Below are 60313 nucleotides of genomic sequence, written 5' to 3' on the forward strand. Positions count from 1 at the left end.
TGGAAAAACCTGTGAAATTTCTGCTTATCGATGGAGATTGATACTTAAGATAAAAGATAATATAAGGAAAACTGGAAGTTCCTGTTTATGTAAGGACATTAGATGAATTATTTGTTTCTTAAAGATTTACAATTGCGGTACTAATTAAGGTGTTATATAAGTTTGACACGTTTTACAACCTTTAGCACAGTGGTCGAAATTAACACATGCACGCGAGCGCACTCCAAAAATGTCTTCCAGGCTTGCTCAAATTCTGAATTTTATACAACTATTGCAGGGATTGTTAACAAATTTCAGGTGCCAAGCAATGTTATAAGAATTCAGGCTTGTTCATCCAAAAGTCTTAATTTCAATGACTGCTTGATGCAAAATTTGCCGTTAATTGATGCACTGCTTTAGTTCTAAAATGAAACATTTTTTTAATCAGTTGTTATATCGCACCAATTATGAATACATTGACTGCTACAATATTGGGCCGATTGTTCAGGACGTTGTCAAAGTTAGCAATGTTGTTAACAGGATCATTGTTAACTTTCAAATCTTAAATACTCTGAAAGTTATATCGGCACACATGTGATCAATAAGGCACTAACTTATATGGCTATTGACAACTGACTTGTTTAACTTAAATTGTATCAGCACATCATAAAATGTTTAACCTTTAAAGCTGCACTCTCACAGATTGAACGTTTTAACAACTTTTTTATTTTTTTGTCTTGGAACGAGCCATTTTTTGCGAAAATCCATGGAAACCAGCTGACAAAAACTTATATTTAAGTTCAAAAATTGATGTTTTATGCATTTTTCTTAAACTGTTAGTAATGGTTTAAACCATAAAACATTAATTTTCGAACGGAAATATGAAAATCTACGATCTGATTTTTTGTCAGCAATGATATATCATTGGTTTGCAGATATTTACGCAAAAATTTGCTCTTTCCAAGACAATAAATAAAAAAGTTGTAAAAATGGTGAATCTGTGAGAGTGCAGCTTTAAAAGTTAACAACAATGACGTTAACAATATTGTTAACTTAAACAAAATTGTGACCTGATATTTTTCCATTTTGGGTCACTTATCTTTATATTGTACTAAAATGGCGTCTATTTGTGGAATCTCCATATAGCCAGTCACCTACTAACCCTGTAACTTATAACATTTATTTGCCCAATGGTGTCCTTGAATGCGGATGATAAGCAAAGGATTTAATAGTATATTATTCCTTGGCCTTGGAGATTCATCAGCTATTCTGATCCCTGATAACCATCATAATTACTAGAAGGTAGCTATTTAACTGATTTTTCATATTTTTTTCAGATCTGGTGATAAACATGCAACTGGGAACATCTTGGGAAGTGTTTCCATGGTAACCAAAGACTGTAAAAACCAGAGATTTACACTGCTTTAACCTGGAAAAAGGGGCCTGTCTTGGGATTTAAGGTAAGTTTAAAGTAGAAATTGATACTTCCATAAATTTTCACTTAATTCTTAGTAAATATTATCAAAAAGTTGAAGTGGTTTCCATGGTTACCAATCACTGAAAAAAACAGAGAAAAAACTGTTTAACCTATAAAAACAAATACTGCACAGGGATTTAGGTGAATTTACATATCTGTTTTTGTTTAGTTTTTCACTGATTTCTAAAAGGCACCTGCACCAGGATTTTATGTACAGTATGTTCAATTTATAAAATAAAATCAAGTTCTCTGAATTATCATATGTTAACCTTGTTCCAATGATATATTGTTCAAGTTTAAATTTCCGAAAAATGAAAACATTGGGATTTTTTAAGGGTGTGGGTCAGGTCTAGTGATATATAGGTGTCTGCCTCTCAACAAAGAGGTTGTGGGTTTGAGCCTCCTTTTTATGGTCTCTAAAAATGGAGCAAATACTCGAGCATGATTTTATAAGCAGTTGGCTGTTCGTCAAAATTGAGCAAGAGAAATTAGTTTAAACTAAGTTACATTGTAGTTGTATTAAATTCATCATATAAGACTTTATATTTTATTTAAAGTAGAAAATCTTTTTAACAAATCAAATGAATGTAATGAAATTGGTTCCGACAATGTCGGAATCGGTCCAGTCCGGTAAATTGCTGGGTTTTTAGAAGCCCTGTTTTGACACATTGTGCGAATTAACTTAGCATTTTAAGTATTTGATGCACTGTATGATCATGGGTTTAATTTCACCCAAATTGGACAAGTGAATGTCAAATTGAATGTAACATCTAAAGCCTTGCCATTTGTGCGACTTCCCACATTAAAAGAAACTTACTACAGTAATTAGTAATTTGGCATATACTTTGTTTTAGGCCTACAAAAAAAATACATTTGGTTCGGGTAACCCGATCCTACCTACCAGTTTTATAGTCAATTTGAAAAAAAAAAATGAAAAACTAAAAAAAAACAAAAAAATGAAAGAAAAAAAACTAAATAAACCTTAAATGCTTATACAGAAGATAACTTTAACACTATTCTCCAATGTTGAAAATAACATTCTTATATAAAGCCTACCTATCCTACCTATTTTTGAAAAGGATGTTACCCTAACCAAACAATTTATTTTTTTAGGCCTTATCATCATAAACGAACTACGTACCCGGTACTAAAAAAGCAGGCTCTTACACCAGCAATGCATCCATAGATTTTGAGTTTGCATTGATTTTACATCATCTGACAAATCAAACTACAGCTTTCAAATGAAGCTCACAAGACCAGGGCAGTTACAGACAAATATCTTTGAAAGTGCTGAAAACTTACTGTTCAGAATTGCTTCTTGACGTGCACAAACTGACTGCCTTTTGGTGGAAAATTTTAATGACATTGTGAACATGATTTTATTTTTAAGTCCACTTACGAATAGAAGTGATGTTTCGATCTATGTATACTTTCAAGATAACGGACAGGAAACTGCTTCATTTTGTTGATAAGGAGAACTTTCCTGTAAGTTGTAAACCGGTGCATTTCAATAAGGAAAATATTTCCATCACAAAATCCGGTTTTAAAGGGACAAACACACAGATATGTTGGCAAGAAATTTTCTAGGCTTTTTTTAACATTAAGTTAGCCAAAAACTTTCTGTGAAGTGCTGAAAACCTACTGATCAAAACTGCTTCTGGGTGGGTACAAATGTGTCTGTTGGTGGAAAATGACAATGTGAACATGATTTTATTGACTGATTGCATGATAAGTACATTTTGCTATTATTATTATTCAATATTTCCATCACAAAATTCATTTTTAAAGGGACAAACACACAGATATGTTGGGAACTATTTTTCCTATGTTGGGAACTATTTGTTGGGAACTATTTTTCCTATGTTGGGAACTATTTGTTGGGAACTATTTTTCCTATGTTGGGAACTATTTGTTGGGAACTATTTTTCCTATGTTGGGAACTATTTTTCCAAACTTTGTTTTAATTGAGTTATTTTCTTACTTTTGACGAATACTCAATTCAAAACACAATTTTGTCAATCTAAGCCAAAAACAATTCAATTTTAATAGCGTTATTTTAACGGTTTTCTGCCAAATAAATCAATTTTTATGTCACATTTTGAAATATTAACAATAGCGCTCTAAATTGAATTTTTGACAATGTGTTATCATTGAAACAATTATTTTGTTTACATTTCACACTCAAATAATGATTTCAATGTCTGACAATTTATAATGGGATTAAGTCCCTTTAACCAATAAAAAAAATGTTGATCAGTTCGTAAGGAAAATATTTTTTACTATCAAACTGATAAGTTTCTCTATCCACACTGATAGGTAAGACACTACTATTTAATTTCCCTTAATGTTCAATGCAAACAGGCAATGAACTCTTCAGATTGGAAAAAAATGCCTTTTCAAAGGTTTCACATGCTGTCAAAACCTGTAGACTCGATATCGCTTGGCTCAATTTCCTCGTTGGCTCGAACTGGATGTTAGGACCAATTTTGTTTTACTAATTGTAAGCATTCTCGCTTGGCTCGATATTCACGTGGGTCGAAGTTTTTTTGGCCGGTACCTGGGATATCGAGCTAACAGGTTTTGACTGTATATGACAACCATATTTTTCCTTAAAATTCAGTTAAAACCCAATTTATTTAAACAATTAAAAAGGTATGTCACATGTTTCTTCTAAGAAATTTTCCTCACTTTGAAGTTTAGCGCTTTCTGTTTTTCAAGGAATCCTGATGTATCAGGAAGATTGCAAGTTCTTACTGGTTCCAAAAATGAATTAATCTCTGAAATATTTATGAAGCAACTTAGATTAAATTTATTTTCAAGATTAGAACCTCAGTGATTTTATGATTGGCATGCATATAGGCCGACCAATAGGCTGAGGCTGATGGGGTTTGAACCCACAATCTCCGGGGTAAGATGTGGACACCTATACCACTAGGCCACTCTTACCCTGGTGGGGTTTGAACCCACAATCTCTTGGGTGAGAGGTGGACACCTATACCACTAGGCCACTCTCACCCTGGTGGGGTTTGAACCCACAACCTCTGGGGTGAGAGGTGGACACCTTTACCACTAGGCCACTCTTACCCTTGTGGGGAATTAACCCACAACCTTTTTGGGTGAGAGGTGGACACCTATACCACTAGGCCACTCTCACCCTGGTGGGGTTTGAACCCACAACCTCTGGGGTGAAAGGTGGACACCTATACCACTAGGCCACCCTCACCATGATGGGGTTTGAACCCACAACCTCTGGGGTGAAAGGTGGACACCTAGACCACTAGCCCATTCACACCTGGATGGGGAACTACCCCACAACCTCTGGGGTGAGAGGTGGACACCTATACCACTAGGCCTCTTTCACTCTGATAGGGTTTGAACCCACAACCTCTGGGGTGAAAGGTGGACTCCTAGACCACTAGCCCATTCACACCTGGATGGGGAACTACCCCACAACCTCTGGGGTGAGATGTGGATACCTATACCTCTAGGCCACTCTCACCCTGAGGGGGTTTGAACCCACAGCCTCTGGGGTATGAGGTGTACACCTATACCACTAGGCCACTCTCATTTCTTTTCAAAAGAATATGTTGATGTAAATGTTTTGTTAGTTCTCATAAGAAAACAAGTTCTAGAGAAATAAATGTGATCAGTAATTTAAACTCAAAAACAATAAGTTTTACTTGAGATGTACACATTATTTTTATTTGATTTAATATCTGAGGAAACCCCATCTTAAGGGATAAATTGTCTTTAAAATTTACAAACAAGCTAATCAGACACAAATCTGCCTTTCACTAGGAAATTAAATATTTATTTCAAATTCAAAGTTTTACTGTCAGCACTTTAGCATGTGACTCAGATCAATATCTTAATTATTTTTAGAAGTGATTTGTATCATAACAAGCATTGTTCTGGTGATTGTCGTCCTAAGCATGTGATTTTGACATGTTTTATATTTATAGAAGTGATCACAATTATAATATTATATAACAAAAGGAATTACTTTTCAGATATGTTTGAATTTAAATGCCAAGTTTAAGCTAGTGTAAGACAAAATCAATCCGAGAGCAGTACACAGAAAAACTGTAATCAATCAGTTCTGTTTCTGGGAAGCGCTAATTGGAATTAAATTTTTTTTAGGTGGATTTTGTTATGAAGTATTTCTGGAATTGATTCAGATATTGAAAGTCTGTGAAAGCTACAGTTTTTACAAGAAAATCTAAAGATCCTGTCTAAATTCGCAAAATTGTGTTGTTTTTTTATCAATTTCATTAATTCCTTATTTTATTTACTAAGCACTTCTGGTATAAGAGTTTTTGTGTGTTTTATTTAATTTTTTAAGAAATAAAAAAATAGTTTAAATCATCGTGGTAGTTGGATTAGTTTTTTTTATCATTATTTATACAAATTTTGGCTGAAATTCAAACAATTTATTTTATCATTGCATGAATTTCAATCATATCACTCACTATATCAATTTTAATTCACAAGTACCTTTGTTTTTCGTTTGTTATTAATTAAGTTTATCCGTATTCATACAATGAAAATATTGTTCGAAAAAATAATCATATCCTTTTTATTGTTTTTGATTCAAAACAAACATTGTTATTTTTTTTGTTTTTATTAGCTTAAGCAAAATAATGATTTTTATTTCATCAATATTTGGTTTATATGAAAGAAATCTCAGTGAATGTCTGAATTGATTAAATTATGTTGTTTTATCATATTTCATTCCCAAGAAACCTTGTGTTTTTCTTTTTATCTGTAACGATATAATTAATTTATATCATTTGATCGTTTTTCATACACAAGAGATATTGTTTATTAATGTGTTTACCATGATTATGTTTGTTTGTTTCAGTTACCGCAGGATTAATACTCCCCTTCTGAACAGTGTGCATTCTGGAAAGGAAATTGACGTTTTATACATCAACGTTGCCATAAATTTGTGTTCAATATAATCCCTTCAGATATATTCATGAAACTTACGGAAACAAAAAAAGAAGACAGGACAAAATATTGTGTTCAATAAAATCTGGTCAGATATAAATCGTACGGAAAAAAAGACGTACGGGTAAAAAGTAATACGGAAAAAAAAAGTTGAACGGAAAAAAAGTTGTACAAGCCAAACTTCGAGACTGAAGTAAAAGGGTTTAAATTGTATTGGTTAAATTAAGAGTCATTTATTACTGTGATAGTTAGAAAGTACTTCCATAGGGTAAATACATTATTTTAATCTGTGATAAAGTTTAACATTCCTCTTTTTGTTGACATTTTCATTCACTGTTGAATGTTACATGTTAGGAGAATTGTGTTCAACTCAGAAAAAGTGCTTAATTGGATATAAATAGACAAAACTTTAACTGTTGGAATTAAATGAGCTTGAACTAATGACTTTTCAAAGGAAACCTTGTAATTGGTTGATATAAATAGACTGTGAATAGTTTGAACTGTGATTGGTGGATTTAAAATAAAGAGACAACATCCGATTGGTGGATATAAATAGACTGCAATTACAGACACCCTGTGATTGGTTGATATAAATAGACAGTCTGTGATTGGTTTATATAATGGCCATGGGAATGATTTGCTTTAATTGTTGCATCACAGAACAACCACAGCCGGTATGTATAAATAACAAGTATTACTTTGTGTTAAAAGCAACCAAGACCTCTTTTTTTTTAAAAACATCGAAAAAATATTTTTGGGCGACACGAGTGAATAAAGTATCACAAAAAGGCAAAAATCTGATTCTAAATCAGCAAAATTCCCAAATTAAGATATGGTGGTTTTCAATTTCTGGCTAAGATCTAAATAATCTATTTCAAAATATATTTGGTAGAAGTGTATACATTTTTTGAGGAATTCTAAAAATAGGACTGGATATTCCTTTTGAGTTAAATGTTTAAAAATTTGTCCAATTATTGTCGCTTTATTTTGAAACTTTCTTTCAACTTTAGAACTGAGGTTGTTATCAAACATACTGTGTACATTTTTTATCACTATTTTACATTTTTAAAGGTTTATAGTAGAGTTTGGACTTGGCTACCTTTAATTGTTTCTCTCACAGTTTAAACATAAAAATCCTTATCATTTTCATCATTAATAAGAAACTTTGTTAAGTGCCCATTATTGAGGCTGTAAAGTGCAAAAATAGTTTGCATAAGATTAAATGACTTGAAAATATAAACATAACAAGCAAGTATTAAATTTAAAATGTATTTCTTGCTGAAAAAATTAATAGCAAGCTTTTTATAAATCTCATGCAGTTTTATTTCTATTTATGAAAACAAAAATGTAATCTTTATGCAAAGAGATCCTATTGCAATTTTATTCAGTCTGGATTGTTGATTAATATGATACAAGATACAAGATACAAGAATCTTTATTATACAAGATACAAGAATCTTTATTTAAAGTTGGTTATTTGATGACAAGAAACATTAGCTCAATGAGCCTTTTTTGGACATGTTCTATGCACAGATATATATTTAAAAAGAGATCCTGTTTCAGTTTCATTCTATCTGGTTTGTTGAGCAATATTTTATGCATATAGAAATCAAGGTTAAACAAGCTGATTTCTATTCCCTTATCACTTGATAAATGAAATTAATCTGAAACCACAGGAATATTAAGTCAGTTTGATAATAAGCATATTAATCATTCAGTATTATGGAGAATGCTGCAAATCATAATTACGTTTTTTGTGATTATTGCAAGATAAACCTTTTCTATTTGAAAAAAAACGCAACAATTTGGCGATTGTTCAGAATTTTGTTAAGGTTAACATTATGTTTAACCTCATCAATTTTAGCTTTCAAATTGTTACTGCTCTGAGAAAGTTTAATGGATACACATGTTATCTGTGTATTTCTGACAAAATTTGAGACAACTGTTTCAGCTTAACTTATTTATATTTATATATATGTGAGCTCCTCATCAGATAAATCACTTTTAAAAGTTAACGACCATGTTGTTAATCATGTTGTTTACTTTAAACATTTTTTTAATTAATAGGCTCATTAATGGTATAATGTCCATCTCTTTCTGAGATCTCATTTTTATACATGTTACAGCGGCGGAGACGTATTGATAGAAGTATGATTGGAGAGCCAACGGATTTCCGACATACGGCGCATGTTGGTTCATCGGACATAACTTCACGGGGATCATCCAATAGTGTGAGTATATCAGTTGTCTCCCTTTGAATTTGTAAGATTTGTTGAAAGTTAAAAATTTATATTACATGTTGTATGCTGGTTTAGGGGAGATAACTTTTGAGGGTCATTCAATAGTGTGAGTACATCAGTTGTCTCCCTTTGAATTTGTAAGATTTGTTGAAAATTAAAAATTTATATTACATGTTGTATGCTGGTTTAGGGGAGATAACTTTTGAGGGTCATTCAATAGTGTGAGTACATCAGTTGTCTCCCTTTGAATTTGTAAGATTTGTTGAAAATTAAAAATTTATATTACATGTTGTATGCTGGTTTAGGGGAGATAACTTTTGAGGGTCATTCAATAGTGTGAATACATCAGTTTTCTCCCTTTGATTCTGTAAGATTTTTTGATAAAGAAAAATTTCCATTTCATGCTGTATGCGGGTTTAGGGGAGCTAACTTTTGAGGGTCATCCTATAGTGTGGGTATATCAGTTGTCTCCCTTTGAATCTGTAAGATTTGTTGATAAGAACCATTTCCATCACATGAAGTTTGTTGGGTCATGGGAGATAACTCCAGGGGTGGGGTTTCAGCAAATAGTGTTAGTATAGCAGTTGCCTCCCTTTGAATCTGTAAGATTTGTTGATAAAGAAAAATTTCCATCACATGCTGTATGCTAATTTAGGAGGGATAACTTCATGATGGTCATGAAGTAGTACGAGTATATCAGTTGTCTTCCGTTGACTCTAAATTTTTATAGATAGTTACAATTGGTTAGCTTGTGAGTTTCCATCACATACTGTATGCTGGATCACAGGGATGTCCCAATGTAATGAGTTTATATATAGTTATCCGTCTTTTTAAAATGAAACTTAACTAGTTAATGATATGTTGGATTAGGAGATATAATGTTGGGAAGATCATCCAACAATGTAAATAGTTGTAACTGCCCTTTTATAAGTATTATGCAATATTATTACTATTAATTGATCAATTAACGATGCCCTATTTTTCGAAAGAAAATAAAAGTGGCATTGTGATAACATTGGTGTTGTTGTCTTTATCATCATTATCATTATCATCATCATCATCATCATCATCATCATCATCATCATCATCATCGTCATTGTAATCTTATAGATGAAGGTTGGCGTTAGCTCTATGTATTAATGAAGATAACAGCAGCAATGCCCTTTATGTCTGTTTAAAGAAACTGATGTCATTTTTATTTATATCTTTTCATGTTTCTATTTATAACTGTCAAGGCTACAGGGTCAGAAGTCATCAAAGGGAGATTATAAATGTAAAAACCAGCTACAATGCCATTTATGTCTTTTTAAAGAAGCGGATGTCATTTCTATTTATATAATTTCATGTTTCTATTTATAGTTGACAAGCCTACAGCGTCATATGTCATCAAAGGAGAATTATAAACGTAGATACCACCAGCAATGCCCTTCATGTCTATTTAAAGAAATGATGTAATTTCTATTTATATCCTTTCATGTTTCTATTTATAGCTGTCAAGCTTACAGGGTCAGATGTCATCTAAGGGCAATAGCGTTGAGACTAGCAGCAACGCCATCCATCTTAATGTTATAGATTTACCACAACGTAGAAACATATAGGTTGGTACGGTTTCATAATTTATGTAGATTAGGCCAAGATTTAATCAGTTGTGTGTTTGGCCCTCCCCAACCAACTCCCCAAAATACCTGCAACCCAATTTTTCTTTGCTTTTACGGTGTGTATTTTTTCCCATCTAAAAAGTCTTATTTCATTGGGTGAAAAAACAACAACAAAAAACCCCAGCATACACTACCTTCAAGCAAATCAACCAATTTAGCGGATATTTGACTGTTTAGCTCTAACATTAACTCAGACTGGTGAAATTAAAGTGCTGGATTTGCTTGAAAAATTTACCCCATCTTATAAACAATTCAATATGAAAAACACCAGATTTCTTGGATGAAGTTAAGGGGTTGTCTTATATGCTAATCGCCTTATAGGTGAGGAAATACGGTACTTCTCTATTGGTCGTTACTTTGTTACAAATTAAGTGCCTATAAAGGGCTGTATTTCATCATTACTAAGACACTTTACCCCAGCCACTCTGAGTGTTTGTGTAAAAGAGCTGAGTCATTGTTGAGACACTATACCCCACCCACTCTGAGAGTGTGTGTTAAAAAGCTGAGACATTGCGGGGAACTTTACCCCATCCACTGTGTGTGTGTGTGTGTGTGTGTGTGTGTGTGTAAAAGCTGAATCATTCTTGAGACACTTTACCCCACCCACTTTTGAGTGTAGTATTGTGAGTACCTTTACCCTATGGACTGAATAAGTAACCAAATTGCACCTTAAGAACCAGTAGGACTGTAAAGTGAAAATATGTTGGATGACAAGCATTTGAACTGCTAATAAGAGAACTTTCCTATCAGCATACATACATGTATCATAACCTGTTTTATTTTTTCAGAATGTGTAGCTTCAACTTAAGACGCCTCATCTTGCTCTTCATGTTTGGAACATTCGACCTTCACCTAACATTCCTGCTGAATCATAAAATGATCGCTGAAAGACTTTTCCCAACCAACTTTTAGAGTGTGTAAATAAGCTGGGTCTCTGCTAAGACACTTTACCCCACCCTCTCTGAGTGTGTATAAAAATGCTGAGTCATGACATTGAGACTAAATTAAACAACCTCTTTGAATGTGGGTAAAAGATACTGAGTCGTTGGTCTTATGACATTTGTCTACCCAGTTATGCTAATGGAGTGATCCTAGAAAAAAATATCAGCTAAATTACACATCAATGTGTTTAAAAAGAATGGGAGTTTACCCCACCCAATTTTGACTGTGCTGAAACGATTCTGAGTCATCGCTTTAAGGACTTGTAACTGTATTTGAGCAGTCATCACATGAAAACCGTCAACCCCCTTCCAATGTGCTTTAAATAGAATGCTGTGTTATCATTTAGAGACATAACCCCACCCACTTGAAAATAGCTGAGTCATTGCTTTTAGAAACTAGCTCACACTGTAGTGTAGTTTATTTAAAAGAATAAGGCCTTACAGAGATAGAGAGTTTATTAATCCAAACCATTTACAAGTGTGTCGGGAGCTGATACACAGATAGGAAAGAATAACCCCACCCACTTGTCTTTATGTGCAAAACAAGGTTATAAATGTTAAAATCTTACCCCACCCACTTGTCTTTATGTGCAAAACAAGGTTATAAATGTAAAAATCTTACCCCACCCATTGTATGTAAACATAAATGATTTGCAGTTTAAAACTTCTAAGTCATCCTTGAATGTTTAAAGGCCATACTATAAATGTGCATATTCATCAACAATTATGATATATATTAGTTACGGTAAACATATTAATAACATCAGATGTTCTCTTAAAGGCTTTTTTCACCCATCTGCATTCATAGACATTAATTATATTGTTTTTCATGTGTGGACAATCTAGCTCGAGATTCTCCAATCTTTATCATAATTTGCAGACATAAATAATAAATGATATGGATTTCATAGTTGAAATAAACAAAGTATAAATTTCAACAAATGTAGAAAAATGATTGATGATGGTGTCATTGATAGCAAAAAGCGAAATTAATCTCAAAGATAAAGACCATTAAAATGTGAAAAGTGATAGGACAATACATTTAACAAGATAAGAATGACTTTCAAGAATTTTGCATATAGGTTCTCATTTTTTTTATAATTATCCAAATAGGGCCAAAAAAATACTAGTTTGGTTTAGGGTTATATCCTTTTCAAAAACATCCTATTTTTTTATTAGGCTTGATGTAAGAATGTAATTGTCATCATTGGAGAATGGTGTTAAAGAAATATATATTAAAGGTTTTAAACATATTAAAACATATCCTTAATTTAAAAAAAAACAAAATCATTTTTTTTTACCAACTGAATATAAAAACTGAAGGGTCAGCACTATTTTCGTAGGTAAAGTCAGGTAACCTGGTCAAAATATATATTTTTTAGGCCTTGTAAAAAATTATGGGTTTAATTAAGGCATAACAAAACAAAAATTGTTTCCAAATTCCAGACCAACACTATTTCTTTCACCAAACCATGATTTTTATATTGCCACCTGACATTATTTTTTTCTCTTTGTTTATCATCTTTTTAGTTTATTTCACATGATCACTGACATATGGTTTATATGTCAGTGACAGAAAAGGCCTGTTAATCTACTGTTTATGTAGTGTGTTCTAGTTAACCTTGAACCTGACAAATTATGGTGATGGTTTGAAGTGACTATGAAAATGACATTCTGATACAGTTTTGCCCAATAAAAAAAATCTGACCTTGACCCTGACAAATTATGGCGATGGTTTGAAGTGACTATGAAAATGACATTCTGATACAGTTTTGCCCAATAAAAAAAATCTGACCTACCAACGCTATTCTTATGGCAGTGTAATTGGAAACAAACTATTTTATTTCTTGGCCTATCGACTCTCAGGGATTTAGTTAAGCCACCATGACTTTTGAAATTTTAATTATAATTAATTAAATTTAAAAAAAAACTATAACAGATTAAGCTGAACTAATGGTACTTAAAACAACAAAATTGATCATTAATTGAGTGATAAATTGTACTTTTATCGGTGTTATTATACCATTATTTTGCATACAAATCTGAATTTTCTAAAAAAAGCATCCCAATTAAATAAGAAGTTAATGTGAAAATGAATACAAATAGTGGAATTAGTTTAATCTGATGTTATTAATTAGAATGGATGTAATATTGCTGAAATTGTTAAATTTTTCCAAGGGTAATAAAAAAGACCCGAATATATTTTTATTTCAATTAGATGGGAAAAATTATGTATGTTCCCTCCCCCCGGCCCCCTCCCCCTCCAGAATCTTCTTTTGCGCAAACCCTTGATATTTTGCTAGTAGCTTCATGTATAAAGTTTCATGAACATCAGATGTATTGTGCCCTTGACCTACACCAGGGTAACTTAAGTTAATCTTATGGTCATACATCATTGACTTCATTCACTCTATTCGTCAGTTATTTTTAACCAGTAATCCGGTTAGCTACATCGTTCTTAGATCCAATTAAGATCAATATTAAATGTAAACAGCCCAGAAACTTAACTGTTGGATTTTAGTTCTTAAAATGTGTTCTGTTCTGTTCTGTTCTATATGTTTATAACTATATAGTACTTTTATGTGCTAAATGTTTTGTAAATGTGTGTGCAATATCTTGATGAAAGTTAATCATAGTGTTCAAAAATAATTTTTAGTTTTTTGAATTAACGTATTTTTATATGTTATCCTAAAAATATATATTTTCTTACCTAAGATATTTATATAAAATGTAAAAATACACAGATAAATTAAAACTATATTTGTGATGGATAAAAATGATTTTTTTTATATTATTAACATCTTGTTAAAAATTACAGTTTATCCTGACAATATATATATTTTTTTACTGGAGACATTTTGTAAAATGTAAAAATACATAGAAGAACCAGTCGAACCCCATTGGTATGAACTTCAAGGGACTGGCGAAAATACTTCAATCCTCGGGAAGTTTGAGCCAAGCATGAATGTTTAACTTCAGTCGAAAGAAATCGGTCCTTAAAATCCAGTCCGAGCCAACTAGAAAATCGAGCCAAGCAAGTTCGAGCCAACAAGGGTTCGACTGTATGCAAAATATTGGTCTACTATTTGTGATGGTCAAGACCGATAATTTGATATCATTATGGTCCTGTAAAAGTTACATTTTATCCTGATAAAATATATATTTTCTTACTGAAGATATTTTGAAATAATGTTAAGTTTCATAAAAGATATGCAAACTATAGGCCTCAGTAGTATAATTTATGAATGACAGGACAGAATGTTTGCAAATTCATTCTTTTAATGTTCTTAATTGTTATTGATTATTACTTGTTATTCAGATATTTGCATATTTTATAAATTTAAGCCCTGGATATATTTCTTTGTAGTGTCGAATATTTCATAAACTTAAGCACTGGATATATATTTCTTTGTAGTGTCGAATATTTCATAAATTTAAGCCCTGGATTATAAGTTTCTTCCATGGCTGAGAGTGTAAGATAGGTTCATCCCAACCCGAGCATAGGGTGTTTTGTTTTATTGAAAAATTTCGAGGTTTACATAGCCATTTTTTCATTTACCAGGTATATAAATGTGTTATGTCCCTTCATTAAATGAAAAATTGGACAATTGCTGTTTGATAATTTTTCTGTCAAAGTTTTATAAAACAAAAATGAAGTTTACATAACCATTCTTTCATTCGTATACATGAGCTATGTCCCTTTATTAAATGTGAAAGTCTAACAATTCTTGACACCCACGAATTTGGCTCTTGTTATTAATTTAGAATGTATTGGCTTTGAGCGTAGAATTTTGTTGATTATTGCTTATTTGCTTATAAAACAAATATATATTTATCATCAAAGCAGCTTAATTAAAAGAAATCTTCACAATCACTAGATTTTACTTTTAGTTTATTCATTATTTGTTTCATGAAAAACAATGAACAATACATACCATGTCTTAAATAAATGTTTTAAGGATTAAGGAGATAGCTTTTATCTTTACCTTTCTCCTTAACTATAATTTCTCTACAAAATAGACCTATTGTTCTGAACTTTGTTATTAAAACGTCATTATTGTTAACTTTCAAATCTTTACTGCTCTGCAGCCGCTTTTTTTAAAGTGGATAATTCTTTGGTCTGGTCAAAGCTAACTGTAAGATTATTATTGATTGGTCAATATTTTTCCAATAATTACTTTTAACCAATCAACTAATTTGAATGTGTAACCTAACTGAAAGATAACCCATGCGCAACTTAACCAAGTTTTTTTTTATATGATTGGCTGCTGGAAGTTTAATGGATACGCATGTATTCTGCAGTATTTCTAACAAAATTTGAAACAACTGTTTCAGCTGTAGATGTTTTATTTAGTTGTAGTAGTACATCAAAAGAGATTTCATCTTTTAATGTTCACAACATTGCCATTAATGAAGTTGTGAATAATTGGACACTATTAAAAGTATTTCAATATCATATCTAAGTTGTAAACCTTACACTGGTTAAGAATGCTCAGGGACACCCCTAACGTTTTTGCCAGAATCTGTATGACGTACATGTATGTTCTAACGAAATACTTTTTGAAATAGAATTTTGGCTATAAACACGTATGTTCTAAAAAAAATCGTTTTGAAATAGAGTTTAGGCTATAAGCACAGTACCGCCTGGAAATTTACGCTTTTAAGCTGTACAATCTTTATTGAAGTGGGGACTTGAAGTCCTGGACAATAAAACAGTGAGCAACAATCTTTATTAAAGTGGGGACCTAGAGTCCTAGACAATAAAACAGTCAGCAACAGGTTTCAACTTTAGTACCCATCATACATGTTAATATTTTCATATCTGTTAATAATAACATTGATCCAAACACTAATTCTTGTTCCCCCACTCCCCCAAATCTCCACCCACAGAAAAGAAAACATTTGCTTATTTACTTTAAGTTTTGTAAATGAGATAAAATTAAGATGTAAAATTTGTTACAGGATTTTTATAAGAAAAGTTTTAAAGAATGTGTCTTCATTTCATCACAATCCAAATTATTTTGTATGATTCCTTTAGAGTCATCATAGTATAAGAATATATTCATTTCATGCATGATGTAATTGACTGTAGGATTTCATAGTAACATGTAACAATAAAAAATTCTTATATATGGCAAGACTGCTTTTATACACTATGGAGAAAATTTATTTCTTTTAAAAAAAATATTTTTGTGGCATTATGGTTCAGAGATGTTTTTTATCACATAAATTTTTAATTTATTTTCAAAAAAAACCGCGGTATTTTTAAAAATGATATTACCCTTTAAATTGGGAATATTTTCTTCTTCTTTTCAGAAAAGTGATTTTTTATTAATAAATTGTGAATTTAACATATTCATTGGGCATAACCAAATACTGTAAATGTCCTATTACACGCTCCAGCGTGTCTTTTATAAATCCTGAATGCTAAATAAGAACCAAGTTTAACCAAGTCTATGGTAAGCATTGCTCGAGTCGCAACATCTGAAAATATACCCACGTCTTCTTGGACATGCCATTAAATTGGACATTTATGGTATAAGCTATAAAAACGGCCAAATAAATCCAAACTGATGACTTTAGTTTTTATGTAAATATGAATTTTAACGTCTGAGTTCAGCCCTATAAAAGTAGTACAACAGATATTCGGAAACAATATAGAGACAATATTTATACTGAAATAGTTATTTCAGAATTTGTATACCCAGATATGTCTTAAAAACCTGCCTTCGTATTGTTTTTAATTTTATTTTAAATTTTTAGCTTATTGTAGCACTGTATTTTGTCTTTCTACATGTGTATAACAATTATAGTCTGGTACACTGCAGAACATGTTCAAGTTATGTTTTAAAGTGTTCTTGTATATTATCATTGAGTGGCGTGTTAGCCATGTTCATTGTCCATTATATGTTACAATAAAGCTTGTTAAACTGATAGAAAATTGTCGTTTTTAGCTCACCAGGGGGCCGTTTCAATAAAGATCGACCAGGGGCCGTTTCAATAAAGATCTTACCAGGGGCTGTTTCAATAAAGATCTTACCAGGGGGCCGTTTCAATAAAGATCTTACCAGGGGCCGTTTCAATAAAGATCTTACCAGGGGGCGGTTTCAATAAAGATCTAACCAGGGGCCGTTTCAATAAAGATTTTACCAGGGGCTGTTTCAATAAAGATCTTACCAGGGGCCGTTTCAATAAAGATCTTACCAGGGGGCCGTTTCAATAAAGATCTTACCAGGGGCTGTTTCAATAAAGATCTTATCAGGGGCTGTTTCAATAAAGATCTTACCAGGGGCTGTTTCAATAAAGATCTTACCAGGGGCCGTTTCAATAAAGATCTTACCAGGGGCTGTTTCAATAAAGATCTCACCAGGGGCTGTTTCAATAAAGATCTTACCAGGGGCCGTTTCAATAAAGATCTTACCAGGGGCTGTTTCAATAAAGATCTTACCAGGGGCCGTTTCAATAAAGATCTTACCAGGGGGCCGTTTCAATAAAGATCTTACCAGGGGCTGTTTCAATAAAGATCTTACCAGGGGCCTTTTCGATAAAGATCTTATCAGGGGCCATTCGAATTGAGATATTACCAGAGGACGGGCTCAATAAAGATCTTACCAGGGGGCTGTTCCAATAAAGATCTTACCAGGTGGCCGGCTCAATAAAGATTTTACCAGGGGCCGTTTCAATAAAGATCTTACCAGGGGTCGTTTCAAGAAAGATCTTACCAGGGGTCCGTTTCAGGAAGATTTTACCAGGGGGGCTGTTTCAATAAAGATTTTACCAGGGGCCGTTTCGATAAAGATCTTATCAGGGGCCATTCGAATTGAGATCTTACCAGAGGGCGGGCTCAATAAAGATCTTACCAGGGGGCTGTTCCAATAAAGATCTTACCAGGTGGCCGGCTCAATAAAGATCTTACCAGGAAGCCGTTCCAATTAAGATCTTACCAGGGGGCCGGCTCAATAAAAATCTTACCAGAGGGCCGTTCCAATTAAAATCGTAAAAGTGGCCAGCTCAATAAAGATTACACCAGGGGCCGTTTCAATAAAGATCTCACTGGGGCCGTTTCAATAAAGATCTTACCAGGGGTCGTTTCAAGAAAGATCTTACCAGGGGCCGTTTCAGGAAAGATTTTACCAGGGGCCGTTTCCATAAAGATCTACCAGGGGGCTGTTCCAATAAAGATCTTACCAGGGGGCCGTTTCAATAAAGATCTTGCCCGGGGCCGTTTCAATAAAGATCGACCAGGGGCCGTTTCAATAAAGATCTCACCAGGGACCATTTCAATAAAGATCTTACCAGGGGTCGTTTCAATAAAGATCTTACCAGGGGCCGTTTCAATAAAGATCTCACCAGGGACCGTTTCAATAAAGATCGACCAGGGGCCGTTTCAATAAAGATCTTACCAGGGGCCAGTGTTTAAAATGTACAAATAACTGAGAAAAATATAAATGTGTAGTCATTTTTATGATTAATAAAGTTAGGATAAAAACAGTTATTGAAACAGACCCCTCAAGGTGAGCTATTATGATCAGTCTATGTCCGGCTCCCTGTATTCGGTGTCAACATTCGCCTTAAACAACATCTCGTACTTAATTTTTTGGACTATACTTCACAGGGATGTTCTTTAGGTGGTGCCCTTTCAAATATATTAAGCATACGTGCCTAGGTAGTCTATGTCAAGTTCAATTACGAGTATTGTTGATTTCTTTCCTATGTTTTTATTTGTGCAAATGTCAAACACAAAATTATGTTTCATCTGCAAAGCACTTTTTTAACACATACAATATGTGTTTGAAGTTTGAAGACAATTCCTTCAAAAAAAGGTATGGAGTTATGGGGAGACGTAAAAAAAGAATTTAAATAATTAAAGGCCAATAACCTTTTTAAAACCATGCTATCACACACACTAATAGTATCTATTCACAGCATTTCTTCTCAACATAGTCAATATGTGTACGTGAAAGTATGAAGTCAATACCTCAAAAACGTATGAAGTTGTGCAGAAAAGAAGATTTGTCCAAGTGAAAAAAACTATGATAATAATCAAAGGGAAATAACTCTGAAAATACCATACTCAAACTCATAATTCTTATGCACAGCATTTCTGTTCAACATAGTCAATATGTGTATGTGTAAGTTTGAAGTCAATACCCTATAAACGTATGTAGTTGTGCAGAAAAGAAGATTTGTCCATGTAAAAAATAACTATTAGAATAATCAAAGGGAAATAAGTATAAAACACCATACACAAACTAATATTTCCTATTCACAGTCAATACCTTAAAAACGTATAGAGTTGTACAGAAAAAGGGAAATAACTCATGGAGTTGTGCAGAAAAGAAGATTTGTCCAAGTAAAAAATAACTATTAGAATAATCAAAGGGAAATAACTCTGAAAATACCATACTCAAACTTCTTATGCACAGCATTTCTGATCAACATAGTCAATATGTGTATGAAGTTTGAAGTAGATACATCAAAAACGTATGGAGTTGTGTATAAAAATAGACTTGCCCTAGTAAAAAAAATAACAGAAAAAATAATCAAAGGGCAATAACTCTAAAATGCCATACACAAAGTAATGTTGTTTTGTTTTTTTGCACACCAGTTCTCATCAACATAGTCAATATGTGTATGAAGTCAATATGTGTATGCAGTTGGAATTCAATACCTCAAAAACGTATGGAGTTGTGCAGAAATGAAGACTTGTCCGAGTAAAAAAGTATAAACATAAACAGTGGGCAATAACTCTAAAATACCATACTCAAACTCATATTTTTATGCACAGCATTTCTGTTCAACATAGTCAATATGTGTATGAAGTTTGAAGTAGATACATCAAAAACGTATGGAGTTGTGTAGAAAAATAGACTAGTCCTAGTAAAAAAATAACTGAAAAAAAATCAAAGGGCAATAACTCGAAATGCCATACACAAAATAATGTTGTTTTCTTTACACAACAGTTCTCCTCAACATAGTCAATAAGTGTATGAAGTTTGAATTCATTACCTCAAAATCGTATTGAGTTGTGTAGAAATGAAGACTTGCCCCAGTAAAAAAGTATAAGAATGATCAAAGGGCAAATACTCTAAAATACCATACACAAACTATATGTCCTTCGCCCAGCATTTCTCGTCAACGTAGTAATATGTGTATGTGTAAGTTTGAAGTCATTACCTCGAACACGTATGGAGTGGTGCAGAAAAGAAGACTTGTCCGAGTTAAAAATAATTTAAAAACAATTAAAGCCGCACTCTCACAGATTGAAGGTTTTGACAACTTTTTTTAGTTTTTGTCTTGGAACGAGCCAATTTTTGCGAAAATCCATGGAAACAAGTGATATAAGACTGCTGACCGCCGATTTTTATATTTGAGTTCAAAAATTAATGTTTTATGCAGTTTTCTTAAACCGTTAATAACGGTTTAAGCCATAAAACATTAAGTTTCGAACTGAAATATGCTAATCTGCGATCTGATATTTTGTCAGCAATCTTTTATCATTGGTTTGCAGATATTTACGCAAAAATTTGCTCTTTCCAAAACAAAAAATAAAAAAAGTTGTAAAAACGGTAAATCTGTGAATGTGCAGATTTAACAAAGGGCAATAACTCTTACAAAATACCATACGCAAAATAATGTGTTTTTGCACAACACTTCTGCTCATCATAGTAAATATGTGTAGGAAATTTGAAGTCAATACCTCAAAATCATATGGAGTTATAGAGAAAAGAAGACATGTCCCGATGTACCTGGACGGAGACGGAAGTAGGTACCAACATTTATGGTTTATGAACTTTTTCTTTAGCTCATAAGCAAGTGTTTTTGTGTGCTTTCAATATATGAAAACTATACAAAAAGCCCCTAGCCATACTGTCAGTAAAACCATATACCAAAGATGTTGGACTGGACCTACGGAGGGACAGACCGGATGGGTGGGGCGACATTGTTTAATAATCTTGATGGTTCCACAGCACTGATATTTTGTAAAGAAGGAAAGGTCGGACTTATCTATATTTATATCTATATCTATAATTATACTCATTTATAATCATACTTTTATTTGAAATAAAATGAATAAGTGAAAGTCTTTAAGTATTTAATTCTAGGAAGGCAGACTAAGCGCCCATGAAGGCAGAAGGATGTTATATAACTCAAAGTTAAGAACAGATCTCAGTCTTTTGAAAAACTGCATAAAATTTCGTTTTTCTTGGACAAATATAAAAAGTTATAAAAATGGTCAATTTGTGAGAGTGTAGCTTCAAACCCCTTAATAATGTTAACATTATTGTCTGATGCAAATACCGTCTTGCTCTGGTAGAATGATAATCTCGTTATATATTTGTCTGGATTGTCTGTCCTCTTGAACAATAAACACATTTATCAAAATGATTGATCTCGTTTTACGGTTCCTAAACCCACAGCTGATTTTGAATAAAAAGTTCGTTTTTCATCAAGATATATCATAATTTGTTATCCTCAACTATATCATTTTCAAACGGAAATCATACTCCTAAAATTGTCTAATTTTTTTCGTTGAATAAGAAATATCCCCGCGATATATTTTTTAACTTTATGTCTTATTAACAGTTTATATACATATATAGTTTGTGGTGTTAGGCGCAGAAGTACCTTTTTCATAATTGCGGCACAATTTGTCAGGCACTGATCACTAGCGGGTCTACTTAAATCGTCGAAGTATACTTTTGATTTCAATATAGGAGTAAAAAAAGTAATGAAGTACACCAAAAATACACAATTTCAGACTTGAAATTGTTAAAGTTTTCGTGCGGGAGTACACCTATCCCCCTCCCCTGCCAACATTTTAAACCAAATAATGTTCAGGTGTAAGGGAGGGGTGCAAGGCAAAAGGTTACGCCCCTAAGTTACGCTTCCTCTAACGTCAATTCCTGGAGCAGAGTGCCCCTGCTTATAAAGTATATTTGTAGATTAATTTATTTGAAAGTCATTGGAAATACCCTGTCTTATATTTTATTGATAAAATACTTCTTGATAAATCCACTATACAGCCCTGAAGTATTTCAATCGGTAATGTACTACATGTATATATATTTATTAAATATCTATTAATTATTAGTCAATTAACACAGCATTTGCCTCGTCTAATAAAACAAACGCCTCCTCTATAACAGAGCCAATATCTATATCTATAGTTAGCGGCCTCAGGTCGAAAAGTGATATATATATATATATATATAAAGCCCGCACTTTGAATTTGATTGGCTAATTAATCAGGGCCTAAAATGATATAGATTCACAGCTGGAAGTTCGGAAACGTGTTCACATACATGTGTTCCTGCTTTTAAAACTAAAGTCACACTTAAAGATGCACTCTTACTCCCAGAGATTAACCACAATTAATATAATTGTTTTAATATTCCGGAATGGATAATTAATGTCGAAAACAATGGTTCTTATGAAGGATACCGAGTTTAATTTGAAAGAAATGAGCATAAAACACGGCATATCTTCCTTTTGAGACTATAGTAGATCACAGTAAATCTTTTAGCATTCACCATAATAATAAATACACGAATACAAATTTGTTATCAGTTATTAATATTTTCCATACATGCATTATTTAGTAAGTAGTTAAAGGTTTATCAGTCAAATTTGATGTTTGTTATACATGACTATGTATTGATTTTGTGTGTCACTTAAAGGCCTAGTTTAAGGAATGTTTGGCATGATAATCCCCTGCTGTGCATCTCCTGCTAATTGCACTGGTGTCACAGTAGGGGCCAATTTCCTGTGTATTCGTTTATTGGCCCAGTGCCATTTAGGGTCCATTTATATAATAAAACATCGAAAAATGCACAGCAGGATACTCAAATTGGAGATCTGATAAGCCAATAAGGCAATAAGATTAAGATCAATAAACAGAGGTTGTGTACAACTACACGTTTTTTGTTTGTTTGTTTGTTTGTTGTTTTTTGTGGGTTTTTTTGGGGGGGGACCACTTATAGAAGGCTTAAACTAGGCATTTAAAGATGTAGAAAGCTTTGACACAATGACCATGAAACTTCTCTTGTAAGACCTCGTGCCAATACGAGTGCCTTCGGATAAATAACCGGGCCACTATCAAATCACGTATTTATTAACATATAATATAAATCCACAGACACGCTGTGTCTTTTAAAACCTTTATATACGTATACCTCGTATTTATAAACGTTACAGCGTTACGCCTTTATCAGTAGATAAAATAAAACAATCATATAATGTTATTGTTTTTAAATAGTGATGGATGAATACAGCTAAACCTCGAGACTGTTCTCATTCATAGGTTACAAGAGGGATATGTCCTTTTAAAGGGATTCGCTCATGATTTTGTAAAACGCACTTTTTTATGACGAAATAAAGTGCGGCAAATCATAACTAGTGTTTAAACCGCTTATATCATAACAGACACCACATAAAAACAATTCTACAAAACAACAAAGACAAACATTAAATGAATACATCAAAATAGTTGTTTTTAATCAATGTAGCAGTTCCTGTCTTTGAATGGTAGTAGAGCGCGTGGTAATTTCAATATAGCAGTTAAACGTAATGGCTTTATTCTTGAGAATCTTAACTATTTATGCTATAACGCACTTTACCTGTAATCAATTTAAACTAAGAAAAAAAACACGTTTAAACACTACACTTTATTGATACTATTATTTAAAATGTCACGAACTACTTCTACTGACGGCATACATTCGATGTTTTCGATGGAAACTGGCCGAGGTGTTCCGATTGTACTGTAATTTAACAAGCATCAAAGGGCGCCGTGATTTTTTTAGTCCAGCATGATTTAAAGGGAATATTAAGTAATAATTAGAATTAGATTTATTTGAAACATACTATTTGTTGGATTGTCATTTTCCTGTCCCAACACCAATGCGTAGGTGTTATATTCCGAGATCCAATACTTTGTTTCAAAAATCTGTCTTCTGCATATCCAATATTTTATTTCAAATCCCATTCTGTTCCGTTCCAATCCGTTCAATTCAATATTTCGTTCTATGATCCTAGTATCACATTTCGTCTGTTCCATAAAACGTCTCGGTTTTAGTAACGACCGTGCGATTAACACGTCATTTTCTAAAATTAACTCAAGGGTGTATTTCCCATGCCATTTTCTAAAATTAACTCAAGGGTGTATTTCCCATGCCATTTTCTAAAATAAACTCAATGGTGCGTTTTCCATACCATTTTCAAAAATTAACTCAAGATTGCGTTTCCGATGCCATTTTAAAAAAAGTAAATACAGCTGCGACTGGCTGCCGAATTCCAACATTAAATATTTTGTAGTGACCGAAAACCATCATTCATTGAGAAGTTGTTGAAATGTATTTGGAAGGCAATCGGAACACCTCGGTCATTATTCAGCATAACTGATGTATCTCGAAGCTTGCCGGAGATTGTCGAGTTGTTTACGGAGGTTGTCGAAAAAACCTGTGAAATCATGCATATATGCTTATGTTTATATTAATAAAACACATTACTGTTGCACTATTTGCAAACCATGACACCAAGCACTGAATACCAATATAATAGTTAAACCTCGAGGGGTGAACGCGAAAAGGTTCTAAGTGACATTTAAAAAAGAAGAAGATTTCGCTTTCACCCCTCGAGTCCTTTTCCCACGAAAAAAATACAAAATTTTCTCATTCAGTGCGGCGCCAAACTGATCTTTTTTAAATGTTCTTGTTATAAACGTCGTCACTCAAATATGTGTTGAGCGTCTGTGCTTTAAAAAAAAATTCAGTATGGCGCCCTCATTTTTTTAGTTTTCATGTCTGAATGTCATCATGCAAATGTGTGTTGAACGTTTATGCTTCGAGGGCATTTTAAAGGTTTGAATTGTTGCCTATCTGCTTATACATTCTAGGAATGTTTCAACATCCTAAGAAAGAGAGATAATTGATAGGACCTTTTAATCTGTTCAACCTAAGATTTGGGTCCATTATGCAGTTAAAATATATGGGCAAGCCAAGTTGGCAAATTCTTAAGTTTCATCTAATTTCATGAAACGCCAATCAAAAAAGCAAACGCATCTAAAGACAAGTTGACATTTAAACACAAATACAGTAGACAACATGCAGTATTATGATGCTAACATTTATTCGGAACGCCTCGGCCATTTTTCATCAAACACAACCTCGGATGCTATTCGTACTCGGCCATTTTCAATCGAAAACAACTTCGGATGCCATTCGAACTCGGCCATATTCCAGCAAACACAACCTCGGATGCCATTCGAACTGGGCCATATTCCAGCAAACACAACCTCGGATGTCGTTCGAACTGGGCCATATTCCATCCAACACAACCTCGGATGTCGTTCATACTCGGCCATATTCCATCGAACACAACCTCGGATGTCGTTCATACTCGGTCATATTCCATCGAACACAACCTCGGATGTCGTTCATACTCGGCCATATTCCATCGAACACAACCTCGGATGTCGTTCATACTCGGCCATATTCCATCGAACACAACCTCGGATGTCGTTCATACTCCGTACATTTGTAGACGTAGTGTGTGAAATTTTAGATACTAGTATTAATTAAGTGTAGTGTATTTACGTGTATTTCGTATATCTTAGTTTAAATTGATTACCAGTGAAGTGTATTATTGCATAAATAAACATGTTCAGCCCGTTTTTGGAATCAAAAACCATTTACCATTTGATTTAGCTTCAAAACCTATAAATATGGAAGTAAGCCAGTGGTCTGAGATGGTATAACCCTGCTTTGATTCATTGTTAAAAAGACATAACGCATGTAACGATGAGTAGGCACTTCCGAATAGGTGTCATTCGCCCTATAACTAACGATTAATATGTTTTTAATTATTGTATGTTATCATGGACCTATTATGGATAAGTTTAATTTCATATAAATTATGAACAATGCATGCTTGAATAGGTACGATAATTGATCAAATAACGCCATTTACTCCATCATACAGTGATGAAATAGTCGGTTAGTCTTCAAACGGAGATTTTTATAATCAATTTTGCAGTAACTCCCACACCATAAATTAGATAACTCAATTGTTGATTTTTAAAATAAACTATATGCACAAAAGTAAAAAAAGTGACAACTACATTATACAAAGTGAATAAAGATCTTCTAGACTTTATGCTCATCAACACTTTTATCTGCAACAAACAACCAGGAGTCTACTGTTTGTTCTTTCTCCTTGGCAACCCTGCTTGATCAAAGTGTGAAACATATATATATGTTAGGAAAGATGTGGTGGAATTGAAATAAATCAAGTTATCTGTTTTTCAAATGCCATTAATAATGGAGATTAAAGCTGTGTAGTGTATATACGAGTTGATGGCTCATCCCCCCCCCAAAAAAAACAACAAAACAATCAGTGCTATATCAAAGGCACACACCGAAGGTTTAAGATGTATGGTCTATAAAATAGAATATGCAGAACTTATTGTGATTTCGTAATCAAGAAACGCAATTAATAATACTATCCGAAATTTATATCCGAATTTCTATGTAGCAGTAGCATATATTTAAAACCAAATAAACCTGTCGAAACACCATTAATTTGATTACCAATTGTAAATCAAACAACACAAACATGAACAACTAAAGGAAATGGAGTAAACGCTGGGAACTATTTGTAAACTGGTTTATAGGTCAGTGATTTCTTGAACCTATGATAGTCTTTGTTCAAAACAAAACTAACAAATTGCCAATGTAACAGCCACCTTGTGGTACAATAAAGATTGGTGCAAAACAGTTTTTCTATCATTAATATGTTAAACTTATTTGACTGTAATTTTCGAAACAAGAAAAAATACACATGAGATAAAAAAATATATATATTACCGATATTTGGGCGCTTATGGAGATTGGGACCACGTCGCTATTTATTGAAAGATTTTTTTTATAGAAGTCAATCTTTTTTGACTGAACACACATAATATGCATTTTTGCATAAACCTATATTCTGCCCCTTAAACATGTTCCGTGTGGGTTTCTAACATATGCAAAACATTTCCGTATAAAACTAACTGAGTATTTATATGAAAAGCTACAGAAACAAGCTTTTTGATCAGTAGTCAAAAGTTTAAACATAAACCCCGTTTAATGGAACAGGGTAAACGCCAAAGACATAGAACACAAAAAATAAATCACAAACAAGAAACATGGAACAACAGCACAAAACGCCACAAACAACACAGTGCATCTATTCTATATATATCTTATTCGAACAATCCTGAATACAGTTGGTATATGAAGGTTGGTATATGGATAAATCAATTTTCATGTGGGCTAAATGATGTTGACAAGCAATCACAAAGGATCTTGACTTCCATTTTTTCCACGATAAAGAATCGAACCGTTGTAATCACGAATATAATGGAGCAGGTGGGCTCAATTTCGAGGAAAAAATCAAAGTGTACATGGAATGTGCGACAATTAAACATTATAGTCGTTTTTGTTTTTGATTAGAATGGCGTCGATTATTATTAGGTTCTGAAAGTCGAAAAGGAATTCTTGATATTTTACAAATTGAATGAACACAATTCACGAACCGACAGTCAATATCTTTTTTTCGAATTCAGGATCTTATTGCACAGTTCATAGCAACAAACAAACAACTATTTAAACATTCTGATAATGCCTATTCCGTGCAGAGAAAACTTACTAAGATAAAAATATAAGATTACCTCTTTAAAACATACATTTTTCGTCTCGAATTTGAACGCGTCTGCATCATTATATCCGACTCGATTCTTCCCTGGATTTGTTTTCGTACTGAATTAAGGGATATCCAAGGACCTCTCTACTCCCGAGATATGTTTGAGACAAAGTTTTTGAAAAGTTCTGTAACATTATACGGCAATGAATTAATTCCGCCCGCTATTTATAGTTCACCTTGTATGATAAGGCCAGCCAGCCAACACAGGCGGTCAGTTTATCTCTAGCAGTCAGAGCTGTACCATCCTCACCAATATCATATGTATCAATAATAAATAATTAGAACACATGCAGTCGTTCTTCATAACATAAATAGTTCAAAGTTGTATTTACATAAATTCTAGAAGGCCATGACCGATCTGGACAAATATTACAGTCAGTAATTACAGATGAATGCATATACACAACAGAATTACCAATATGAACAGTAGATCTGTCATTACATAAATATATTAACATTAAGTATTTACACTTATTATACAGTATACACATTTTGTTAAATGACTAAATAAAAGTAATATTAGCTTTTCAAATCATATAGTTTATGACTATTCATTAACGGAAATATATGGAGCCTTTAGTTATGAATAAAAACACTTAAATTTAGTTCAATAGTATTCTTACTCGAATCAAGTATACTAAGCCATACTAATACAAATGATATAGTTTAATATTGAGACAACCGACTGAGCATTTTGTCTATATCTCCCTACCCATTGGAACAATAATACAATGCATATTACAGGTCAAGCCCAGTCGTCTGGCACTCAAATATAACCCCTGTTTGGAGGCTATAAGTAGAGGCCACAACGACACTGAACGAGAGACACAAACGTACAAACGGACAACAAACCCATCAAAATAGCACTACCGATAAAGAATGGGATTACCGCCTTCGAACGTTCAGTGAAACTCGAGTTCACTGGCAAGAAGATATCGCGAGATAGGCTTTATTTTGAACAAAACACTGTAACGCTCTTGGACTGTCAGTTACATTGTTAAAGATATGTGTCGACGTCTGCAAAAATAAGTCATATTGAGGTAATGAAACAAACTTATAACAATTAAAGTATTCAATTGAACTAAAGATTCTTTCTGAAAAAGTAAACAATTTGCTACGCTTGTCTGCTTTTGATACATGACATTTCGTAGAAGTGAAAACGTCACCTTTTCCTCCGCACGACTCATTTTGCTGATGACGTCACATATATCGCACAATATATCTGAAATGACGTGCTCATTAAGGTATGGTGAATTTAAGTTATTGTTTTTTGTTTGGATAACTCGACGAAAGGCAAAACCGTTTCACACATAATACGATATACGTATATACATGTATCTTTCAATGTTCATTTTCCACTTCAGATAGAAATTAATACATTAATGCTTATTATTATAACACTAACACTCTAAAATTTGGTCAGCTTATGAAAAGTTCGGATAAATCAACTCGGTTAGTATTATTTTCATTCTACCCATTTTTTGAATATTTTATGCCATTGCTGCTTTGTTTACATTTAACCATTTTCTTATGTCTCATTCTCAATCTTTGATTCTCGGCTTGTACATACCATTCATCTAACCTATTATTTTAATTTTGTTATACATGTTTTAAATGTTCGGTACCTATTAATCCTTGATAACATACATAGTTTTTATATACATAGTTTTTATATTGTAAATATGCACTGTGTTGTTAGTGAAGTTTTGTGCTGTTGTTCCATGTTTCTTGTTTGTGATATTTTTGTGTGTTTGTGTTCTATGTCTTTGGCGTTTACCCTGTGCCATTAAACAGGATTTATGTGTAAACTTTTGTCTACTGAGCTTGTTTCTGTAGTTTTTCACATAAATATTCATACCGTTTTGCATTGTTTTGTTAGCAGATGCTCAACATGAGCCTTGGCTAATAATAATAAATCGTAACAAATCGTTGAACTGTTATTATACGTGTGTTTTCAAGGGAGGATCCAGTATTCGACGTTAAAGGGGACGTAACTTAGGGGCGTAACCTTTTGACATGCGCCCCTCCCTCACAATAATTACTAAACCAAATGGTGCATTATGAGCGTATTTTATTACTTTTTTCTCCTAGCTTGAAATAAAAAGTAAACTCGGATGATTTTAGGTTGGGGGGATCCGCTAGTGGTTTTCTCCCCTACATGAGTTCGTTCACATGGTATCTCAAAAGGGGCACAGTACTGGTTTCCGCGCAGCAGACGGGCCCGAGTGGGATTATTATCACCTTTCATCCATCTTCACGATCGAGTTTAAATACATAAGTATAAATCAACTCCATTTCCAATCCTCTTCCAAGGATCTGCAAGATGTGTTAATATACTATCAGTAGTATAATAATTGGAGTTTCGCGGCCATTTTGTTTGGTGGTTTGGTGGTTTTGTCGGTGGTTTCATTGTTTGCGCATGCGCAAGTTTGAAATTGACTTTCGCGGCCATTTTGTTTGGTGGTGCGGTGGTTCTGTCGGTGGTTCCATTGTTTACGCATGCTCAATTTTCAAAGTTTAACTCAACCAACATTGAGCGGGAAGACAATGGTATCGATTTCGCGCGTTAGCGGTCATATTTGGCGATTTCCCGCTTTTAGCGGTTATGTTTAACCATTGTTTAAAATCCAAGGCAAAGGGTCATTGTTTAACTGGGTCTCCATTGATTATCAGTATTAATCTTTTTGCGATTGAAGTTGGCAGCCATTGTTTTACCGGCTAATATGAGTTATAATTTGACACCATATGACTCAAACAGGAGAATGTTTGATTCCTTTTGGGATGAGAATGGTAATATGTTACCCTGGAACGATAGTGAAGCTCGTTGTATATATTTGTGGGTTAAGGAGAGTCATCAGAAAATGGTAACTCTTTTAAGACAAACTAACAATTTTCAAACCATAGTTGATCAGTACAATAGCCATCAAGAGATTGAAGAATATCCGGATAAATGTAAATTCATTCCCTTTTTAACCGCATATACAGGACTTAAAGATGAGCCCATAGTACGAGAATAATCAACGTCCAAGACATTTTATTTTTATTTTTTATTTTTGGATTGTCAATAGTGGTGTATAACAAACCGAACAAATTGGATATTGTAAGTCTGTGCTTTAACAGTTGTCTAAAGTGTTTAAAAAATACAAAAAATGGCTCAAGCTCAGATACGTTTTTCTAACGAGTTGCAGACATATTTGAGAGGTTTTGGTTTTGAAAATGTCTCTTGGTCACCAATAAGAAGGGAAATTACATGCACACTTGGTGACAAATTTGTCATAGTTGTGAAAGAGAGACAGCGACGCATAAAAATAATATTTAAAAAGGGTCACCAAAGTTTTCAATTACCATTTGATATTTTTGAAACTCTCTGTGATATGAAGGAAAGTGTTCAGTTATTGGCTTCATTCTTACACGGACAGTCGAAATGACAACTTCAAAACTATTAGAGTTTGAATATAGTTCTCCAAGCATGCTATTCTTTCAAGACAGACTTAAAACGTTCGACATGTGGCCACCTCAAATAGAACCAAACAAGTTCCAATTATCTTCAGCAGGATTTTATTATACTGGCAGAAATGACACAGTAGAGTGTTTTTCTTGCGGTTTGCGATTACATCAGTGGCAGAAAGGAGACGAGTCGTTGTTAGAACATAAAACACATTCTCCAAGTTGTTTATTTTTGAACATAATTGGACATCATGAAAACGACATTTCATGGCAGCATAAGGACACCCGATCTTCGTCCTCCAATGACTCATCCCGAGCACCATGGACGTGGACCGAACCTCTGGCGGGTTTTCAATATGGCGATATCCCCGGATGATCTGAAAATTCAAATTTGAATTTTTCCGTTACCATATGTAACTATAAAAGACATACAACACAGCACAAACATTCAGTGTTTCATCGACATTTGGTGTGATCATATCGCAGCAGAAAAACTTAACATGGATTGCAGTGAACTATCTCAAGATATTTATGAAAATGAACATTGTGACTCCAAAACGAATGTTATGGACACTACAGAGATTTATACTCCAGTTTCTACAAGTGTCGCGCTAATGAATTCATACTTTGACTTTGTATATGCGAAGGCACTGTGTGAGGTTATGGGTATGGTGACTAGACAACTTTGCTATGGTTGCCAGATGGATCTCCCATCTCAAAAAGATCACGATTGTATCATGGATACAGACCCTGATGATGATGAGTATAAAATAGAACGTTACTTTAGTGACATGCTAAACGCAGTTAATGAAAAAAATATACTACAAAGTTGGGAAGAAATTGTGCGCATTTCAAACATTTCCTCTGAAATGATTGATTTACACAAACATTTGCTAGAGAGCAATGACTATCTGCAGATAATGAAAACCGAGCGGTGGTGTGAAAAAATGAAAAGAATGGTGTTGACAATCAATCGCATTGAAGATCGACTGTTTCGTCCATCACGTTGAGCAAAAGAATATTTACAACACAACAAAATGGACATATTATGCAATGTTGTATGTGTTTTACTGCATTTTTCTTCAAAAAAAGAATTCATGAGAAATTAAGAACTCTGGCATTGTGTGGCGTAAAATGATTTGTTATATTTATTACTTCACGAATTTCCTTTTTGCATGTTTCAAATAAATATTTAATTCACTTTATGTACATGTATGTCATTGTATGTATATGCTTGTATGATCATATGCTGACTTATTTTATACATGTTTAGTTTCAAATAAATGTATTTATATCTATACATGTTTTCATTTCCTTGCTTTAGTTTAATTAACAACCCATGTGTCCCATAATATAAACTACTAACAACGATGATCATGTTTAATCATGGAAAAAACGCAGAAGGAACATATCCTATCACAATATTATTTCGATTCTAAAAACGCAGGCAGCTTTTTGGGTGCAAAAAAGTTACACAGGATATTAAACAAAAACTATCCAAGAGTATTTACTACTTATTTCATACAGAAATGGCTCAACAATCAAGATTCGTATGCCATTCAACGTCAGGCGAGACATACATATAAAAGACCACGTGTTGAAGTGGCGGGTATGAACGATCAGGGTGATATGGATTTAATGGCAGTTGATAACATTGCTAAATACAATGATGGAGTTAAATACCTACTCATTGTTATAGATATATTTTCACGTTTTCTATCCGTTCGACCCTTAGTTAATAAAAAATCTAACACGGTATTGTTAGCAATCAAGGATATTCTTAGTGTTCATAAGTTTAAAAAGTTAAGAACGGACCGAGGTTCTGAATTTATCAATCGTGAATTAAAAGCGTTTATGCAAAAGAAGAGAGTTTACTTGTTTAATACACAAAGCACCGCTAAAGCAAACTATGCAGAGCGAGTCATTCGTACCCTTCGTGGTATGATATTTAGAATGTTAAGATATCAGCGAAATTATAGATATATAGATCACCTTCAAGATATTGTAAATAGTTACAATAATTCCCCTCATCGGAGTTTGGATGGATTAGCACCAAGTGATGTTACAAAGAAAAACGAGACACAACTTTGGAGTAAAATGTATCTAAAACCTAAAAAATTCCCCAAAACGCCTCCTCGCTTTAAATATAAAATTGGTGATTTGGTTAGATTAAGTTACACGAAACATCCCTTTAGAAGAGCTTATCAACAACAATATACTACAGAAGTTTTTAAAATAAAGAGCAAGATTTTCAAACAAGGTTTTCCATTGTATAAGATCATAGACTTGAATAAAGAACCAATATCAGGTTATGTGAATCAAAATGAAATAATTCCTGTTGATAAAGATGCAGACAGTCTTTGGTATGTTGATAAAGTTTTAAAAAAGAGAAAAGTCAAAGGGAAATTAGAGTATTTTGTTCGATGGGAAGGATTTCCAAAATCATTTGATCGCTGGATTGATGCAGATCAAGTTCAAGAACAATAATAATGGAACGATATGTGTTTGTGAGAGACAGTGAAAGTAATCACATCTTCACCGAGAACAAACCCTATAACTTCAAAGTGCAGTTAAAATTACCTCTATCTTTTAATGGTTACTGGAAGGTTGCTTTGTGTGAAATAAGTATAAAAACTGATCCTAAAGCAAGAAGAAAAACTGTAGATAATACCTTATTTATTTATTCAAGCGTTTGCAAAGAAAGCGTTGTTGACGGAGGTGAACGTCCCTTATTGAGAAGAATAGAGAAAAACGAAGAAAATGGTTGGAATTATGTGTTAGAATCTCCTTTTTATTTACCCTTAAACCGATCAGAATTCCAAGAGATTGATTTCAGTATAAAAACTGTGGAAAACGAGTATGCTTCATTCGTAAGTTCACCAGTGCATCTCACACTTCATTTTAAGCGATATCCATTTTACCCCAAATATGAATCAATCTAAGTTGTATGTACCGAACCCACAAATGTGGATAGACTATTTCAAAAATAACAAACCTCAAGTTGGGAGGGGATTTGCCATTCCACACAAGTCGAAGATGGGAAGTAATGGTATGACAATCAGCACAGTTTCCCCATCGGAACAGACAGTAAACCAGGCGAAAAGTGAGCTGAAACGAGATGGTTTAAATACTTCAGAAATGTCAACCCTTGTTCATAAATTATCCAAACCTTTAGAAGTAACACATCGTGTAAACAGCGCGAGAAAAAAACAGTTCAGAAACAGAAGTAAACAAACTAAACCGAAAAAAGGACAGAAGTCTACAAGAAAAAATAAACAAACTGAAAATAAACCTGTAAAAAACAATCAAAAATCAAGAAAAGGTGTAAAAGCAAGCAAAAAAGTGGACAATAAATGGAAAATTGATAAGAAAGCGAGAAATAATTCGAAGAAATCTACGTGGGATATATTTGGTTCATAAAATGTCTTATTTCACAAAAGATGGATTTTCTGAAGGTGTTCCGAATGAATTACTACTATTTGACTTACCTCCTACACAAGTTGCGGTGAATGATGTCCATTATCAAGAGATTCGTCCAATATCCCAAGTGTCGGATGATACTCCCATTGAGTTTCAAATCAGTGGTCAGAATTCGATGGACTATCTCGATCTGAAAGATACACAGTTATGTGTGAAACTAAAAGTAACTAATCCAGATGGATCTAACTTAAAATCGGGTGAGAAGGTGGGACCTGTGAATTTGTTCTTGCAGGCATTATTTTCAATTATAGAAGTGACTCTACAAAACAAGGCGGTTATATCATCTAATTACAATCCATATATAGCCATGTTTAATACTTTACTATGTAATGGAAAAGATGCTTCATTTTCTCAATTGTCTTCTCAACTATTCATAAAAGATGACAATGATCACCCAGAAGACTGTGATCCTAGTGGAGCAAACAATGGATTGTTTTTACGGGCAAAATATATAACAAAATCAAAAACTTTAGAGTTGCAAGGGCCTATATATCACAGTTTATTTACTATTAAACGGTACCTGTTAAACCAAGTGGATGTTAATGTGAAGTTGTATCGTAGTTCTCCAGCATTCTGTCTAAGTTCTGGCGAGACATCCCCAAGCTATAAAGTAAACATTACAGATAGTTATCTTTTAGTAAAAAAAGTTAGCGTCAATCCAGCTCTCATTGTTGCTCACTCTGAGATGTTAAAGATCAACACAGCAAAGTATCCATTTGATAGACTTGAATGTCGGTTACAAACCATTGCTGCAGGAAGTACGGTGTTTACGTGGGATAACTTATTTCAAGGACAAAAACCAAATACAATTGTCGTAGCCTTTGTTAGATCAGCAGCAATTTCGGGAGATTATAAATCAAATCCATTTCATTTCCTAAACTGTGACATTAGGAGTATTTGCCTTTATGCTGATGGGGTTCCAGTGTGGGGTAATCCACTAAAAACAAATTTTAATAATTTAAATGGAGAAAGTTTTATGAGAGTATACGCAAATATGTTTCTAACAAATGGAATGTGGAATAAAGATGCTGGACTTGATATAAACAGAGAAGACTTTGCACATCCTGTATTTTTACATTTCAATTGGAGCCAAAGTTTTCTGATGAAGTATTTCTATCTCTAATAAAAACAGGAAATGTGCGATTAGAGGTTCAATTTGGAACGGCTTTATCTACCGCAACAAGCATTGTGTATAATAGTTCTCCTGGATTTTTTCAAATTAACGCTCAGAGAGACATAATAACAGAATGAATACATCACAGCTTCAGTGTTGTATAGACTGTGATCCAATGTTACAAAAAACAATTTTGGGGGTGTTTGCGGCTGATCAACTACCAAACGACTTGGTATTTCCATGTGGTTTTATTGCCAATACAGACAATCATTTCATGGAAGGAAGACATTGGTGTACATTTTACTTCCCAAATTCAACCACTATCGAATATTTTGACAGTTATGGGAAACCAATTGACTATTTTAACACTTATTTTCTGAAATATGCTTCTTATTTTTCAACTGTTATCACAAATTCGAGACAGCTACAAAGTAATTACAGCGATGTTTGTGGGATGTATTGTTTGTTTTTCTTACTACAACGAACAAATGGTGTATCTTTCTATGACATTGTACATAGTTATTTCAATGATTATAACTGTAATGATTTACTTGTATATAACTTCGTTAGAAATATGTTTCCATATTGTTCGCAAAATGGTTGTTTCAAAAACCAAACATGTAGATCACTAATAAAGTAGTGTATTTAAATGGTTTTTGTTTGTATTCTATTTATTGTGTTCTCTGTTATCAACAAGTGTAGATCATGTTGGATGCATTAATTAAAATTGAATGCCCTGCCACTTGTATTGTGGCAGGAACAAGTGGAAGTGGAAAGTCAACCTTTCTATTTGAGTTGTTTAAAAATGCAAACTCTATGTTTACCATGATTCCGAAAAAGATTATATATTGTTATTCTACCTATCAATCCTTATTTGATGATATGAAAGAACATGTGGAAAATATTGAATTTTTTGAAGGTTTACCAACTAAAGACGATATGGACATGTGGACTATGGAAACTGACTTCAAAATATTAGTGATTGATGATTTAGCACAAAAAGCTTCACAAAGTGTAGATATTGTCAACTTATTCACCATTTATAGTCATCACCATAATTTTTCAGTCTTTTTCGTAGTGCAAAATTTATTTACAGGAGGAAAATATTTTCGAACTATTAGTCTAAACAGTCATTATTTTGTGTTGTTTAACAATCAGAGAGATAAATTACAAATTCAAGCATTAGCCAAACAAATGTTTCCCGGTGAAACGCATTATTTTATGGATGCCTATAGAAAAGCCACAAACAAGAAATATAGTTACCTTCTGGTGGATGTAAGTCCACATTCTAACCCGTTATATAAACTTCGTACAGACATCTTTCCACATCAAACCCCCATTGTATTTCTACCTGAAAAGGAGAAAAATGGAAGATAAACTACAGAAAGAGAGACATTTTTTAAAATTTATGATCAACACCAATGAAAAACAACAAAAAATGTTGATAAAAAACTTAACAAAATCTCAATTGGCTGCACTTATAGAGGTGATTTACAATGCTATCAGGGGAAATCTTGTCATTCCAGAAAAGGATAAAAAGAACTTGAAACGATATAGACATGTCATACGTAAAGTAATATCCAAAAGACTCTCTCAAAAAAGGAGGAAAGCCATTCTGTTAAAATATTTCAAACAGTTTTTAGCGTTAATTAAACCCAGTGAATCATGGCTCAAGAATTAGTGTTAATTCCTAAATCAAAGTATGAATACTTACTCTCTAAATGTGATGGAAGTTTACAAAACAGTCAACCTTCTAAAAACAATAACATGGTATTACAACAAAATGGTAAGAATTCACAGAAAAGGTTGACTCAAAATGGCGGGAAGTTACAGAAAAAATCAATTCAAGATGACGGAAATTTACAGAAAAGACTAGTCGTGAAACGTTTAAACAAGTTTTTTGAAAAACCTAAAAAAAATAAGAAAAAAATGAGAATCTCAAAGAAATAAAGTCAAAACAAAACAAAAGGGGAAAAACAAAGATAATTAACAAATTGAAATGGATTCCCTATAGTATTTGAAATTCAAATGTTTAAAATTCAAATGTTTGGCGAACTTTTTTCCCGCCAAATTCACATTTTGGTGGAATATTTTCCCACTAAAACATTTGACAAACTAGTTCATTTACTATTGAGTTTCCGAGTTAGTAACATTCTTTAAGTTTTTACAGAAGGAAGAAATTGATACTTTTGAACCTGAAAAAATACCAGAGGATGGATCTAAGGGATATATTCTAGAAGTAGATCTAGAATAACCAAAACATTTACATGACAGTCATAACGACTACCCATTAGCTCCGGAACGTAAATTCACACCCAATGAAAAATTATCTCCTTATGCTCAACATATGTTGAAACATTTACACAACAGTGAGGAACTTCCACCCAGAGCAAAGGTGGAAAAATTACTCACCACTTTAGAAAACAAACAGAATTATGTACTTCACTATCGCAACCTGCAACTGTATCTCCAACTCGGTCTAAAATTGAAAAAAATACATAAAGTATTAGAGTTCCAACAAGAGGCTTTCATGAAACCCTACGTTGAGTTCAACACCAAAATGCGACAACAAGCCAAGACTGCTTTCGAGAAGAACTTCTTCAAACTCATGAACAACTCGGTCTTCGGTAAGGTTGTTGTTTTTTTTTTTTTTTTTTTTTTTTTGGGGGGGGGGGGGGTTCGTGTTAATTATTACATTGTTATCATTTTGTATGATCTGCCCGTATGTAATTTATACAATTTATTTATTGTCACTTCCATACCACTAATACTTATCTACAAAAACAACTGTTCAATAATTGTCAGGCGTAGTTTCACTTTTTGGTATTTCATTCATCTTCAATCAGACGCTTACAAGTGCTCATGTACAATTAGGAACCTAAAGTAAAACTGACCAAAACTAACTACCGGCAAGTAAAAAGTGTATTTTTCGGTCCCATTTTCATATCCCTCATCCAAAACACAGGTATCTAAGATAACGACGGATACCATCATAAAAACATATATTGAGCAGTTCAGAGTAAAGATTAACATGATGAAAAGTTACTTACCAAAAATTTTGTTTACTTTCAGGAAAAACCATGGAAAATCTTCGGAAGCATCGGTCCGTAGAACTTGTTCATACAGAAAAACGACTACAGAAGGTGTCATCCACACCCACTTATAAGATGCACCGGATTTTTTCTGAAGACCTTGTTGGTGTTGAATTAAGTCGCAAAAAAAATTAAATTAAATAAACCAATTTTTGTTGGAATGAGTATCCTTGATTTGTCAAAATATACCATGTACGATTTTTATTATAATCATTTGAAAAATGTGTATGGTAGCAACGTTGAGCTAGAATTAACGGACACAGATTCATTTTTAGTATCATGTACAACACCGGACATTTTCCAAGATATGTTGGCCTATTCACATTTGTTTGACACTTCAGATTTCCCTAAAGATCATTTTTTATATAGTGACTTCAACAAAAAAGTAATGGGAAAAATGAAAAGTGAAACAAATGAGAAATGTATTAGTGAATATTGCGGTTTGCGATCGAAAATGTATGCATTTAAGTGTGATGATATAGACGAGAAAAGAGCAAAAGGGATATCAAAAGCGGTTGTTAAAAAATCATTGACTTTTAATGATTATAAACATGTATTATTTAATAATTCTCAAATGCACTCAACAATGCATTCATTAAGAAGTCATAACCATAAAATTTATCTGGAAACAATCAGCAAAGTAGGATTATCTAGTTTTGATGACAAAAGATTTTTATTAGAAGATGGAATTAAATCATATGCTTATGGACATTATAAGATACAAGAGATATAATTTCTATGTTTTATACCAAATTACATCTAATTTCATGTAATTTCATGTGATGTTATCTACTGCTCTACTGTTGAAATGTAACCTAAAATAAATAAAAAAAAATAAAAAAAATGTATGATCTTTGTTAAACAAATTGTTTGAATTCAATTATAATCAACTTTATTTGTATTTGCATTGTATTGTATTTATAAGAAAATAAATATTAAAATCTTGTCTGATATTTTATTTATTGATACAACATACCGGAATGGTATAAAATAGCTCGTCAGACATGTCCTCAACTTATAAATCTCAATTTGGTCTTGTTAAATTTTAAAATATTGTATTAATGGAATGAAATAGTTATACACAAAAATAAATAATAAAAAACATTCACGTTTTCATTACAATAAGATCGAACACATCTTAACATTTCTGTAGGGTTGATTTAATGAAATGTAAACGATACATCATACCTTTAAGGTATGAGGTTATTTGATAAAGAAATTGTGTGAATCCTTTACCGATTTAATAAAAATAGTGAAACTCAAAAGAAGCTAAGAGAGGACAAAACTGTTATATCTTCAAAACCTACTTTTGGTGGTCAAAATAAAAGATTATTTAGTAAGTTGTTTGAAAAACTTTCATGTCATTGTAAGGTTCAACGGAGGTGTTCATAATGATAAACAGAGTCCATTGAATCGAGCGCTGGCATTTGACAATGGTTTAATAAGTGATTTATTGTGATAGCTCACCACAGTGGAAGAGCTTTAGTCACCCTGAATGATAAACTAGATATATGATAACGACAATCTCGTCTTTTGAGCCATCAGCAGCTCATTTAACTGTCTTCACTTTTAAGTTATTACAATGGGTACGTCGGAGAGTAATTGAGTGGCTATTAGATATGGTGTTGTTGTACGAATTGACACTAAACGGTCAGTTTTTAGTCATTCAATTTCTTGAAATCACTTTCGATCACGCGATGGCTGGGTTCTGATGAACTTTTGTTTGTCAATGACCTGTGATCTTACATATAAAAGAATCCGTTTGATCACATATAAAGATGGTGGAGGTTATGATAAGTCCATCGTCTGATGAGGGAAAACAATACCATTAAATAGATCCTAGGTCGATGACCCTATGTTAGAAACGTTGGATGAGTTGTCCTTTGACATACAATACACTGATGTGGTTAGTGTGACAATGCTATTGTTTATATCCCTTCTATTGAAATGAATACTGTTAATCAATGGAGACCCAGTTAAACAAACATGTTTAAAGGAAATTCCCATTATGATATGCACAGCAATTTAAATATTAACTTAATGTGTTTTAAGTAGATCCTATTTTCAGTTTTATTTTGTTCAATTTTAGTAATTAAATAATATAATTGTTTATATAATTGTTCGATGAATTCAGAGGATATCAAATAAAGTGTGTTTATCGTCTGATTGTTTTCGAAGAGAAATAAGACTTAAGTTTTTTTGGCCCTGCAGACTAAAAGCCATTCCTCTCTGTGTATGTGCTAATTAGCGGGTCTAAAGATAACCACATAACCATTTGCGAATAAATCAAATGTTTGAAATTAAAATTCAAACAGTTTCTGAATAGCAATTTTATTTCGATTTTGACCATAAACGATATGAATACTTTCAAGATATCATATAACACCCAGCACCAAGGTAGGCATACCAAACTTTATATACATGTCCTGGGTCAATATTTAACTTGCCCTATTTGTTTTCAACATATTCATAACCATTGTTATTGAATCTTTGGTGTCATTAACAAAGGCAAACAAAAGAAAGGGCAATACTTCAACACCTTGATCAAATCTTGAGTTAAACTTCCTCAACACGACAAGGACTGACCTTCACTGGACAAGTTAAATACACGCTGTTTGAACTGTTGAGATTAAGCAGTTATATAAAATCATTATCAAACCTAAATGGCCAATATGTTTATGTTATTTGACCCTTTGACACCGCCTTATACACTAGCCAAAATAAAATGGTTTGGTTAGGGGAACATCCTTTCCAAAAACAGGTATTTGTTTAGGCTTTATATTAGAACGTTATTGTCATCATTGGAGAATTGTGTTAAAGTTATCTTCTGTATAAAGCTTTAAAAGATTAAAATTACATCTTAAAGCACACGCTTAAAAACGTTTATTTTTATTTTTACCAACTGACTATAAAATCGGTAGGGTCGGGTAACCCGAACCATATGTATTGTTTTAGGACCTCTGATATTTGACGGATTTTTGTTCATACGATCTACTTCCAAAGTATTTAATTGGAGACAAAATAAACAAGCATAACTGAAACTTTACAATTAGTTGTCATTTTATATCCATCATAAGTTGTTAGTATAAGTTCAAGATCGCAATATAATTCACCTCGTGAACACAAAAAAAAATGTCTAAAGAACATTATAGTAATCAGTTGTTTTAGATACATTTTACTCCAAAGTTGTGTCTCGTTTTTCTTTGTAACATCACTTGGTGCTAATCCATCCAAACTCCGATGAGGGGAATTATTGTAACTATTTACAATATCTTGAAGGTGATCTATATATCTATAATTTCGCTGATATCTTAACATTCTAAATATCATACCACGAAGGGTACGAATGACTCGCTCTGCATAGTTTGCTTTAGCGGTGCTTTGTGTATTAAACAAGTAAACTCTCTTCTTTTGCATAAACGCTTTTAATTCACGATTGATAAATTCAGAACCTCGGTCCGTTCTTAACTTTTTAAACTTATGAACACTAAGAATATCCTTGATTGCTAACAATACCGTGTTAGATTTTTTATTAACTAAGGGTCGAACGGATAGAAAACGTGAAAATATATCTATAACAATGAGTAGGTATTTAACTCCATCATTGTATTTAGCAATGTTATAAACTGCCATTAAATCCATATCACCCTGATCGTTCATACCCGCCACTTCAACACGTGGTCTTTTATATGTATGTCTCGCCTGACGTTGAATGGCATACGAATCTTGATTGTTGAGCCATTTCTGTATGAAATAAGTAGTAAATACTCTTGGATAGTTTTTGTTTAATATCCTGTGTAACTTTTTTGCACCCAAAAAGCTGCCTGCGTTTTTAGAATCGAAATAATATTGTGATAGGATATGTTCCTTCTGCGTTTTTTCCATGATTAAACATGATCATTGTTGTTAGTAGTTTATATTATGGGACACATGGGTTGTTAATTAAACTAAAGCAAGGAAATGAAAACATGTATAGATATAAATACATTTATTTGAAACTAAACATGTATAAAATAAGTCAGCATATGATCATACAAGCATATACATACAATGACATACATGTACATAAAGTGAATTAAATATTTATTTGAAACATGCAAAAAGGAAATTCGTGAAGTAATAAATATAACAAATCATTTTACGCCACACAATGCCAGAGTTCTTAATTTCTCATGAATTCTTTTTTTGAAGAAAAATGCAGTAAAACACATACAACATTGCATAATATGTCCATTTTGTTGTGTTGTAAATATTCTTTTGCTCAACGTGATGGACGAAACAGTCGATCTTCAATGCGATTGATTGTCAACACCATTCTTTTCATTTTTTCACACCACCGCTCGGTTTTCATTATCTGCAGATAGTCATTGCTCTCTAGCAAATGTTTGTGTAAATCAATCATTTCAGAGGAAATGTTTGAAATGCGCACAATTTCTTCCCAACTTTGTAGTATATTTTTTTCATTAACTGCGTTTAGCATGTCACTAAAGTAACGTTCTATTTTATACTCATCATCATCAGGGTCTGTATCCATGATACAATCGTGATCTTTTTGAGATGGGAGATCCATCTGGCAACCATAGCAAAGTTGTCTAGTCACCATACCCATAACCTCACACAGTGCCTTCGCATATACAAAGTCAAAGTATGAATTCATTAGCGCGACACTTGTAGAAACTGGAGTATAAATCTTTGTAGTGTCCATAACATTCGTTTTGGAGTCACAATGTTCATTTTCATAAATATCTTGAGATAGTTCACTGCAATCCATGTTAAGTTTTTCTGCTGCGATATGATCACACCAAATGTCGATGAAACACTGAATGTTTGTGCTGTGTTGTATGTCTTTTATAGTTACATATGGTAACGGAAAAATTCAAATTTGAATTTTCAGATCATCCGGGGATATCGCCATATTGAAAACCCGCCAGAGGTTCGGTCCACGTCCATGGTGCTCGGGATGAGTCATTGGAGGACGAAGATCGGGTGTCCTTATGCTGCCATGAAATGTCGTTTTCATGATGTCCAATTATGTTCAAAAATAAACAACTTGGAGAATGTGTTTTATGTTCTAACAACGACTCGTCTCCTTTCTGCCACTGATGTAATCGCAAACCGCAAGAAAAACACTCTACTGTGTCATTTCTGCCAGTATAATAAAATCCTGCTGAAGATAATTGGAACTTGTTTGGTTCTATTTGAGGTGGCCACATGTCGAACGTTTTAAGTCTGTCTTGAAAGAATAGCATGCTTGGAGAACTATATTCAAACTCTAATAGTTTTGAAGTTGTCATTTCGACTGTCCGTGTAAGAATGAAGCCAATAACTGAACACTTTCCTTCATATCACAGAGAGTTTCAAAAATATCAAATGGTAATTGAAAACTTTGGTGACCCTTTTTAAATATTATTTTTATGCGTCGCTGTCTCTCTTTCACAACTATGACAAATTTGTCACCAAGTGTGCATGTAATTTCCCTTCTTATTGGTGACCAAGAGACATTTTCAAAACCAAAACCTCTCAAATATGTCTGCAACTCGTTAGAAAAACGTATCTGAGCTTGAGCCATTTTTTGTATTTTTTAAACACTTTAGACAACTGTTAAAGCACAGACTTACAATATCCAATTTGTTCGGTTTGTTATACATCACTATTGACAATCCAAAAAAAAAAAAATAAAAAAAATGTCTTGGACGTTGATTATTCTCGTACTATGGGCTCATCTTTAAGTCCTGTATATGCGGTTAAAAAGGGAATGAATTTACATTTATCCGGATATTCTTCAATCTCTTGATGGCTATTGTACTGATCAACTATGGTTTGAAAATTGTTAGTTTGTCTTAAAAGAGTTACCATTTTCTGATGACTCTCCTTAACCCACAAATATATACAACGAGCTTCACTATCGTTCCAGGGTAACATATTACCATTCTCATCCCAAAAGGAATCAAACATTCTCCTGTTTGAGTCATATGGTGTCAAATTATAACTCATATTAGCCGGTAAAACAATGGCTGCCAACTTCAATCGCAAAAAGATTAATACTGATAATCAATGGAGACCCAGTTAAACAATGACCCTTTGTCTTGGATTTTAAACAATGGTTAAACATAACCGCTAAAAGCGGGAAATCGCCAAATATGACCGCTAACGCGCGAAATCGATACCATTGTCTTCCCGCTCAATGTTGGTTGAGTTAAACTTTGAAAATTGCGCATGCGTAAACAATGGAACCACCGACAGAACCACCGCACCACCAAACAAAATGGCCGCGAAAGTCAATTTCAAACTTGCGCATGCGCAAACAATGAAACCACCGACAAAACCACCAAACCACCAAACAAAATGGCCGCGAAACTCCAATTATTATACTACTACTATCCAGAAGCTGAGAGGAATATGTCAAATGCGTGAATTTTTCATTTTTTTTTTCATTTAAGTCCTTCATAATTTCTAACGAAAACTCGGATAAAATATGAAAAGTGATTAATATATGTCCGTCCCTCCCATGTAGTAAATGTCATTCTTTAACACACTCCTCTCGATTTTACCATTAAATTTGTAAAATATGACACTCGATTTCAATAAATGTCACAATGCAATAAGGTTAACGTGTCATTACTTTGAATTGCGGGTTGAGACTGCATCCTTGTTTATTCGTAAAAACAGAGTGTTTAAAAAGTCTCATATGTTTCAACGCTAATTAAATGTTTACAACCGTTTTGTGGAGGGATAGGTTTTCTTTGTCAAACAATATTTCATTTTCGTTACGTATATTACATTATATATTTGATGAATCAGCACCTCTTTTGCACCAAGACTTGTACAATCCGTCTGACATATTTGATTGTGACAAGAATGTATTTTTGTTATTAATACAACAACTATTACGTGCAGAATTCCCGCGAAAACTCGTCAACATTTCTAGCATGAAGTATCTTTGAAACGTGGTAAACCATCGGGGCGCATAGTGTCCGAATAGTTCGAATGTTCGACATGTAATAGAGATTGTTTTTTGGTTTATTTGTTGCTTGGTAAGTGCTCAGTCATTGTAGCATTTTGAGAGGAATATCACAACCATGCACAGTATTACAGAGTATTGCAATGTTTGAAGAAATACGTGTTATTTTTCAATACAGAAATGTTTTCATCTCTAATATATTTTAACCATGCAGGAGATGTAAAGATGACATTTTATTTGACTTATTTTACAATGATATTAAAAATCGTTGATTGTCATTGGCCTCCACGACAGTACAAACGCTAAAAACAATTTGAAGGGGAGAGGAAAACAATACAAAGTATATTCTTAAGTATTTTTCCTCTTCATCAGATTTTATAATCCAGAATGAAAAAAAAACAAAACACTACATAATATAGATCTAAAAGAATCAATGAAATTTAAAGAGACTAGAGAACATATTGTCCCAATTTTTATCGGGCAATACAGAATGTCCAAAAAACCCACCTTGTATATGACCGTTAATACATCATGTTACATGGTTTAAAGAATAAACGCAAAAATCTTGTTGGCCATAACATAGTCTCAGCTGAGTTTCCCCGTTTAAAAATATCGTGGAATGGTTTCCCCGTTTTAAAACACGCGGTATGTTTTTTTCCGAACACATTGCAAGTCAGGTGATCGTTCCACTTGCCTGTCATTTAGCGTTTAAGCCAACTCGCTAACATTTCAGCAGTAATGTTCTTTTTCAATAGTTTCCATTGATCATTTTGATCACCGATGTTAATCTGTCGGGCTCAGTGTTTATGTTGTTTCGCAGCAGTATTCCGCTTACTTGCACCGTACATCATTTTGGGAAGCCATAAAGTGTGTATATATCTAGCACGTGCAAGCTCATGTTAGTGTAAATGCACTTTTTGTATAAGAAAATAAAGTGTGGCAAATCATTAGGAGTGTTGAATTAAGATAGAGTTAGAGTTTTTTTTGGTGTGTGTGTGTTTTTGTTTTTGTTTTTGTTTTTCTCTTTTCCTTCTTATTTGCCATGTATCATTGTGACCGTGATAATTATTATTTGGCATATCATGTTTTGTCAAGAAACTGTTATTTTCATGTTTAAGACAATAAACAATAATATACTAAGGTACCAAAAGCTGGAAACCTTTCAGCAAATGTTGATATTTGCTTAAATATCGTCATTGAAGACCACAATATTCCTTAGCGTTAACAAAGCTGATTATTACTTTATTACGGTTTTGTTGTTGCGTGTTTGGTTGACTGACATTATAACGTGATGTAATCAATGTATCTTTAAGGGGTCAAACTATCTACCATTGTTTTAAAGTGACATTCTTATTCAAAATCAATACATACACATATATAACAAACAAATTTCGAGTGATTAACCTTTAACTACTTACTTAATAATGCATTTATGGAAAATATTAATTACTGACAACAAGATTTTAACCGTGTATTTAATAACAGAAAGCGCAACAATATTATATGATTGGTGAATGCTAAAAGATTTACTGTGGTCCAGTATCGTCTCATAAGGTAGAAATACCGTGTTGAATGCTCATTTCTTTCAAATTAAACTCGGTATCCTTCATAAGAACCATTGTTTTCGACGTTTATTTATGCTTTTTTGGAATATTAAAAGAATAGTATCAATTGTGGTAAATCGTATCTGCGTTTTCGATATCTCAACATAAAATAATGATAAAAATAAGTATTAAAATAAATCAGATGCATTACCGGGAAAACTATTTTTAAGTTTCGGTCCGAAAACATGAGCGAATACCTTTAAAATGATGTTACTTGATAAAAAACATTCATTCAAAAGTGCAAACAAAATTTTATTTTGAAACTGATGTGTTTTATAAAACGGCCTTTGAGTCTCGACTTTTTAATAAACAATCAATTAAAAAATAATTTGTCATCGCTTTTGGCTTATGATGTGGATTATATTAAAATGTTTTCTCCAGCTTAAAGTGGAAAAAACAACATAATAAGTGTTGTGGTATTTTACGTAATATTATAACAAATAATATTTGAAAGACGAACTAGCAACTTTTTTTGATTTTGGAGCAATTAAAGATGTTTTGCTGTATTTTTAGTCTTTCTGTGATATAAAACAAACACATTAAATACCAACCAGCTATGAAAAATAACAATAAATGGAGATAGAGCAGTTGCATGCTGCACAAACATGTGGTTATATTCATGTCTGTTTCTTCAGTGCATCGATTGAGCATACATATTGTTTAGACTGATGTAAAGATCATGTTGTCTTGACGACTTGTCTTTTGACCAAATTGTAGTTGGTTAATCATGATTTATCAATAACTGAGCGTTAGTGATTGTTATCTCGCGCATGATGACTACCAACTAAATGCAACGACACCAACCGTTTTCGTAGCATCATAGGAGACTCAGGTAGACATCTAGAAATAGTACATTATGATATACTATGTGCCTTTTGTTTCGATAAAGATATAGAAGTAGTTGAAGATGTTAGCATGCTTTCTTGAATGCAGAAAATATAATATAATACGATGTTTTCATTTAGACTATATAACAACTGCAAATTCCTCATTGAAAGTATTTAATAGCAAGCTTTTATGCAAAATTATGATAAATTGTTAAAGACATACCAATTCATCCATGCATCCCTGCAGTTATGCAAATTAATTAAACGTTGAATGCTTTCTACATAATATTGTTGAAATTATCATGAAAATGACGATGCTGTTATTGTACATCATTGATGTAAACATGTTTTTGTAAGATGTATTTTGTATAATGGGCAGGTGGCCGTAAAAAGCTTAATAAACTTGACCTGTAACTTGACTTGTCCTAATTATATCGATAAGAGTTGATGTCAACTTAAACGGTAAAAGTTCATTTTACCGTCTACAACTGCTGGGAATCTTGTGATAGTAATGAACAGTACGTGCAAATTTGTATATTAACAACTACAGAAACAAGCTCAATAACCAAAAGTTTGAACATGAACCAAGTTTAATTGCACAGGGTAAACGCCAAAGACATAGAACACAAAAACAAAAACTCACAAACAAGAAACATGGAAAAACAGCACAAAACTTCGCAAACAACACAGTGCATATGTACCATATAAAAAACTAGGTATTTTTTTTTTATCAAGGATTGTTAGGTACCGCCTTGGAACGGTCAGTAAAATGTAAATATACTGCGGTTTTTATCAGTTTACGTGCACAAACCTTACCATTATCCCAACAATCCTGAATAAAGTAAAAACGTACAACAAATAATAATAAACTAATAGGTAAACCCCAAGTACTTCAATGATTATGGATCCCGACTCTATCTGCAGACGAAGGAATACAATTCAGAGTACCTAATGCAAACACTTTTCAAGATGCGATGCAGTTATTCTTTGAAAAGTACCAGCGCCTTCAAATTATTAAATAGTTTTTAATCAGACTAGTTACTTATGCTTTTCTTTCATGATAAATTGTTATTTTTTTATTTGTTTTAGGGACCATTGTAATGTTGTTGTTTTCAAAATATTTTTACATGTATATTGTCGAGACATGTGTGATATTATGGAAGTATTTCTGTACCACGTAATCTTTGAGCTACACAATGGTCTGGTTTAGTGTCATCATTTATACCATTAATAACAAATTTATCAAACAGATTGATATATTTTTCGCAAGCTTTCAGCCGATATGAATTGAAAATGAGTATTAGTTATATCATAAAGTTTTCACCAAACTTAATCATTCAAAAGGAAGTCTTGTTCATAAATATCAATTTTTTTTGCTTGAAGTATGGTTTCTTGTGGTCTGGTTTGCAGAGCGGAAATGTTTTTACCAAGATTTATCATAATTTGTTAACTAAACTATATCCTTCAAAAGTGAGTTCTTTCTTAAAAAGTTCACGTTTTTGTTTGAAATACGGTTTGATGTGGTCAAGTGTTTTTGGCAGACGGAAAAAAGTCTAATGCCATTTTCAAAAGATTCTATCTCTTTAGAGTACATCGCATATATTGTATTGTATTTTGTGTATTGTTTTGTATTGTATTGTGTTGTATTGTATTGTATTGTATTGTATTGTATTGTTTTGTATTGTATTGTATTGTATTGTATTGTATTGTATTGTATTGTATTGTATTGTATTGTATTGTATTGTATTGTATTGTATTGTATTGTATCGTATCGTATCGTATCGTATCGTATCATATTGCATTCATACTATTTTGGCGGACCTAAGCGGCTCACTCTAAAGAGAGTGTTAAATATTTATTTATTTTATTACTTTCAAAAAATATAGACAAAATTTTAATATTGATTATTTTATAATTACCGCCTTTACTGAAGTTTCGATTGTTTCCAAGACTCTAGACAAAGTCATCATATTTTGTATAAGTTTTATCAAGCTCTTATTAACACTGTTAACCAATCATATATGTCCTCATGTTGTCACGTATGTATTACCTGAGTGTAGTAAAGATGTTTGTATTGTATCGTATTCTATTCTTTACCGTATATCTTCAAACGTTTTATTTTTTTCAAAAATCAAATGTCTTTTTATTTTGGAAAAATATAGATGTTTTTTTTTCGATACGTTATGCCTTTTAGTGAAACATGATATATCTTGTAAGATTGATCTTTAAAATCCAATTAACTATGGTGAGTTAGTTAAGATGTTGATAAAGTTGTTAAGAAGTTTCATGATTACAGCATATGTATATGCTATTATAAAGAGGATAATAAATTTTACCTTGTGGACACCAAAAAGTAAAATATTTGAAAAGTAATTTCGCCTGGTGAACACCAAAAATGGCAGTTTATTGTAATTTTCGGAAAAGCACGCCAAATAATACGCGAACGCATCACTTTGCGCGCTGACGTCTAAGTTGTGAAGTGAAAGCAAAATGGTGAAAATATCAGATTTACTGTTTAAAAGACACACATCTTATTTCAATGATAAATCTCTATAAAGTATAAACCATCGGAAATCATAAGATAAAAATAATTCCTTTTTGTAAATGCACAAGTTTCTTCAAACGGACAAATTTACGTCACGTTATTAAGAACCATATACTGCTCTTTCAAATGATATCTTGTACCAGTTCATTGACGAGGCACTAAGACCGCTGGCCAATAAGGCTGCAGAATCAGTCTGAGATGATAAAAAATGTTCCGATGTATTGCTTGTTTATTTTATTTTAGCAAGGTCATCCCGCGCCAATTTGCTGCATTATGGCTTGACTCCGCCGTGGCGCTATCACGTAATGTTTTTAAATGCCATAAAGCAACTCCTTTTTCTTTTTACTTCCTTTGGGGGGAAATATATGTGTTTGCACTGGGTGGTAGAACTTTTTTAACGGCGGTGGTTCTTCGCATAAAAAATGTCATTCAGTTTGAATTTCCGTAGCCAATTAGTTTTTTTAAATACAACATAAAGTTTGACGCATCATGTACATATATTAATTCCCCTATAAATTTGGAAACTATTAATTTGAACACCCTTGATTATATTCGGAAATTATTTAATTTGTGTACATATATTCCTCTTCACCAAATGGCCATTCACGTGTAAATGAATTCCAGTATTTTGTACATGATAAAATATCCATACCATCATTCATTGAACTGCAGTCGACAAATATCGGGTAAAAACATTGTCGGCGCAGGTGATTATTTGTTTCAAATTATATTGATGTACTTCCATTATGGTAAGATCAATTAAAACAACCAAATAACCCATTTGTGTGTTCAATTGGTATTGACACTGTAGTGTACTGACAAAAAATTATTCTTTACAAGTATGACAAGCACGAAATTTTTTTTATGAATATAAAGAGTCTGCATGCTTAGGCGATGTACCATCAATGGCACTGAATGATAAGGATAGTTCATTCATTCATTTTTGACACAAACGAATCGATCAAGATAGAACTGCACAAGCCATTTAATGTTCATCACTCAAATTGTGACAGGATTGGGCCGTCCCCACATTTATATCTTTAACATGTTTTCTTTATATACATGTCCGTGTTATTGACTCATTCTTTGTATGAGTTACAACGCTGACAGACAAAGACATTTTTAAGGACCCACCTTGTGCCTCAACCAGAAGACTTCAAAATATGCAACATAATGTTTATGCTATAAACAATAATTTTATATGATATTTAAATAGATAATGATTCTGTACAGCCATGTTTTGTTTGTGTTACATTTGTTATGATAGAATCAGATATTTTCTTCAGAACTTTGTCGTCAAAGTTTGCACAGCAAGCAAATCATAGTTCTTTGTGTTAAGTATATCTTGTTTCTCATTAAAATGAATAAGATTTATTGCATAATTGAATGGTATTTTGCATCAATTTATGACGCGTCATTAGGAGTGAGGAGATCGCTTGGAAACTAGCTTCAGGTGGGAGTTGACCTTGACCTTTAAACTGCAGACCCGTATCTTTAATGCTTAACAATCTCATTAATGAAAGTTTAGGCACAAAGCAGGTATTCAAATAATTCATCTTGAAATATCATGTATGGTCTTGGCATACATAAACGTATTGTTTCTGGCAACATGTGTACCAAGTTTCATTTGAATATTAGGACTGTGTTTCCTAAATAAATCCCAAGGTTAATGTTTTGTATAGTAACACCTTCATCGACGACACCTAGGCATATTTACTATTGCAATACTAAAGTAATATGGGAGTAAAAATGGCCCTGGTGTGGGGCTTGAACCCAGGCCTGCCGGTACACTCTCACGGTGCTTCTAAGTAACCAATCGAGTTAACCGGGCGGCTAGGCCTTCGCCACAAACATTATCTGGAGTTTTTATGTCTTCAAAAACCATTAAAGTCAAACAGGCATTGGAATAAAAAATAATGGACACAAATATTAACAATTAATTTTTTACAATTTTATGATAGCATAAAACGTTATATAATTCAGTCACAATACAATGTCTTTGGTATGCATAAACCCATTAAAGGTCCATTTTGCAAGGGTTAAAAGTCATGTCAATCTATGAAAAATATCTCGTTGGACCGTTTTCAGCATTTGAAAAGTTGTTTCACATCCTGTTACATAATGTCAGGTTTAAATATACATCTAATTTTCATCCAAATGTATATATGTATGCATGTCACTTGTGTCTCTTTCTTTAGTCCTTGCAGTCAAGAACATTTTCATTCACATTGAGCACCTTTCATTTAGTGTACGTATATTCCTGAAGCGAATCCGTCTCTTGTGTTTTGCAAAACAATAGGAAGACACTGACAGCTTTACATTTTTTTTAAATATGTTTTTATAAACAAAATAAAAAATAAAACCGCAATAATTGATTTTATTATTCCGTTATATCGAAATTACGATCGCCAGTTTTGTAATCCAAAAATATAAAAGGAGTGGCTTAGTGACATGAGTGACAGCAACCGCAGTCAAATTGGAAGAAATGGAGGAACAGAATGAGAAACAAGAGATTCGGGTGCGATACCCTTTCTCTTTGCGAAGAGACTTGGTGGTTCTTTTACGTGCTAAGTGTAAAGCACCGATACACGGGATACAACTTTCCTGGGTTGAACACGTACTGATTACACCTTGTTTCCAATACTAGCCTAATGCCAAGCGGTAGACAAGGAAGCTACTGGTACCATACTTTAATGTATTTGGATTTGACGAGGCCGGGGTTAAAACCCTCGACATTCCGCCCCCCAACGCTCTTCCACTGCGCTATCGGGGCGGTAAAATATATGTTTTGGTATAATTATATAGATATTCTCTTAAGCACAAAGCCATCTTTGACTGATACTGGCCGCTCTGAATCAAAGACCGATATAAACTAAGTGACAAGCGATTTAGTTGAAGTACATGGTCTATGGTTGTTCTTAACACTTAAAGTGACATTTTTATTCATTATCAATACATACAAAGGTATAACAAAGATAACGTTTGAGTGATAAACCTTAAACTACTTACTAAACAAACTTTTGGAAAATATTAATAACTAATAACAAGATTATGACCATGTATTTACTAGCTAAAAACGCAAAAAATATTAAATAATTGGTGAATGCTAAAAGATTAACTGTGATTTACTATCATTTCATATGGTCGAAATACCGTGTTTTCTGCACCTTTCTTTCAAATTAAACTCGGTATCCCTCATAAACTATTGTTTTCGACATTTATTCATCCTTTTTGGTATATTTGAACAGTTGTATTAATTGTGGTAATTCTATTCGGGAGTAAGAGTGCATCTTTAAATTTCCATTTCCTGTTTGATGTTCGATATCGTATTAATATTCATATTCTAAAGTGGATATATTGATTTAAGAGTTCATTTTGATTTATGCAACCACCACACTTAAACATTGTCAAGGACAGTAATTTCTGCAACAAATCAAATTACGTGATGGCAATACTCATTTGACTACATTTGTAGTACCTTTTGTTTTTAGACTAATTTATTATTCCTCATTTTCTTCCGGATTTCATTCGAAGTACGCAGTAATGGTAGACGATATAGCGGATATTTGTTTATTTCAGTGTAAGATCGTATTTTATTTCACGAGTGTCATAGAAAATATAGTTTTTCTATGATCACGAGTTACGATGCTTATTTTCAGAGTTTTATAGAATTTTATTTTATTGTCTTAATTACCAAGTTTTTTGAAAAGGGTGTTATTCACACCATTACCCGTGGGCGCCTCTCATGCAAAATTATAGCTGTCAATTGTCTATTTCCGGATTGTTGAGAAAGAGTTCTCTGATATTCTGTTTCATAGTTTATTATTCGCTCGCTTTTAGTGCAAAGATTTTTTGAACAGTTATCAATGAAGTTTTATATGTTCCAAAAATAACAAAAACAATTTTATTTTAAGCGTGGTATGAATACATAACCAAATCACTACGCCGCCATTTATTGAATGAAAATTTGAAAGGTCGAATGTGTTGGCAAAACAATTGGGGATACTCATTGGATAAAAAACATTTTTCTTAGTTTAAGAGTGTGTTTCATGATACATGGATATTCAGCCATCCTACTGTCAGATACCAGTATGTTTTGCTTAAAGACTAGTCGATTTCCAGGTAATGATGAGGACCACGCTTGTTTGTTGACATATTATGAGGCGTGGGTGGGGTAAAAAACAAGTTAATCTGTAAATTGTTGTGTGAATTTTCCGGGAAGTTCGTAATACGTATTTTAGAAAAACGGGATAACCATTTTTCTAATAAACGGTAAGTTGTTGATTTCCAAATATACCTGTATTTAAACTTCTGTTACATTTCTTTAAAATTCAAATATTTTCTTTGCAAACATTTCTGTTTTAGTGTGAAGTGTTGTGTTTTGAACAAGGGGAAGTAACTGCAATGGATCTTAAAAGTTGTTCTGAACTTTGATATTTTCACTCCTTATTTTGAGGTAAAAACATCAAACTGATATTTCACTGCTGTTATTTCACTGATAAAACTCCATATTACATTGAAAAGCATGAACTAAATAAATATATACGGAAATCACTAGCACTGAGTTTAAGTTTACTTTTCATTTCAATGTAGGAGAAAAAAGAAAACAAAATACGAACCATATCGAACTTACATTAATAAACATTCTTGGGGTGACCCCCCCCCCCCCCCGACCCAAATCCGCTTGCTAACAATTTACGTGCAACAAATTAACAGCAAATAACAAATGCAAAACATATAAAGCTTACTATAAAAAAGATGATAAACACAAACACAGCATAAACAATTTTGAGATTAAAAATTAAGGAAAATGACCCAATTAACATTTTTTATTTACATACGCGAGCGTATGGTCTTATGTTGTGGTGGAAATCTGAGCAGGGAAAACCCACTTGTTTTCCTTGGTGACCACAAACCAAACTCACATGCGCCCACGCCTGGAATCGAACCTTGGTTGTATTGGTGAGAAGCGAGTGCGCAAACCGGACTTAAACCTAAGCTCATAACATAGTGTTCATCTCAGTTCTATCAAATAGTTCGTTACCTTAAAAGGACATGCTCATGTTTTTGGAGCATTTTTTCACTGTAATGCACCTGAAAACACTAAAACTACAATGTTACATCTCGTTGATACAGAAAATGCAGAAAAAATAAAGTACAAAAATATGTACAAAGAAAAAAATATATTAGTGAGGAGCGAACGCACACCGGAACAGCCCAGAATTTGTTTTAGAAAGCTGAATATAAAACCGCTCGCCAACAACGATTTTTACATAAGATGAGGGATGATTTAACCGTTAAGCTGTTTGTTAAAAAGCGTTACTAACACTATTCAAAATCATGGACTTCGAAGACTATATTTGAACATAAATGAACATTTGTTGAAAGATTCTAGCCGCCAGTATTTTAGTATGGTTTACCACACTTTATTTCCTCATTCAAAATGCATTTTACCAAACAGGAGTCTCTTTAGGGTATTACCGAGAGAAATTGTGTATTATGAACAGAACTATAGTTTGAGCGTTAACGTCGACTTATCCTAACGTGAACTGAATGTAAAAAGCATCTTACTGAATATTTTAAATTTAGTGAGAATTTCGTAATTTTAGACAACGATTATTTTAAATACCCGCTACTTTTCATCAGATTTATTTATATGCATATATTGTTTTGACCATTTTCTAGCTTATTTTCATATTTTTGGTGTACAAACATTGTTCGTTTTCTTAAAATTCAAATTAAAAAAATGGCAATTTTTCACTTAGTTGAAAATTATTACTAAGAGGCTTATTGAATACGGCCCCAGAATAGATGTTTATTCGAATTATACAAAAGTACATCGTCATGATACATATGATTATATATATAAACTATATTAATAATATCTGTCATGTGTTACCGTTCCGGATAGAAAAATCCGACCCGAGGGCACCTGCGTTGCCAGGTAACGAGGCTTGCCGAGTTACCGGCAACGCAGCGTGCCCGAGGGTCGGATTTTTCAATCCGGAACGGACACACATGATAGATATTTTTTCTAGCACAAATTAAATTACACTTGTTGGGAAGAAAATACATAAAAAAGCGCATTTTTGTACATATCACCAAAAAGCGCGTGCGATGATGTTTATACTGACGTCATGACGCGCAATAATTTGTATTCACTGCATACGTCAATAAGTTCCTTTAATATCCCGTCTTTTAAGGGTAATTTTGTTTTGTTTTTGAAAGTACATTTTTGTAAAGTTAATGCTAATGGAACTCATCTATTTAAATCTCATAAATATGATTACATAAAGTGTATTATAAAAGGAATTGAAATATTACGTCACAGCGCGTGACTCATCTGGCATGGGGGTATTCCAGATGGAGTTTTCCAGCACGGCTGACGTCAACGGAAATGCCTATCCGGTGTGCTAGAAACACATGTCACGTTTCTTAAAGATGCACTGTTACTCCCAAACAGAATTACCATCATTAAAACAATTGTTTTAAAATACCAAAAAGTATGAATAAATGTCAAAAACAATGATTCTTATGACGAAAGTCGAGTTTGATTTGAAAGAAAGGTGCAGAAAACACGGTATATCTACCATGTGAAATGATAGCAGATCAGAATAAATCTTTTAGCATTCATCATTTAATATTCTTGCGTTTTCAGCAGGAAAATACCTGGTTATAATCTTGTTATGAGTAATTAATATTTTCCAAATGTGCGTTGTTTAGTAAGTAGTTCAAGGTGTATCACTTAAGGTTTATGTTCGTTATATATGTGTTTGTATTGATTTTGAAAAAGTGTGAACTTAAAAACAAAAGATTATATAATAAATATTTAAGAAAGGAAAAAAGTTTAAATGTTGTATTATGCACTTTTTAGCTTTTAAAATGAATCCAGTTTTTCCCCAAAACCATCATTTGTTTACCGCATATATTTAGTACATACTGTTGCGCCTATATAAACATATGTATATTATTATAAAAAGTTGTGACACAATTCGGAAATGAAACATACATATACATGTATCCTGGATCCGTATGTGTCAGAATAGTTCTCTGAATCAGCGGCTCAAAATGGGAAAGGTTTTTGTTTTTTTGAATGACATTTGTATCGATGTTTTCGTATATTAAGGATTTATATCTAACAGTAAAACCTGTAATTAAGAGAACGTTCAGAATATTTGACCACGATTATTCAGATATTGCAATATTATAATACGAAAATCCGCTAACAGCCTTCATTACAATTAATCTTCGTTTCAAAACATTTTAGACACGCCGTCAAGGTCTTGTTCCCCGCTTGCTGAAATATTTCGAACATTTTACGTGAACAGCCAAAGTCAGTAACAACGGTACTTAACAGGGGTAGTTCCAAGATTTGACATCAGAGAGTGCATAACTTAGGGCCAAACTCTTTTGTCTTGCGCTACTCTGTCCAAGCCGAAAAAGTATCCCCGACCCCCCGGATCTGCTAGTACTTCATTCCGTAGTACTTAATAAATACCGTTGGACAAATGTCTTACAAAATATCGTTTAAATGAATATGTATGAAGCGGGGAAGACAACTCTTCTTCCAATAAACTCGCATGTTACAATTACATATTCTTCAATAACTTAATAGACTCAGTAGCCTCCATGGCCGAGTGGTCTTGACTGCTGTCAAATATTATCGTACTAAAAAAGGCAGACCCGGGTTAATTCCAGCTTTCGCCAAAATATATTTCAACGGGGAAGAATCTGGTACCCCGCGGAATGAAACTGCCTTATTTGTTAGTCAAGATTATGAGCCAAATCTCAAGGTACACAACGAAGAAGAGCGTAGTACAGTGTGTGTATACCACGTGATAAATTACGTCATATATGCTACGTCGGAAGGCAATATTTTGCTTAAAATAAAGACTTAAAACAAAGATAACTTTTCTTTTACTACACCATTTTAAATGAAACAAAGGGCAGTCTATGCCGCTTAAAGGGCCCCACCTTCGTTTCATTACCGAAGTTTGATAAGGTGATTAGATTAATCAAACACTTCGACAAACCTGTTTCCAAAGTAATGTTTTGACAGTGCTCCGTCAGACAGCCGTATTGTGAAAAGGTTTGTCGAAGTGTTTGAAGCAACTAAACTCTCAATCAATCTCTGGTAAAATATCGAAGGCGGGGCTCCGTAAGCGGCGTAGACTGCGCTATGTTTCATTCAAAATGGTGAAGAAAAGGCGAAGAAATATTTGTTTAAAGTCTTCATTCAAAGCAAAATATTGCCTTCCGACGTAGCATTTATGACGTAATTTGTCACGTGGTATACACACACACTGTAGTAGGGTATTTGGGGTCTGTGACGACGGTGAATAGCTCGCTTGTTTTCCTCGCTTCACCCTTCTAAAGTTGGGTATAAACGTCGAAAACTTCATTGACATCTACAAAACACGGTTGAAATTTATAGAAAAATATACAAACTGATGTTCCTAACATGTTTTACTCACCTATCAATCTATTTTGCCACTTATGCTCTCCTTTTCACTGGTCATCATCACACACATACATTATCGATATCTAGGGTAGACATTTACCGGAAGTCATGCGCTCGCAAAGGATTATGGGAAACCGAAACTAACCGAATGGATGGAATTCGTTGATAACTTCTTACATGTCTCTTGAAGTGGCACTCTTATTCAAAATCAATACATCCATACATATGTATAACAAACGTACATTTTGATTGATAAACCTTTAACTTCTTACTAAATAATGCCTTTATAGAAAATATTAATTACTAATAACAAAATTGTAAACGTGTATTTACTATCTAAAACGTATTTTTTTTTTTAAATGATTGGTGATCTACTGTCGTCTCATTAGGTAGAAATAGCGTGTTTTCTGCACCTTTCTTTCAAATTAAACTCGGTATCCTTCATAAGAACCATTGTTTTCGGCATTTATTCATTGATTTTAGCATATTAAAATAATTGTATTAATTGTGGTAAATCTTATTTGGGAGTAATAGTGCATCTTTAATACATTAAATTCATCGATTGCTTTGTCCTTGATGTTTTTATAATATTATATTATTATTACTATTTAAACATTTTTTATATTCATTCATATTTATACATTATTTATATCATATTGTAGCTGTAATACCTGCATAAAATATGAATACTTTGTGAATTTTGTTATTGGTCCCAGCTGTTACTAAGATGACATGTTCTATAAGCTGTAATACCTGCATAAAATATAAATACTTTGTAAACTTTGTTATTGTTC

The 60313-nt window shown here is 33.1% G+C and overlaps 1 protein-coding gene and 1 long non-coding RNA gene across 5 annotated transcripts in view; one reads left to right on the plus strand and one right to left on the minus strand.

Annotated features, from left to right (window-relative positions):
* The window catches only part of LOC128221881 (CDC42 small effector protein 2-like), a 24290-nt gene extending 14046 nt beyond the window's left edge, over positions 1 to 10244 (plus strand). Inside the window, exons 2-5 of the mRNA XM_052930521.1 lie at positions 1317 to 1439; positions 6318 to 7080; positions 8533 to 8637; positions 10137 to 10244. Coding sequence (XP_052786481.1) covers positions 7027 to 7080; positions 8533 to 8637; positions 10137 to 10244 — 267 coding nt within the window. The 5' untranslated portion in view covers positions 1317 to 1439; positions 6318 to 7026. The remainder of the gene's footprint in view (positions 1 to 1316; positions 1440 to 6317; positions 7081 to 8532; positions 8638 to 10136) is intronic.
* Positions 10245 to 31644: 21400 nt separating this feature from the next.
* Positions 31645 to 38875, minus strand: LOC128222431 (uncharacterized). 4 transcript variants are annotated; one of them, XR_008259137.1, is made up of 8 exons: positions 38792 to 38806; positions 38442 to 38508; positions 37744 to 37782; positions 37293 to 37380; positions 35436 to 35518; positions 34924 to 35045; positions 34431 to 34543; positions 31645 to 31812 (listed from the first exon to the last, which is right to left on the minus strand). It is a non-coding gene; the product is annotated as an uncharacterized LOC128222431 (long non-coding RNA). The 4 variants fall into 4 exon arrangements; XR_008259135.1 differs by lacking the exon at positions 37744 to 37782 and having other exon boundaries at positions 38792 to 38875; XR_008259136.1 differs by lacking the exon at positions 38792 to 38806 and having other exon boundaries at positions 38442 to 38670.
* Between the last annotated feature and the right edge of the window lie 21438 nt (positions 38876 to 60313).

The sequence above is a fragment of the Mya arenaria genome, chromosome 16 (genome assembly GCF_026914265.1).
Source record: "Mya arenaria isolate MELC-2E11 chromosome 16, ASM2691426v1".
In the NCBI taxonomy this organism is placed as follows: Eukaryota; Metazoa; Mollusca; class Bivalvia; order Myida; family Myidae; genus Mya; species Mya arenaria.